Genomic DNA, 72,089 nt, shown 5'->3' on the forward strand with positions numbered 1-72,089 from the left:
AGAAGAAAACAATAGGATGGGAAAGACCAGAGATCTCTTCAAGAAAATTAGAGATACCAAGGGACCATTTCATGCAAAGATGGACACAATAAAGGACAGAAATGGTATGGACCTGACAGAAGCAGAAGATGTTAAGAAGAGGTGGCAAGAATACACAGAAGAACTATACAAAAAAAGACCTTCACGACCCAGATAATCACGAAGGTGTGATCACTCACCTAGAGCCAGACATCCTGGAATGTGAAGTCAAGTGGGCCTTAGAAAGCATCACTACAAAGCTAGTGGAGGTGATGGATTCCAGTTGAGCTATTTCAAATCCTGAAAGATGATGCTGTGAAAGTGCTGCACTCAATATGCCAGCAAATCTGGAAAACTCAGCAGTGGCCACAGGACTGGAAAAGGTCAGTTTTCATTCCAATCCCAAAGAAAGGCAATGCCAAAGAAAGTTCAAACTACCGCACAATTGCACTCATCTCACATGCTAGTAAAGTAATGCTCAAAATTCTCCAGGCCAGGCTTCATCAGTACATGAGCCACGAACTTCCAGATGTTCAAGCTGGATTTTGAAAAGGCAGAGGAACCAGATATCAAATTGCCAACACCCATTGGATCATCAAAAAAGCAAGAGAGTTCCAGAAAAATATCTATCTGATGCTTTATTGACTATGCCAAAGCCTTTGACTGTGTGGATCACAACAAACTATGGAAAATTCTTCAAGAGATGGGAATACCAGACCACCTGACCTGCCTCCTAAGAAATCTGTATGCAGGTCAGGAAGCAACAGGTAGAACTGAACATGGAACAATAGACTGGTTCCAAATCAGGAAAGGACTACGTCAAGGCTGTATATTGTCATCCTGCTTATTTAACTTCTATGCAGAGTACATCATGAGAAACACTGGGCTGGATGAAGCACAAGCTGGAGATTGCCAGGAGAAATATCAGTAACCTCAGATATGCAGATAACACCACCCTTAATGCAGAACACGAAGAACTAAACAGCCTCTTGATGAAAGTGAAAGAGGAGAGTGAAAAGTTGGCTTAAAACTCAACATTCAGAAAACTAAGATCATGGCATCCGGTCCCATTACTTCATGGCAAATAAAAGGGGAACCAATGAAAACAGTGGCTGACTTTATTTTCTTGGGCTCCAAAATCACTGCAGATGATGACTGCAGCCATGAAATTAAAAGATGCTTGCTCCTTGGAAGAAAAGCTATGACAAATCTAGACAGCATATTAAAAAGCAGAGACATTACTTTGCCAACAAAGGTCCGTCTAGTCAAAGCTTTGGTTTTTCCAGTAGTCATGTATGGATGTGAGCGCTGGACTATAAAGAAAGCTGAGCGCTGAAGAACTGATTCTTTTGAATCGTGGTGTTGGAGAAGACTCTTGAGATTGCCTTGGACTGCAAGGAGATCCAACCAGTCCATCCTAAAGGAGATCAGTCTTGAATATTCATTGGAAGGGCTGATGTTGAAGCAGAAGCTCCAATACTTTGGCCACCTGATGCAAAGAACTGACTCATTTGAAATGATCCTGATGCTGGGGAAGATTGAAGGCAGGAGGAGAAGGGGACGACAGAGGATGAGATAGTTGGATGGCATCACCAACTCGATGGACATGGGTTTGGGTGGACTCCAGGAGATGGTGATGGACAGGAAGGCCAGGCGTGCTGCAGTCCGCAAAGAGTCGGACACGACTGAGTGACTGAGCTGAACTGATGGTACCTGGAGCTCATCCATTATTAAATCATTGACTTCATGTAAAAAGGCCCAAGTAGTGTGTGTTCCCCATCACGGACTCAGATAGGAGCCGGGTTTTACCAGCACATGAGAAGGATGCAAATGTTTTCATAAAGAGTACGTGATGGACAACAGGCATCAATGTGGCTTTGGCTTATAGATTTTTCCAAGCGTCTCCCCTTCCCCGTTTCCTCAGTTCTTTATCTAATATCATTTAAATAAGTATCAAATAATGACATTCTTAACCATTTGTCTAGGGAGAGTATTCCACTCACTAATAGATCTCCCTGTCAGGGAATTTTTATGGATAATTATTTAGCGACTTTTTGCTATGAATCTTGAAAAGGAACAGCGCGGATGGGGAAGCACCTGCGTTTGCTTGTGATCCTGACAATTTCAGATGGTGCCAGTGACATCAGTGGAAAGTGTGTCCGTTTCTTGGTTTACGACCCAGTGAGTGACATCTGTCGGGCCTCCAGCTGCCGAGAGCCTCAGTCTCTTGACAGAGACCAAGTGACTGTCCCCTGAGCGCCCCTCTCCCTCTGACTGGACTCTGCTTCACTCGGCTGGACAGAGCCTTCCACCCTGGGAGCACCACCCAATCTCTGGCCCTTGGCCATCCCAGATAGAGATGTGCCCTCAATAAGTCCTTCTTCCTGTCCTGTTTAAATCTCATGCAATACTTGAGAGCTCTGCCGTCCAGTTCAGAAATAACCAGATTTCTTTTCCTCTTGGCTTCAAAGGTGTGTGCCTGCCCGCTTTGACCTCTGCCCCAGGGGACCTCAGCCAACTATATCAAGGTAGAGTTTCCTAAAACCGCAAAGAAACCGGAACCCTAAAAGGCCTTTTACAGAAATGACTCTTGGGAAAGCTTAGCTATTTTGCCCCAGGAAAATTAACATTGTGTTAACCTACCTGTTCTCTTAAACTCTCTTTGGAAAAGGTAGCGGCTAGTTCATTTTTAAATATAACAAGCATCCTATTTGTATTTACTTTTCATGCCACCAACAATGTACTTGGTATTGAGTTGAATAGGGCTCCAAGAGAAAATACAATTAATGAATAGTCACAAGGTTGCTAATCTGATCAATGCTTGTCTGTGACCACAACTGCTCAGAGCCTGTGGCAGCGAAGAGGACCACACTGGCTGCGGAGCATGTGTAGTCTGTTAACTACTTGGGGGGCAGGGCAGGGGTGCTGTGATGTAAACAGATGTGGGGAGGAGAGAGGGTGTCTAGCGGGGAAGAAGGGAACCAGCTGGAGGGCTCTAGATCAGGGAGGTTTTCCTCCCATTCCTCCGCCACTCCTCTCATCTTTGCAGTGGCACCAAACACCTTCTGAAGACAAGAGTGTTCTAGCCCCGATGTGCACCGGTAAGGAAGCAAGGGCCTGGACCTCAGGGGCTCACAGCTCGATGGGCGAGGACCCAGAAGCAGGCACTTCTCTGGAGACATCCCAGAAGGTGGTGGGCTGTGTGGACTGACTTCCTCGAAGTTATCAGCGCCAAGGCCTTGCACGATGAGACCCCACATGGCCTTTTCCAGGTGCGGCAGGGCCTCTGTGAGGCCCAGCTCTCCAGGTCGACACTGTGCCCGTGAGTCTTGGCACACCTCGTACTCGAGCCCTTCCCAGCACCCTGGCACAGTTTGATCGATGCTGCAGCTAAGTGCACAAGCCATCACGCCAATATCTGACAGATCGATGGAAGCCGGCACCCCGGGCTGACTGTGAGGTCAGCGGGAGGCCCCAGAAGGGGTTTGTTCAGTGCCTGTTTGGGGCTCCGGCTCCTCCATCTTCCCCCTCGGATGGCCGCAAGCTGGGCTCTGGACCGGCGGGTGAGGCCTCACCCTCCAGTTAAGCTGGTGCCAGACCCCAGGAGAGTGGCGAGGGCTCCTGGGAAGGCCCTGGACAGGGAGCATGAGGGAGGAGGAGCTCTTCTCTCAGCAACTCGGGGGCTGCTTTGTTGGTGGCTCGCTCCGCCGGGATGTCCCATTCTCAGCTAATGAACTGCTTAAGTGTGTGCATGGGGAGAAAAGCAGGGAATGGAAATCCTGGGCGTAAAACAATATCAGCAGTCCGGGAGGTTGCCCGAGCAGGAAAGAACAGCTCAACCTAAGGGGGCCTTTCAAATGCCTAGTTTTGTTCTGAAGTTGCAGGCCTGCTTCTCTTTCTCCTCTCTTTTTTTAAATTCCTTTTAAAACCATTACAATCAAGCATTTATTACTAAAATATTGAGGCCAGGGGAAGTACTTCTATGAGCTATTCAAGCCCAAAAGCCTCAAAGAAGATGGGACTCTGACGGTCTAATTGATTTTCTTCTAGAATAAAATTAAAAGCCAGGCAGAGAGCAGCAAATAGCGCTCACCTTTATTGCACACCTCGGAGCTTCGTAAATAGAGGGCGACGTTTCAGTGTTGGGTTTAGGGTGAGGGAGGAGGGTTATGAGAAAATGAAAAACAATTAGGTTGAGAAAGCGTGGGTGGCAGGCGGCAGGGAGGAGGCCCCGCTGCAGGGAGGAGGCCCCGCAGGCTGCAGGCTCGGGAGAGGAGTGCTCCCTCTCTGACTCCCGGCCCCTGCCTCCAGGCCCGAGGAGCCGAGGTGCTTCCCCTTGGCAGACTGTAAACACACCAGAGTCCTCTCCCTGCGATCCCTGGGAAATGAGAGGCCATTTCTTGCTCGTTAACTGGAAGAAGCCGCCGGTGTGAAAGCGGCCGCCCAGCCTGGGCACCGCTAATGGAATTTTTAACTCGGCCTAACTGCACCTGAAGGTAATCAGGTCTGGGCCCGTCGTGCATCCTAAGTCCCCGTCAGGCTGACAGAAGGCCGGAATGAGAGGCTTTGATCACACTTCTCTCCAGGGCACCGTTTCCACCGGCTGGGGCACGAGCCTGCGGGCCGCAGCCTGGGCTGTGCTCCCCGCCAACCCCAGACACCCCCATCCTGATATGGGGCCCTGACTTGGGTTCTGCGTTTCAGAACTTTACTTACACATTGCTCCCCCTGGAGACGGAGAGCGTGGAAGTTCAGGGTGTTAAAGTAAGGCCCTGCCCTCCAAAACCTTCTTCACACAGAGCTGTATTTCTAGAAGGAAGCAATTTGTACATTCCAATTTTTCAGTATTCACTCCAACTCTGAAGTCACGGAATGTTTTTAAGAGTGCCCAGTCATTGAAAATGCCAGCCAGGTATTTTGAAGTTGGTTTCTCCTCTTAAGGTGAGGCAGAATCTTCAACCAGGGAACGTTCAAGAAGCAAGAACGTCAGAAAGAAGACTGGGGTAATTTTAAAGGGGACACTCTGATCGTTTGTGTAACTTTTCCCCCTTCCCTCCTCTAGTTTCATTTTAGAAGCTTGAAAATACAATTTTTTCCCCTTTACCAATTTTGTGTTCTTCTATTTGGCAAACATTGATTCTTTTCTGTGTCCCAAATGGAGGTAAAATTTACTTGTCTGTTTCTTAAACAAAAATAAATAAACAGCTTCAATATGTATAGCACAGGACCCTGCCAAACGCTCTTTGGAGTATGCCAGTGTCGCCAAGGAATGTCAGCTCAGCGCCGTGATTAGCATGTTACAACCGCTACAGAGCCGAGTGTTGAGAGAATAGCAAATGCTGTTTTGTGCCTCATGAAAATTACAGCTAAAGAAATGGAATTTTTTCAATCATATAGCAGGAAATTAGAAACGAATCTGAGAGCCTGGGCTCCAGATAACTTTCTTTCTCAAGTTACTAATTTTAAGGTAAAAATTGAGCTCTAAAAATGTATGCAAAAGTTAATTTAGTTCTACTTTTTAAAAACTTTCTTGTTTAAAGTTTTAGATTATGAGTTCAGTGTAGATGGATTTTTTAACCCCAATTCCCAGCTTGAAAAATAGTTATTGTAAGGAAGTGAAAACACAAGCTACAGATGAGAAATATTTGCCTGATATTTGCCTATTGTACCTGATAAGGACTTGTATGTAGAATATATAAAAAACTCTGACAATAATCAGACAAAAAAATAACAACAATTAAAAATGGGCAAAAAAGGCTGAAAAGACACTTCTCCAGAGAAGATAAATAACCCATCAGTTCATGAGAATGTGTTCAACACTTCTGAGGATCAGATCAGATCAGTCGCTCAGTCGTGTCCAACTCTTTGCGACCCCATGAATTGCAGCACGCCAGGCCTCCCTGTCCATCACCAACTCCCGGAGTTCACTCAGACTCAGGTCCATTGAGTCAGTGATGCCATCCAGCCATCTCATCCTCTGTCGTCCCCTTCTCCTCCTGCCCCCAATCCCTCCCAGCATCAGGGTCTTTTCCAATGAGTCAACTCTTCACATGAGGTGGCCAAAGTACTGGAGTTTCAGCTTTATCATCAATCCTTCCAAAGAACACCCAGGGCTGATCTCCTTTAGAATGGACTCTGAAAGTCCATTAAGTATCAGGGAAATGCAAATTAAAGCTAGAGTGAGATCTCACTACATACCTGGGAAGATTGCTAAACTGAAAGACCATATCAAGTATTGATGAGGATATAGAAGAACCAGACTTTCTCATACCTTGCTAGTAAGAATGTAAAATCATACAGCTACTTTGAAAAACAGATCAGCAGTTTCTTGAAATACTGACCAAATATTTATCACACAACCCATCAATCCCACTCTTACGAATTTACCTAAGAGAAATGAGAACAGGTCCACAAAAAGATCTACAAGCAAATGTTTGTAGTTCATTTATTCAGACTTGCTCCAAAGAGCAATGTCACTAGCTAGTGAACAATTACAGGAATTGTGGTATATCCATTCAGTGGGATGTGATTCAGCAAAAAAGGGAATGAATTGGCACACAGCTACATGGATGACTCTCAATAACATCTTACAAAGTGAAAGAAGTCAGACACAACCAACCACATACTGTAAGATTCCATTTATAAGACATTCTAGAAAGGGCACAATTATAGGGACAGAAAATAAATCCCTACAGAGGGGCACAAAGGAACTTTTGGAAATAATAGAGATGTTCTATATCTTAATTGTGGTGGTAGCTACACAGCTGAGTATTCTTGTCAAAACTCATCAAACTGTGTACGTTAAATGGGTGAATTTTATTGTGTGTCGATTACCTTAATAAGCCTGACTTTTAAAAGAGAAATTGGTGGGAATTCCCCGGCCATCCAGTGGTAAGGACTCAGCTGCCAGGGTCTAAATTTGATCCCTGGTCAGGGAACTAAGATCCCATAAGCCTCATGACATGGCCAAAAAGAGACAGAAATTAGGAAGACGAGGTTGCCAGTGTTTTGCGTGCATGCACGCTCAGGAGTGTCTGACTCTTTGCAACCCCACAGACAGCAGCCCGCCAGGCTCCTCTGTCCATGGGCTTTCCCCAGACAAGAATACTGGAGTGGGTGCCATTTCCTCCTTCTAGGCATCCTCCTTAACCAGGGATCGAAACCGCATCTCCCGTGTCTCCTGCATTAGCAGGCAGATTCTTTTTTACTAAGCCACTTGGAAATCCCAAGGTTGCCAATGGTAGGCTAAAAATGCCCTCCAAAGACATCCACGTTCTCATCCTGGGAATCTGTGAATGTTACCTTGTATAGTACAAGAGACTTCGCAGATGTGTTTCAGGTGAGGATTTGAGATGGGGAGATTGTCCTGGATTATCCCAGTGGGCTGCGAACACAGTCACAAATGTCCTTGTAACAGGGAAGCAGAGGGAGGTTTGACATAGGAAAGAAGGCCATGTGACAGGCAGAGCAGCAGCGTCGCAGAAGGCCTGAGGATGGAGGAAGTGGTCGCGAGCTGAGGGATAGGAGAAGTGTGTAGCCCCTGGAAAGGCGAGGGGCAGATTTCCCCTCAGCGCACACCCTTGCCAACACCTAAACTTTAGCCCAGTGAAACTGATTTTGAGCTTCTGACCTCCAGAACTGCAAGAGAATAAGTTGTCTTGTTTTTAGCCACCAAATTTGTGGTGATTTGTTACAGCAGCCATAGGAAACTAATACACAAGGGAATAGACCAAAATTAGAGCACAGATTGCAAGAGGCAGTCCTGCTCTCATTTAATGGGAGACCTGCTGGCTTAAATCCACATCCTTAGACTTCAGTGTGGGTAAGAAGCATCTGAGATGCTTTTCTTAAAATGGGGTATCTCCCAACCCAGCCCCATATCACCTTACCCTTGCCTCTCCACCTCTGCCAACTGGTTCAGCCAGGAGGCCAGAACCTGGGCAACTGCCTCTGGGTCTAAAGCTAATGTCCTGAGTGCCCCCAAGCTTCAGGAAACCCTGGTCTATCGATAGCATTTTCTATTTCCTTAATCAAAATTCAGTACAATGACTATTTCTTTTTCTTAGGGAGAACACCCTGTTCCATGTCTGACATGTAGCAGGTACTCAGCAAGTGTATTTATTTATCTGTTTGACAAGTCCATAAACTCAGACCTCTCCAATGGCCCCTGTGTTTGCTGAGTGAATTCCACATTCTGTGATCCTTGCTATAATCCTATTCTTAATCTAGTTTTACTAAAGCCATTGGCACAGGAGCCTATCTTGACCAAGTATGTCAGTCATTTTACTTTCTAAATCCCATGGCTTCATTCACTGTCTTTAGATTTCAAAAACACCAACAGCAGACAGGCTTTCCAAATCATGAAAGGGAGGCCACGCGAAACAATTGTCAAAATATAAACACACACTCAGGGGGAGATGGTGCCTTTTGTTTTTTGTTTCTCTATTCTATCCATGAAGTCCAGAGCCCATCTAGATAAAATGCTGGCATTTGGCAACCCCTGTGGGCAGCGAGGCACCTCCCTCTTTGGCATCCCTCTGTCCACCAGATGCTGCTTCTCTCTGCCCAACTGAACGTCCATGTTGGTGGAGGGGGGTGCGTCCTAATCCAGCACCAGACTGCCCCTTGAGGCATGGCAGGGTCAGCCCTTACCGCAGAAGATGGACCTCGGACACAGACCAGCCCGAGGAGGCTGCCACATTAGTGACGAGTTTATTGCACTTCACTCTCAGACTGATACAAGGAGTGTGTCTGTGATATGAAATCAATAGAGCTTAGGCCCCTCTGTGGTTGCTTGCACTGGATGATGGCTAAGAGAAGCCTGCAAATGTCTAGGCACTCGTATGAGATTCATTTAACTTGGTTAGTGAAGCTGACAGTTTGCATAGTTTGAAAGTCATCCAGTGAAAACCCAAGCCCTATCAGATAACAATGGAAAAGAAAAAGTGAGCGAGAAAGAGGGAATTTTAAGGCCAGAATTACTGAACAGTTCCATTTGTATACAGATTAATTTATGTTTCCATGAGAATCTGCCAGGCTACTCCAGCAGTTTTAGCAATACATTAGCTCTACCCATGTTTATTAAATATTTAAACATCTCATTTTTATTGAGCTGTAAGGTCTGCTGAATATATAAGCAAAAGGAGAAGGATGAATATTCTTTTTCATGGCAAGAATACAACGGCACCTCTTTGCTCGTCACCTGCTCCCATCTGTACAATAAAGTCACATTTGGAGTCTCATATTTGCTAGAAAAAAGAAATAAGTCATTCTCTGTCTTCCATAAATATATATTATCTAAGTCCAGATCAATTGATTGATCTATCACAACATTAATTGATCAGCATAGCATCTGTCTGTCCATTTAGTTATCTGAGAGAGAAGCAGATGACATACAATTAGTTCCATCATGGAATAACACTTTCCCTCCAATTAGCATAGGCTTGACTGTGATAGGGAGTTTCTATTTCTTGAAGGCAGGTAAGTATTTATTAATTCATTGTACCAGCTCTAACAAATCAGTTTAGGGACCGAACGCCTCCTGTTTAAAATGAGTATCATTGGTCAGAAATACCATTTTCAGTGTGGTGCCTATGACATAGTCTGAAACTTCCATGGCAAAAGATCGCAGCTCCAGTAAACTAAACCCAGGCCACACCACCTCACTCGTTATGATGGACAGTAATCAGTGAGCTAATAAAACGATTGCAGCGGAAATCATATTTTGCATTCACAGCAGCAGTGGAATAATGAATAAGCCATAGCGGTGAATATACATATTTATTTCCCCTCTCTCCTACAGGCGCAGACGACTTTCTTGCCTTCTAGCTGTATGAGAGTCAACACGGTGTTTGATGCCATGAAAACACAGCAGCAAATCATGTTTCCCGAGGTAGATGGCTTCGGCTGTTAGCACTTTCCATTCACTGGGGATGAGCAGATGGTTTGTGAGGGTCTCTCTCTAAGAAGGCAGAATCATAATTCCCAGCCCAGAGGTCAGGAATTTATTTTCATTGTGTCAAAAGCATATTTTAAAGATGTAATGTATATTCGGGTATCTCCTAACTCACTGGGTAGGTGTACTGCTTGTTACAGTTATAACTGAGGTTTTATGACACAGAGTTTGGGTCAAGAATGAAAAGTTTTGAAGATTTACATTTTTCTCCAGCCTTGACCTTTTGGCTTTATTCCTTAATTAAGCAAAGACATGGCAGCGAAAGGGAGTATTATGGGCCTGCTGTATCCCCAGGGCGTTATGAGGTACCAGACACAGTTAAGCTATCTCAAGACAACCATGTTCTCTGGAGTTACTTTATTGCTATTATAAAAAATCTTTATTATGGGAAAAAAATATGTATTTTTATGCCAGGAGAAGATGAAGATGACAGTTAGGCTGTTGAATGGTAGTTTCAGTTGAGCTTCTTGCCCACAGAGATTGTAAAACACCCTAGACTAGGGGAGGCCTCCTGATAGAATCTTAAGAAACCTAAAGGGGTATATTAATCTTTGTGAAATTCATAGTTGGAACAGGTTACCATTAACTGGCACTTTCCAGTTATCAAGATATTTTATGAAACTGAAAAAAGTCCTATTAGACTTGCTCACAGGGCCAACTTTGGGGGTGTGGCTAGCGAGACCATTTCTTCCCGGACCATCTTGACAGTGGGAACCTGGAGACCCCGCGTCCTCAGAGATGCCCGCCGCTTCCGTTCTGTGCTGCTTTGCGGGGCTCTCCTGCAGACGCTTCTGTGTGAAGCTGGCTTTCCTTTACCAGGGAAAAGAAAACCGTGAGTCGAAGGGCTGCTCTTTCCCTTTCCGTTGAGAATCTGGCACTGCTTGGACTTCATTTTTGTTGTTTTTAAAGGAAATAAACTGTCCTTTCCCCTCTGAAAAAAATCACCTTCCCGGGACTTCCCAGGTGGCCCAGGAGTTAAGACTCCGCCTTCCAATGGAGGGGGTGCGGATTTGATCCCTGGTCAGAGGGCTAGATCCCATGTGACTTGTGGCCAAAAAACCAAAACATAAACAACAGAAGCAATAGTGTAACAAACTCAGTAAAGATTTTAAAAATAAATAAATCACCTTCACTTACACTACTTAACACTTCCTTCTATCCGTGTTAGCCAAAATCAAACTCCCTATTTAAAAAGTAGTATTCCTTAAACCTTTCATCCTGGGGTTCCTTTGCTTCCAGGGAAAGTCTATATACTTGCTTATCTGTTAACTTTGTTTGCGTTTCACTCCCACTGAACTCCAGAGGACTTTGAGGTGGCTCTTGCATTTCTTTTCTCCTGGCTTTTACTGACAGATCTTCTAGGAGCTGACCTCCTGGAGTTTACCTGTCCCATATGTATCTGTAGTCAGGGAACAGATGCTGGCATTATTCCCCTTCTTCCCCTGGGAGGGTGAGATGACTTGGGGTCCCTCACCCAGACTTTCTGCTCTGGACGGCGGAAATGGGTGACTGTTATCAATCCAGTGGCAGGAGCAGGGGACCGTTAGTGTCCCCTGGCTGGCAGAAGAGCCATGATCTCACGCTGTACAGCCCTGGTCAGAGGAAGCCAAGGGCCCAGGTTCAAGAGGAGAGGCTCACAGAGCCACTTCCTGGGAGGGCAGGGCCACCTTCCCTCCGTTTGTCAAGTCCCAGCTTGGGAGCAGCCCTACCAGTGGTGAGGCACACAGCAACACCCTCAGCTCACTGGGCCAGCCATTTTGCCTCCTTCCTGAGAAATAAATTCCATCAGGAAACAAAAGCCAGAACCCCCAAACCCTACAAACAAAAAGCTTGTGTTTCTATGTACAGAAAGACTGAGGCTACTTGCTTTTTATTTATTTCTATCATCACATTGCTCTTGCACAAGTCTGCAGCTCTGCCTTCCCTGTGGTTCTAAACATCTGGTGCTCCAAGGGGCTTCCAATCCATCCTCTCCCCACCCAGCCCCCCCAAATTCCCCACTACCCCTTAGGACCACTACAAGTCAAGTCTCACTACACTCATCAGATGCACTTAAAATCTCGCCGTCCTAGGTTATGGCTTACTTTTCAGCTCTTTTTTTCCAGTACAACAAAACTGCATTCCAAAGATTTGGAATGGTCCCTTGGATCATAATGAGATTTCACCAACTAATCTGACAAGTCATCTGTGCAGAGCCCGTTTGGGGCATTGCTCCGTAAAGAGGCCACAAGAAGACGCACAGTCCCGGGTTCTATCAGGAACAAAATGGTGTTGGGGGAAGAGGCACATGTTTCATCTTCCCTCTGACCCTACAACATAGAAAGCTGAGGGTGTCATTGGGCACTGTGTTTGGGAATCAGCAAGAAAAGTTCCAGCTGGACCCGAAGAAAGATGGGGCTGTGAGGGACTTGGGGCAGCAAGGAGAAGACTTGCGAATTAGAGAAATCCCTGTGCCTAATATCTGCAGCCAAAGATATTCACATTGCTTATTGCAGAAACCTTTTGCTGGGTATCAGTTTTCCAGCGAGAATGTCACTTTGGGTTTCTATTTCATTATATTCTTATTTTGGACAGAGTCTGTTTCATGGTGTAAGTCTGCTCGATACATCCTTATGGAAGATGCTCAAATTGTGTGCATCAGAATCAAACCATTCTGCACATAGCTAGCTCCATCTTTTCTCCCAGACGCCACGTGGCACCCAGTTGGTCCTCTGAGCCCCTCCAAATGTGCAGATCTTTCCCTCTGTTGGGCTTCCCTGGTGGCTCAGATGGTAAAGAATCTGCCTGCAATGTGGAAGACCTGGGTTGGATCCCTGGGTTGGGAAGATCCCCTAGAGGAGGGCATGGCAACCCACTCCAGTATTCCTGCCTAGAGAATCCCATGGACAGAGGAGCCTGATGGGCTACAGCCCATGGGGTTGCAAAGAGTCAGACACAACTGAGCGACTAAGCACAGCACTCCTTCTGTTATAAAAGCAAGTCAGCTCAAGAGATTGATATCATTGAATTTCCCCAAAGTGTTGCCATCAAGTCTGCAGACTCAGAATTTCACCATTTCATTTCATCAATTTTCAGAGCTTATTGAGTTACTTTGTGTTTCTTGTCTTCCAAAACAGTGTGCTCTTCCTGCAGTGCTCTTTTATTTGGAAGAACCCAATGCAGGGCCCCCAGGAGTCAGAGGAAAAAGCCTTCCCGTAATGAACCAGTGTGAGCAATATAGGAAAAATGTGGTGCAAAGCTGGCAGAAAAGCAAGCTCTAGTTTTCCTTCTTCTAAAGGATTATATCAAACAGGTTTAAAATAATGGATAGTATCTGGTCTCTCGGCATGTGGAGGCAGAAAGGTGACTGCCACCAATGAGATAATGTCATGCGGACTGGATATATTGTAAAACACTCCAAATGTTATGCACATAAGTTAGCGTACTTGGTCCTGAGGAACAAAATGGACCAAAGCAAGTTATAAATGGGCGTTGAGACTCAAGGGTTAAATGAAAACAGCTAAGAAACCATGAGGCAAACACATAGCCCAGCTACTCTTCCTTGTGAACATCGCCAGCTTTTCCTGATGTCTTTAAAAATGCTCTGAAGATGTAGCAAGTAGCATCTGAGCAAAGTAGGTGAGGATTCGCATCTGCAAAGGAAACTCCTGGGGGTAACTAATGATTCAGCAAGAAGTATGCAGAGATAGAATTGGATCATTTTTACAAAGAGATACCTGATTGATGTCACACAGACACCATCAAATCCACTTTTCTTTGCCTGATTAATAGAAGCCCCAAAGAACTGTTTAGATCAGACTGTTGACTTGGGCCTCAGCTGAATCCACTATAGGCAATGCTATTTCACCCAATTAAAGTTCTTCAGTAGAGAATGAAGGACAGTCCCTTGTATCTGGCCAAGTGTTTGTTCCTGAAGGAGTCCAGGGGCTTCCAAACTTATCTGGCCACGAGGAGCTCAAGAAAAGAAACATTCTGCTTTCCACCCTCAAGTTGTTCATCTTAGAGTTAGCCGGGGACAAAGGTTTTCTGTTGTGATTTGTTTTCCTTTTTTTTTTTTTTTTCTGTTTCAAAGTTTTTGTCTGAGAGTCCAGAACTTAAAAGATGACTCCATTTTGCAAGAAAACCATGTCTAAGTTACAGCATCCTTAGGGGGAGGGATCCTAACTGACTTCTCACCCAGGATCTCTATTTTTGTTGTTTGAGTTTGTTACCCGGCGCGGGCACGCGCACACAGGCAGATAGTGAAATTCTGCTACAAGTGCTGAAGAGGTGGGAAAAGTGAGTTTAAGTGTGTTTAGCTCCTAAATTCATTAAGATAGTGAGGGTAATGATCACTAACAACAGTCTTGTCCCTGGTTTTGTTTTAGAGTCATTCAAATTCTGCGATGTTTATGGCTCATTCTTCCTTAAGAAACTGAGTTACTTCCAGTTCTTAGCCCCCAGCCCCGCACCCGCGCCCGTGGAAGGCAGAAAGCCAACGCTTGAGTAACGTGGCAATGCATTTTAAGAAGAATCAGCTCCTCGGAAGTGGGGAGAAAATATATTACTGGACTTTGCAGAGGCCAACACGCCCCAGCAGGTAGGAGACCACGAGGAGTGGAGTCCCGCTGGCCGCCGCGGGCCCCCTCCTGCCCGCCCCTCGCGCCAGCGCCCGATGCACAAGGCCGGGGCCCCAGTCGTCGCGGCTCCCGGGGGAGCCGGGCCCTCGCGCTCCCTCCAGGATGGGACAGGATATGACAGCCCGGTTTGTGCACTAGCATCCTTAATATTCCCTTCCTTTCAGAAGCAAATAGAGCGTTCCCTTATCTGAATGCTAATTTCCTAGTTAAAAACCCTCCCTTGCTGACAAGGGACTGAAAGAGTTTTAAATCACAGATGTAGAGTATCAAATGCAATAATGCTCTTGCAATAGTGCATTGAAGCCTCAATTAATTAACCCTTGGGCTAAGTAGGCAGGTACATGGCGGTGGCCGCAGGCGGTGGATGGATGAGATTTAAATGTGCATCTCATTTCCCCAGCACGGAGCATGCCGTTTGGTTCAGAAAGGAGTCATTTTGCACACTCGCCTCATTTACTCGGCGCTTTAATCCTCCTAATTCCACCTGAGATCGGGGGAGAATTGAAAAGGAAGGCGAGGAGCAGAGGCTGCGGGCCGGGCTTTTGTGGCGCGCTGTCCCCCGGGGCCGCGCCGCGCGGGGCCTCTCCCCGGCTCTCGCTTCTAAGCTGCGTCGATGGGAAACGTGCGCGGCGAGATCAAGGGGAATGGGGCGGTTTGTACCTTTTTAGGGGGTGATGGCAGTCTTGGAGGAGGACGCCGCGCCAAGCCCACGCTGCCCGGGTGCGGGGCCCCCGGGCCAGGCCGCGGTTTGCAATGGGTGCGTCTGGGCGCAGGGAGCTGGGGGTGTCCGCGGGGCTAAGCTGCGGAGCCCCGACGCCCAGTGGGCGTGCAGGTGCGGTGGGCTTGGATCCACCGCGCTCGGGGGTCCCGCCGCAGGGGTTCCAGAACTGGGTCCCACCCCCGGCCCTGGCGCAGCGTCCCGCGCGGACTGGGTGTAACTCTCCAGCTCATTTCTCTCCACGCGATTTACCATCTGTGAACTCGTCTTTAACCTAATAAAAATCATCTAGCTTTTGACTAACAAGAAAAGGAAACAGTGCTCATTGTGGGGTTTGGGGGAAATGGCTTCACTAATGTGCAGGATGAGAACGGAGTGATTTATAGGCGGTTTTAACTGTGGGCTATGATTAGGGGGCTGGTAGTAAGTGCATTAGATGTCTAAGTGTGGCAATAGAGTAAATAGGCGTTTTATTTATCGCAGTGCCAGGGGCCTCTTAGCGGAAGAGCGCTTCTCCAAATTGAAATATAGCAGAGTTTACACTCCTGATTAGGGCTTCAAGCGCAGAGCCCAAGGCTATCAGCTAAGCAGAAACAACGCTCGCTGACACCTAATTGTCACTGGATTAATGTGCAAACAGGGACAGCGAACAGCAACAACAAATAACCTAGTGTCAGAGCCGTCGGTGGCGGTGTCCACTCGCAGTGACTTGGGGCCAAATTGGAGTTTATATGTCAAAACAGGCTCGGATCAATGTGTCGGCCGCCTCCTGCGAAGGGCCGTCCGAAGGCCTGGCAGTGGTTGATCTATTTGTGTGTGTGTGGGCATATTACCTGCCGGGAGTGGAGGGGAGCAGGCAGACAGAGGAGGTGAAATGCCTTTCCATTAATTTTTTTCTGCTTGATGCTCCCGAATTCACAGCTATTAAGATAAATTTATGTGAATCAGGTCTTTCTCTCCAGGATCTTGTGACTTTCGCCTGTCTCCATATAAAATTTAATAACCCTGTTTGTGAATCAAATCATTCCCTCAACAACAGATTCAATCTGGGTTGCCACCTGTCTGGCTTTGGACAGGAGCAACCAAATTGGGCAGCTGGGCTCCAGCTTTTCACAGGACGGCTGCTTGGTTGGCTGAAGGGGAGCTTCGTTTGCTCTAAGGGGGTTTTCCAGAGCAAAAGCTAGATGTACTGAAGGGGAAAGGAGGACAGCCTTCCATATTCCCCAGGCCCTGTTTTTCTTTAAATAACCAAATTGGTGACAGCCCTATTTTAAAAACACAAGAACTCATAACAGTCCAAAGCAAGTGGTGGAATAGGTTACCAACCAAGGAGGTCTTATGCCCACTCATTTTTCTTCTACAATTAGCCATTTCGGGAGGGAAGAAGTCACAAATACATGAGTTATGTTCCTAAATGTATTTCTAAAGTTCTTAAGTTTTATTGAGCATGAAAGTTGGTCTTTCCCTGTGTTAAGGATTGAAGAAGCTATAGAACTGGCTAGTAGCTCAATGGTGCAAAGTCTTATGATTTAAACTTGACATTTGCAATTTTTTGCTGTAAAATATTACTTTCTTTATTTCAAGACTTTAGTTGAAAACCTCATAATTCCTTTTAAGCTCCATTTGATTGTCAATTGCACAACTCTCTCTAAAGCTTAGGGCTTATGATTTTCATACACACATGATTTATGCTTTCTGTGGCACAATATAATGTACTTTGGTGCAGCTCCTACTTATTTCCTCTTGCATCCTGAGAGCCTTCCCTTTTAGAGACTGGGCTTTTATAGTGAAGCTATGAAAGAGTTGTGACCTGACACTTGGTCTCCCTGCAGGATCTTTTTCGCTGCCACAGCCAGCCTTCTGTATCACTCCATTTAATGCATTTTCAGAAAATGGTGATCTGGCTATCTACACATTTGGATAATACAATGAAATAAATTTTCACCACTGGAGGTGTCAATAACTGGCCACTGAAAGCCCATTCATTGCCTCAAGTTTGGGGACAAGCATGCAGAACTTGTTTTGGAAGTTGCAAACACTGAGATTTCTTTTAATCCACTTACTGTGAAAAAATCATGAAGCATGAAGCACATCCCAGGGATGGCGGAGCCTGGTGGGCTACTGTCTATGGGGTCGCACAGAGTCGGACACGACTGAAGGGACTTAGCAGCAGCAGCAGCAGATCTGCAATGGAGAAATCCCATCTCCATTTTATTAACAGCATGCTGGATGAATCCGATGTGTTTTTAATCCAGATGCAGAACTCCAGGTCCATCCAAGCTGCTAACTAGAGTATAAAATTTAAGTTACTGTCCTCCTTAAACAAAAACACTTAAACTACCAAAATGTCACAAGGAAATCTTGAGTTTTCTGAGGAGAAATCACACAGGAAACGTGATTTTGTTCATCCTAATTATGACTCATAAATCTTATTTGTGGATGCCAAAAACGAGAGGGAGATGTAGAGACTGTTAAGTCCTTTAAACATCCTTATTTGCAGATGGGAGAACTAAGACCTAGAAAGGTTAAATATATTGCTCAATATTACACACACACACAATGAAACCTTCTAACTATTCCTTATATACAATCATTATTCCAGTCAAGCCATAAGCAGTGTAAATATATGAAAAAATATCAAATGTTTTTGTCATACTTTGTTAATATTGTTCAAGCACTTAAACATTAAAACTTTCCTGCCCTATAAAAAGTGATTTTTTAAAAATCACTGACTTAGTAAGAGAAAATGGGTGTTATTCTTTGTTCACTTATCTGGAAATTGTGAAACAGAATTAAAATTTTAAAGACATTTTCAGTGTTTGAAAGAATTGGCATATTTCTGTCACTTGTAGTCTGCTGCTGCTGCTGCTAAGTCACTTCAGTCGTGTCCGACTCTGTGCGACCCCAGAGACGGCAGCCCACCAGGCTCCCCCGTCCCTGGGATTCTCCAGGCAAGAACACTGGAGTGGGTTGCCATTTCCTTCTCCAGTGCATGAAAGTGAAAAGTGAAAGTGAAGTCGCTCAGTCGTGTCCAACTGTTCGCGACCCCATGGACTGCAGCCTACCAGGCTCCTCTGTCCATGGGATATTCCAGGCAAGAGTACTGGAGTGGGGTGCCATTGCCTTCTCCGGTCACTTGTAGTTTAGATTTTTTAAAATTCTTCTTCCAGTTTTCTGCCCTCTTTACTGCCCATTTTTTGGCTTTTTACCATCTCCTTCAGCCTCTACAGGGAGGAAACTAAGACTCAAGAAGTTGATTTTGTCATAACTTGATGAGATATTTCATGGAGGATATAAGACAGAACTCCAGATAGAATGTAGTTTATCATACTTACCCATGGTTTTCCCTTGTTCCTAGTATGATGAGTAATCAGGAATAACCTTGATTATATTGCCATGCCCTCGCCCAGGGGATCTTCCCAACCCAGGGATTGAACCCAAATCTCCCACATTGCAGGCGGATTCTTTACTGTCTGAGCCACAAGAGAAGCCCATATTAAAAGAAGGAAAGGGAATATTTTGTCAGTTTTTCAGTAATTCTGCTGAAGAGTTAGACGTATTTGTACATGAATCTGTCTCAGAGTTTCAGTGCTTGCCTTAGAGGTTGAACTTTAGGATATACCTGAATTATTAAGCCTCTGCCCCACTGGTGTGGCTAGGTAGTTATAGGAGTTATAGTTATAGGAGAGCTGAGTAAAGTGAAATAAAATTATGTCAGCCAAGAAAAAATAAGTCTCCCAGAATTTTGAATTTCAATCTAGATCTAATCTGACATTTCTGACAATGTGTTCAGACTCTGGGAAGTATATTCAGGTTAAGGAAATTTCTGAAATCTAAGATGGGGACCACTAATGAGGCCTGAACTTTGATGAGCATGACCCAGTCCACACAACTTACCCATCCCAACCTGAGTTCCTGAGAATTTCAAAACCAACCATCATCAAAATAACTAGTACTCAGCTTGTAACTGGGCTTCCCAAGTGGCTCAGTGGTAAAGAATCCACCTGCTAATTCAGGAGAGGCAGGAGATGCAGGGTCAGTCTCTGGGTCAGGAAGATCCCCTAGAGGAGGAAATGGTGACCCACTCCAGTATTCTTGCCTGGAAAATCCCGTGGACAGAGGAGCTTAGCATACTACAGTCCATGGGGATGCAAAGAGTTGGGCACAACTGAGCGACTGAGCACGTATGCAAAACCATTGCTTAGAGAAGGACCAGGTGCTGAAGGAGAAAGAGGTGACTGGTGGAAGGCATGGGCGATGATGGGCCAAGCCCTACAGCCACCAAACAGGCACGGACTGCAGTTTCCTAATGCCACCAGGGGACTGGGCACGTAGCTTCTCATGGTGAGGTCCTGAGCCCTCCAGCTCTGCATCCAGCAACACACCCCCCTTCCCCAGGAGCTCTCACATACTCTAGAGTTTAAAATGCTCCTACTAAAAGACCTACACATTTTCTTGTAAACGTGAGGTTATTAATCACTTATGCTTTAGCAATTTGAACTCTAATATTACAGTGTGAGGAAAAGACTTGAAGAGACACTGATGACTGATTTAAAATACCCCTTCAGACCACAGGAGTACTTCATTAGGCAAACTCGTCAATGACTTTCTTCTTAAATGCATTTGCTCATGAGAACTTCAATGGTTGTCACTATTTGCCTTTTTTTCCCCCCTTCAGTGTTTTGTTTCCAATACAGTAATAACCTATGGTTTTTTTATATGCTCAGGTTATGAAAGCAGTCTTCCATTCTTTTTTCAATGGATTTATTTTTATTTAATGTATTTTTTATTGATGTGTAGTTGATGCAACAATATTTTTTGAGGTAACAATATAAATATTAGTTCCAGGTATACAACATAGTGATTCAATATTTTTATAGATTATATTATATATTATGTAGATTATAGATTTTTATAGATTATAGATTTTTATAGATTATAGATTTTATATAAATCTATATAAATCCATATAAAGATGCTATTTGCTTTTCAGGTTCTCACTCTACTATAATAGTTTTCTTTAACAAAAAATAATTTGTGGGCTAAGAATACTGTAAGGTAGCCTCTGCCTAATTTTCTCGCCTATTTAAATTACTATGTCATAACTTTAAGAAATACCATGAATTCATATATATAGTAACATAATTTTTTTTGCCATTTTTACTTTCTGAAATAAAATGAAAACTTAAAATATCCCAAATTAATACTCTCTCAGGATGGTACAAGGAGCTCAGTTCTGTAACATCATAAAATTTTACACATCTACACATTTTTCTTATATTTAAACATTAATTAAAGGCAGGTGAGGTATACTGGATTCCAAACATGCATATTGACTTTTGGCAAGCAATTTTTAGAGATCACTTTTTCTACCCTGATGCCAGAGCGCTAATTCTATCTTCTTGTTACTACCAGATTTTAACGACCCCATGGCGTGCTGGACCCCATGCAGTCCATGGGGTTGCAAAGAGTCGGACGTGACTGAGTGATTAAACTGAACCAGATTTAAAAATCGGACTTGTGAGCACAGGGTGGGAAGGAGAGGATGGGGTGAGTTGGAAGACTGTGACTGACACATACACACCAATGTGTAAAATAGACAGCTAGTGGGAAGCACAGGGAGTGCAGCTCAGTGCTCCGTGATGCCCTAGACGGGTGGGATGAGGGTGAGGTGGGAGGGAGGTCTAAGAGGGAGGGGCTCTATGTATTCATATGGCTGATTCACTTCAGTGTACAGCAGAAACGAACACAACATTGGAAAGCAGTTATATCCCAATAAAATGTTTTTTTAATCAAAGAGGCATTTCCTGCATGGAGCCTACAAGGTTTCTCTGGTGCAATGTGTATCAATTTGTGTTCTTGCACCGTTAAAATGAAAGGCAAAGTACATGCCAAGCAGTCAGCGACTCTTCCTATCTGCTTAGTATTGCTCATGGAGGAACAATATATCGTGTGCTTTCTGTATACTCTTGGAAGGTAAATTTTTTTTTTTTTCCCTTGCTTGAGGGAAGTTTTTCTAAGAGCACATCTTTTTAATGGTATTCTTTCCCCTTCTCAGTGAGGGACTATTGATTGAGTGGACACCGCTTACTGTAGCTGTTCTGAGCTGCCAGCAGCTGAGTTTCCTGTGATTGATTTTATATAGCACCTTTTATACTTGAGAAATCCCAAAGCACTTAACAAAGCAGTGAGTGAGTGTGATGCTGATAGAGATGGCGCAGGCAAACACCGGCAGTGGCACGAGCCCACGGAGCTCACATCGCTTCAGATTCTTGAACTCTCCAGAGGACTGCTCAGTCAGGTCACCACCGTTCTTTCCGGTCGGCCTGGAATCTCCAGACTGGAAAGGACATTTAGCCAACTTCTCACACATCCCTGGGTTTCTGAGCAGCCCTCAACCACTCAAGACGGATGAGACAGGCCACTGTGGGTGGCTTCCATGAGCCTAATTCCCTAGACCTCTCGTTCCTCTGTGGTTCAACACAGCGGTGAGATTGAGGGGTCCCATTCAGAAGTTCTAAGATCATCTCTGATTCCTTGAGTAATTACTGTGCCTCAAGTAGGTACCCAGTGCTGTTTCAGGCCTCTGCTCTATAGAAAGAAGACTCTTTCCTGCCATTGCCTGAATGCTCAGTCGTGTTTGACTCTGTGTGACCCCATGGACTGTACCCTGCCAGGCTCCTCTGTCCATGGAATTTTCCAGGCAAGAATATTGGAGTGGGTTCCCATTTCCTCCTGCAGGAGATCTCCCTGACCCAGGGATCGAACCCATGTCTCCTTCGTCTCCTGCATTAGCAGGTGGATTCTTTACCACTGAGCCTCCTGGGAAGCCCTTAGTACTAGTTAAGTGGCTAAAAGAGCAAGAGGACATCTGTGGAAACACAGAGTGGGCTGCTGAGAAGAGAAACAGAGCCTCGCTCACTTCTTGAGCTCTAGCCCAGCGCTTAGCACGTAATCACCCTTCAGTGAATGTTTGTTGAGTGGATACATGAAAATGCAGTGTCTTTTCTGTGTCAGAGAAAGGCAGATTTCAGTCCAGAATAATGGGTGTTCACAGCCGAGCACTAGTCTGTCTTCACAGTGAGCGTGCAAAATAACCCAGCCTTTTCCCCATAGAAACGGCTGAAGTGGGACAAAAATAATGCCCTTGGCTTTCTCTACCCTGCTTCCTGAAGCGAGAAGCTAAAGTTGCATGTTTTACCTGCAGGTTTGGGAGGAAAAGAAGGAGAAAACTGACAAGGTGAGAAGAACAGATGTGCTCAGGGGGAGGACGGTGGTCTGTGAACCTCCAGGAAAATGAATGGTGGAAGGAGGGGACGGCTCACCACCTGGTGTCTCAGAGTGGCAAGGAGACTGTCACTGAAAGAGCAGAAAGAAAGCTATAATATTCTTCCTAGGAATCTGGGCTTTTCTCATCAATGGCCTGAGCTTCCTAAGTGTGCTTCACAGGGATGGGGGCTGGTACTAGGGAGGAGAGAGAAAGAGGAAGCCGGGCTTAGTTCTCTAGCCCCACATCCCTAAGGAGCAGACTTAGTGGCCATGGAAAGGCGACAGTACAAAGAGCTGATGGGGTCCCCAGAGCTCCAGCTGGGGGTGGGTTTACACCCAGGTGTCTGCGTTTTAATGTCAGATCATCGAATTCATTCAGTCATTCAGTCGTGTCCGACTCTTTGTGACCCCATGGACTGCAGCACGCCAGGCTTCCCTGTCCATCACCAAATCCCGGAGCTTACTCAAATTTATGTCCATCGAGTCGGTGATGCCATCCAACCATCTCATCCTCTGTCTTTTCAAACAAGTCAGTTCGTCACATCAGGTGGCCAAAATATTGGAGCTTCAGCTGCAGCATCAGTCCTTCCAATGAATATTCAGGAGTGATTTCCTTTAGGATGGACTGGTTGGATCTCCTTGCAGTCCAAGGGACTCTCAAAAGTCTTCTCCAACACTACGGTTCAAAAGCATCAATTCAATTAGCTTGCTTCAAAGAAAGAGGGACTATCTAAGTTAAAACGATGGTTGCATTCCTCTCCATCTGCACTTTCTTTTTGTCATGTACATGGCCATAACTTTGAAGTTCATTTCTCAGCTAACAAATCACTTGTTTTGCCTCATGTGGTACACTGACATAGTGTATCTCCTTTGCTCTTCAAGTGGCCCCAGGGAGGCTGATGGTATTGTTATGCCCATTTTACAGATGTGGAAGCTGAGGCCCAGACAGAGGTTAAGTGACTCAGCTATGGTCACATTCCTAGCAAACAGTGAAGCTGGAATTCAAATCCAAGTTATTAGACGCCACATCCCACTCATAGTCCACTATGCCTTGCTGTCTCCATCTCTAGTTAAAATAAATAAATCCTGCTTGAATAAAAGGAAGTTTATTGTTCTGATGTACTGGTATGGGAAGGATTAGCTGTAAATGTTTATACTTTATTTCTGAGCTCAAACCACATAGCTGGCTGCTTACTACTCTAAGCTATCAGCTAAAATATACTTCTAAAAAAAATCACAGGCCTCCCTCTTCTTTTTGGGAGCAGAAACAGACACGTATGATTTTCACCCATAAAGTTCGTGGCTGTGTGGACTGACGCCACTTGAGGCATCCTTTCTCTGGGGACCTCAGTTGCTCTGAGATGAAAAGGCTGGACTGAGCCAGTGTGCTCCCAGCACCAAGGTTCTGTGATTCTGGGCTGATGACTGTGCAGCGACCTCTAGCTAAAGAACAGGGACAGACTGGACCGGCAGGACTGGCAGCTTAGATTCACATTGGCCTCCTGGGAGCTGAGTACACACCAGCTGGGCTCAGGGGCACACACAGGGCACGGTTCCTGCCTTCCAAGACTCTGGGGTCCATGAAGCCCCCCAAAGGGGCCTGAACAACATATGAGTTGTTGCTCAGATGTTTGCATTTCATTGGACAATTTTAAGATGTGTTCCTTGCACACATAGGAGTAATTTAAAGACTGTCTGTATCTGACTAATCGTTCCTGATAGCCATTGAAAAAAGAAGTCCTATTTAAATAGACAGGCTTTGAGGAGACCTGAAAAAACCATGATGTTATATTCTTGGAGGCTGCAAAGAAAAGCAATTCCAGAGACTTAAAGGGTGAGGGAATAGATTGTAGAGTCCACCAGGAGGATGGGTGGGGCCTCTGGCATTTGTGGCTGACATGAGTGAGCTGAAGGACCTGATTAAGAGAACCAGGGCCCACCTCGAGTGGGGCTCGGGTAGGGGGCCGTGGATCGCGTGACAGTTTTGTTTGAAAGAAAAGCCAATCAAAGTCACAGGGAGTCCTGGCAAAGCCTAAGGAGAGAAAGCTGTTCCCTTGGAGAGAGTGGCATTTTGGAAAACTGAAAATCGCTTCAGTCATATTGCATGCGATAATCTTTATAACCAAAAAGAAATGAAATAAACCTCTCAGTTTGAAGGCTTCTTCAATATTTTACAAATCACACAATCATCTCCAGCTTGCGACACGAAGACAAATCCACATGACAAACGTTATGGAACATTAGTGATATCAGGACAAGCCACATCTGCCGAATATCAATGATAGGATCCCTTCCTGCTGCTGGTGTGGTTGACAATGTGAGGCGGAGGGCCCATTTTTTTTTTTTTTTCCTGTTAAAAATGGAAATCGGTGTTTGAGTATTCCATGAAGTTCTTCAGGTTCATTAACAAGGTCAAAATCAATGTTATTTTACTGTTTGGAATCATTTTTGGCGGAACAATGAAAAGAAACCATAGTCGAAGTAGTCTTAATATAATCATTTTCTTTTCATTGTTCTTTATGGGAAAATAATTTGGCCCGAAATTTAGTGGTCCCTTCAGGGAGGTGATATCTTTAAAAAGGTGGTCTGAAGGACAGGTTTTACTGTACTTTAATAGGCTGATAGATTAATATAAATCTTAATATTCATAATCTTTACCATTTCTTTTCTCAATATCTGCTCTATCTATACATCTATTTATAATGTATGCTTCAAACACAGAATATACGTGATTTTTATTGAATATGCTGATGGCGCTACAGGGATAGCCACTTGACCTAGTTAAAAAAAACAGTGAGAGAGTGAGCCACGGGTCAAGCTTACAGTCTGCAGCTGAAAACAGATTTTTGCAGATAATGCCATGGCCTGAGAGCATGGCTGTCTTTGCAACTTCGCCATGTGCTATTATTTGCATAAATAATAAATAAATATGTGCAGCCTGGTGCCAAGGGTGAGCTGCAAATGATCGTGATGGAATGTGGACTTTATCACCTCATTTTTCTACCAAAACATGGAACATTTTCTACCTTCATATGCCCACAAAAGAAAATCACAATGATAAACGAAAGATGAAATTTACTTATTGGCTAGAGAAGAAAACATGCATTGCCTGACATGAATAGAGAAATATGTGTTAATTTGTTCTCATGTGACTATCTAAGGAGAAAATAGCTAATTAACTGATTTCACTTTTATTTTGACTCTGAGACTTCTGGTTGGCCTGTCATCTTGTCATGTCATAAACATTGACGGAATTAATGAATTTTATACATGTGTGTATAAAACTGATATGATACATTAAAAGATGTATATTATAGAAGTAATACATCCTCATTATGGAAAACTTACACACATTTGAGAAAAACCCTACATATTCCCACTACCCAGAGATAATCCTGTGAACATTTCTCTCCTCTTACTGTTTGACACAGTTCAGAGCATCCTATATATAACATTGAAAATGCATTTATTAAATTCCATTGTAGGATGTCACCATTTATTTCACTATTTTCTATGATTGGATATTTGTGTGGTTTTTTTATTTTTGTTTTCCTATTATAAATGTTAAAGATAAGCATTTTTTTTACCTACCTCCTTGTTTCCATTTCAGAAGATCTCCCCAGGAACTGGTCCCAGAGACAGGATTACTGGATTAAATGAAGTGAACATTTTTAAGGCTTTTGATACATATCGCCAAATTACTTTTCACAAAGCTTTGACTAATTTATAGTATAAACTTATTTCAATGAACTTTGATGTGTTTCGGTCACATTATTGAAACACGGTGATTTCAGCTTTCCAAAGAGGTGATCTCCGGTGATCTGTCCTGGACTTGGTGTTCGTGGTTGGTGTGAATGGGGCGCAGGGAAGTGTTGCATTGGCCTGTGCGTGGCGGTGAGTGCTAGTCCTCCTGGTTCATTCCTGTGAAGGTAGTTTTCTCTTTAAAAATTGGATGGCTGTCAGAAATAGTGTGTAGTATTTTAAATATTAATATTTTTTAAAGAGAAGATAACTTGGCTATGCATTTTCTTCACCTTCATTTTTTGTAATGCAAAAAACCCCTGGAATTTAATATTAGAAAAATTGAAACTTTTTATATTCCCTGACCCACCCAACTCCCAGTTTTGTTGGTTTAAAAGATTTAAAAATATTTTAAAAATCTGCCAGTACCTCAGTCCTCTAAGATAAACATCTAATGTTCTCCTCCTGTCCCGTCTGTTGACATAGATGTGGCTTTGTGTCTGCTGATGCCACAGCCTGTGTTTGAAGGCTGGGCTCTGGGAACGCAGAGAACTGTCCCTGCCTTTGTAGCTCCTGCATCTGTGCACACTGGGCTCCCAGCACAGCCTGTCTCATACGGTCACTGTGCTGGAAACTGTTTAAACCTGTGATGTCCTTTAAACACTGCTGGCTACCCCAAGGTTCCACAGTCTGGATATGTGTGCATACCCACCTCTCGGAGTTCTTTGCTTCCCGGATTTCTAATTGGCAACAAAACATGATTTCTGAAAAGCAAAAATAAAAGTTGCAGGCAGGTTTCTTTGGGGGAGCACTCCCCAAAAGAGTTAGGCTTGGAATGGCTTGGAATGACTTTTTACTGGAAAAAGGAAAGAATGAAAGTCTTTCAAAGAGAAGCTACCTTCTCAGAACTTAGCCCAGCATTGACCAGGGCTGTTACTGGAGGTTCTGGCTGCTTCTCCCAAAGGGGAAGTTCGGAAAAAAGTGAAGTCTAAGGACCTGGGAAGAGGCTCTGAGAGAACCAGCCAGCGTTAAAGTTTGCTTGCCTTTGTCCAGAGACTGACTATATATATATATATTTAGTATATACGATATATAGTATATTAGTCACCTTTATTTTATTTGAAGTAGATCCTTTCACTCTAATGCAAAGTGATTTATAACTTTGTATAAAATACAACATCTTTACCTGGAGATGGTGGGATATTAACAGGAGGAATACAAATATTAGTACTACCCCTCCCAAGCACGCCTTACAAAAGACATTTGCTAAGTTTTGTTATTTATAAAAATATATTTAGCTACCTACCAACTCTACTGTCATTGTGGAAAATCGCACAAACCAATATATGTAAGTGAATAGTTTTACATGTAGTTAATGTCTTTTTTGATTAAGAAAGTCTTTTAAAGTATGTATTAATTATGCGTTGTATGTATCCTGGGTGGCTAAAACAGCTCTGTGAATAGAGACCCGCCAGTTGTTTTGTTAAAATAACAGAATGCAGCTGTGATTTTTAAAAAAAAATGAATGCGGCATATCTGGGAGAGTTATTTTTTATCTTTTAAAAGGGAGGGATGAAAGTTAAATTTTTTTTTTAAAGCAAATATAAGATTTTTGGAGAGAAGTGCATTAGGCTACACAAATGTGTGGGATATCACGGAATGAAGGTTGTGTTTTGTCTAAAATGTTTCCTGGCTAGGACGCTCAACATCATGCACAGGAAACAGGAAGACACACACACCATATGAGAATTTTTTTTCCTTCCAGCTGTAATTGGAACCGTTACCACTGTTTTCACATGTAAACTTCTCGGGTTTGCAAAATTCCAAGCAACCCCGCCCCCCCAACCCCTGCCCCTAAATGATAAAAATCCACGTTTGAAGGAACTAGTTTCAAGATCACACTAGAGTTTGTCTTTGCCCCTTGGAAATAAAAGGGAATATTATCTGTCCGAGAAAACACTTTGGAAGTATCTCCCTGAAGCTTTTTTGACTTTTCAGGGAAGTCCCATCTGTGTTCACTGCATTGTGGTCCCATCCGAGCCTCGGGTGGTGGCTTTGAATGGGGCAGCGTCACCAAATCTGCATGAAAATTGGGAATTGTCAAAGTAATTTGCCACTTGCCGGCTCACTCTCTATGCCTTTTGTGTTCTGATCAATAAAAACTTAAATCCTTTACCCAGTTTAGTAACAACCTATTCTAAAGCATTATATTCCCCCTAATCTTCTCCAGTTCTGGTTGTACAGTTATCCATTTTCAATGATATTCATTTTAAAAGGTTAACAAACGAGAAACTAAACCAACCATACAAATAACAGCCCAAAGAACACTTTCCAAAATGTGTTGCTGTAGTGCCATTTCAAATTTAATATTCATGCAGAGAAAAGCTAAAGGCCACCAAACCAGGTGGATAAAATAGTACTGCATTTTATGACTCCTTCTTAAATGAAATCTCTTAAATATTGCTAATGAAGCCAGCTCTCCCACACAGCCTTGTCAGGCGCCCTTTCTAGGCTGGTTCAGTTCCATTTCCCTGTCTAGCAATTTGCCCCAGGCCCCTATTAAATGAATTATCACGGCCCCTAAATCATCTCTGCGGGGGTTTCCTCTAATCCCATCAAGACACTTACACTCCCTTTCTTCCCTCCTGGTGACATAATGAATTATTGTTTCATGGGGAGCAGTTAAAGAGGCCCCTTTGGAGGAGTGGGACGTGCTCCGGCCGAGGGCGGGGGTAGCGGGGAGGTCCCGGCGCCTCGGGCTGGTACCCGGGGCCTGATGGGGACAAAGCCACGCGCCGCCTACGGCCCTTCCGCCCTGGGGTCTCTGCCGAAAGCCACCCGTTCCGGATGGGCCCCTGCGTCCGCCCCTGGGGAGTGACTCTGGGAGCCCAGGAACGCAGGGCCAAGAGAGAATATAAATGTTTTCCTTAACTGGAGGAAACACTGCACTCACAAACCACTTGCGGAATAGATTAAGCTAATTTATTAAACACAGTTTGCCTGCTGACTGAGTTGAGCTGAGTAATGATTTACATTTTTTTTCTTTTAAAAAACACTAATAAGAAGAAGTCGGGGGCCACAGCGGCCCTAATCCTGGGGCCGTGGCTGGGGAGGGCGCCCCGAGGGCTGGCTGTGGGTCCGCGGGTGGACGTGTGACCGGACAATGGCCAAGCTTTCCAGCCCACGCCCGGCATCCCCGCAGGCCCGCTGGGTGCACGGAAGGGGCTGGACCCGCTTTGGAGGCGGAGGGTTCAGACCTAGGGATCCTGGTCCCCCGAAAGGGCCTGGTTTTGATTTTGACATCTGTTTTGGAGGAACTCAGACCATTCCACACGAACCAGTGGTGGACCTTCTGAAAGCCCAGTGAGCTTACACACTTCCTACGAGATTTTGAAAACATTATGTTGGAGGACACGTGTGGAGCGGCCATTCTCAACCTTGTTGGTGCCAACAAACCTCCTTTTAAAACAAGTTTGTTGTAATACTTCTACCATCTCGCAGTGAAAGACTTCGATAATATCACCTACTGAAGCAGAAGGTTAAAAAAGAAAGAAAAAACAAGTGAAAGAAGAGAGAGAGGAGGGAAGCGGGTGGAGGGAGGCAGAGAGGGAGGGAAGGAGAAAAGCCAAGATGACCTGGCTGTAAAGGAAAAAAACCAGCAAATTAAACGTAACAAAATATGCATTTTTTCCTTGTGGGCAACTGTAAAGTAAACTGTAAAAGTAAACTGTAAAAAAATTCTTGCACTACTTTCTAACACATACATTTTAAGAGGAAACTGTTCAATTGATTGTTGTTGACACTTTTTCTTAAGAGCTGACTTTTTAAAATAAGGCCTAAATAAGTGTATTTGTTACTGTATGTAGGATGTCCCAGGTGATGGCTGTGTGTGTTGGAGATGTCCAGGGAACATGAAACCCACGAACTATACCATGGTCAGTGACGTGATTTTCCAGAGGTGAAAGTTCAGTTCAGTTCAGTTCAGTCGCTCAGTCATGTCTGACTCTCTGCGACCCCATGGACTGCAGCACGTCAGACCTCCCTGTCCATCACCAACTCCTAGAGTTTACTCAAACTCATGTCCATTGAGTCAGTGATGCCATCCAACCATCTCATCCTCTGTTGTCCCCTTGTCCTCCTGCCCTCAATCTCCCCCAGCATCAGGGTCTTTTCAAAAGAGTCAGTTCTTCGCATGAGATGGCCAAAGTACTGGAGTTTCAGCGTCAGCATCATTCCTTCCAATGAGTATTCAGGACTGTGGCGAATAACTCAGTGCAGTTGCGGACAAAACTGTATGTGGTAGTCGTGTGTATCTGGAAAATTCAGTGGACATTAAAGCTCCATAAAAATACTTTGTGTTTTTTGTGGGAAAAAGGAAAGTTCCCACAACCCTACCACTCTAACATAAGAGTTTTCATTTTCCCATGTTTCTGTATCTTGTAGTTTTTGTTGGGATCTTTATGTAGTGCATACTCAGTTTTTTGCATCTCTTTTCTTATTCTCTGTCAGGAGTGGGTTTTAACTTAAGCAAAGTAATTAAAATAGGTAACAAAGGGTTTTCATCACAACTTTACCCAAGTGGGCTGACAAGCTAAAATTCTTAGTGAAAGTGTTATTTGCTCAGTTGTGTCCGAATCTTTGCAACCCCATGGACTGTAGCGCATCAGGCACCTCTGCCCATGGAATTCTCCAGGCAAGAATACTGGAGTGGGTAGCCATTCCCTTCTCCAGGGGATCTTTCCAACCCAGGGATTGAATCCAAGTCTCCTGCATTGGAGGCAGATTCTTTACCATCTTAGCCACCAGGGAAGCCCAAAATTTTTGTAAGCCTTTAAAAAAAATTATCACTGTAGCAGTAAGGTAGGACTATCATATTACTTTAACAGCTCACCTTAAAAAATCCTTATACATTTGCATAAGTCAGAAGTGTAAGTGGGTAACAGGTTCTTGAACTGCTGATTTAGAAAGTCCTGAAGTTGTGATCTGGAGCACTTTGGCTTGGGAGACCTCAGCCTGAGGTCTGTGACTTGGGTTCTGCTGGAAAGCAGAGTGAAGAGGGTGGAGAAGGTGGTAGAGGGGCCATCATGGTTTGTCTCTGGTTTTGAAGGGTGCCAGGCCAAGTGTGCTGGGGCAACTGGGCAATCAGCTCCTCATTTGAAGTCCTTTACTTCTGTTCCTGTCCCCGAGATGTTGCTGCCTGTGGATTAGTTAGATCTTTTCTGGATACCCAGTAGGATGTTTCCAGTCCTTTGTCCAGAGCCCAAGGAAGCCTCAACTGAAGTTTGATTTACAATTGATACCTGCTTTTCTATCTTCTTAAGTATTGTATAGAATATCTTTGCTGGGAATAAGCATTATCTTTCAGCAGCTTGATAATAATGATGGCTACCAGTTACTGGGCATTTTGTATGTGCCAGGCAATGTACACTTGTATCATTAAGCTTCCTAACGATGAGGGATCTCATTCCCTGAAAGTGAAAGTGAAGTCGCTCAGTCATGTCCGACTCTTTGCGACCCCGTGAACTGTAGCCCACCAGGCTCCTCCATCCATGGGATTCTCCAGGCGAGAGTACTTGAGTGGGTTGCCATTTCCTTCTCCAGGGGATCTTCCCGACCCAGGGATCGAACCCATGTCTCCCTCATTGCAGGCAGACGCTTTAATCTCTGAGCCACCAGGGAAGCCCATCTCATTGCCTGAGCAGGAATCAAACCTAGGCACCCGGCACTGGAAACACCGAGTCTTAGCCACTGGACCAGCAGGAAAGTTCGGAGGTAGGAATCATTATTTTCATTTCGGCGATGGAAATGCACAGAGAGGTTGAGTGTCTTATCCAAAACACAGATTGGCCGATTTCCACAGTCCAGGGTTGCTTCACTATTTAACACTGCATCCATTGGAAACTATATAAATTTGAGCAATATGAAATGACATCCCCAGACCCCAAGCTCTGTCTCTAGTTTAGGAAGACAAGAAAAGGTGAGCAGAGAGACTCTAGGGCTTTCCCAAAGCAGGGGATCTTCCCAACCCAGGGACTGAACCTGAGTCTCCTATATGGCACAGTTTGGCTGCTCCCAGTGACTTCTCCTTGATTACAGGACAAGGTGTTCCTGGAACAAGCGAAGGGCAGAAACTTGAAAACCTAGCAACAGGGAATGATCCTAAAACAGTGAAGCTTAAGAGACAGGTTTGGCATATTTTCAGGATGTAAAATGTCAAACTCAAAACAAAAGTGGTAGCACAAAATCTGTCACCAAACCACTGGGTGACTATAATTTAGTTGTTTAATCGCCCAGTCATATCCAACTCTTTTGTAACCTCATGGATTCAGATTTTCCAGGCAAGGAGATACTGGAGTGGATTGCCATTTCCTCCTCCAGGGGATCTTCCTGCCTGGAATCAAACCTTTGTCTCCTGCCCAGGTGTCCTGCATTGCAGGCAGATTTTTTTTTTTTTTTTAAAACCCCTGAGGCACCAGGGAAATCCAATAATTCAGTTAGTGAAGTAAATTTCTCCAGCCTTTGGCTGTGTCAGTGTTTGATGAATAAATATGTAGTGATTCTTTAGCAGCTAAGCATTTCTTGTACTACTAGAATGAAGACCTGATCTTGTTTAACATATGTAGATGCTTTTCAGCCTTTGCATGGGAACAGTCAAGCCATTTTTGAATCATTGACTTAAGGTCCATTCTTGGTAACGACATGTAGGATATAGGGGCATCCTAGGTCCACAACTGAATCAATGGTAATTTTGAACTCTTCCCTGCTCCTAAAATAAAAATGAGGGGCTAGAGTCTGAGAATGGCCTTATTTATAAACTCAGTCCCTGCCCTTGGCTAGCTCTAAGCCCATGATTTCAAGGCCGCATCGTTGCTGTGGCCTCTGGAAATACCAAGGATCTTCCTGAAGTTCAGCTCCAGACTTCATAGCATTCCCAGGTCTCCTCAGTTCTAGCTGGCAGGCACTACTCTCGTCCCGGCGTTTGATGACCTCAGAACTCCAGGACTAACTGGGCTCTGGTTCAAGCAGACTTTCAGAAACCCTTTTTCAGGGAGTCTGGAGATCCAAAATGTTTTCTTCTAGCAAGTTAGATCCGTGTGCTTAGTTCTGCCAACCACATGAATGAATAGACTGTGGATCCGGTTACAAAACCCAGGATGATTTATTACCAGGGCAAAGAGAAACATTGCAGACCACACTATCATTTATCATGTAATTACATGTCTTTCCGGGAGATAACATGCGTGACCACAGAAGCAATAGCGAGCTGTTCTGCCTCTTGATCTGGCCTCAGTTTCCTTGCCTGCAGTGGGAGAGGCGTAGGCAGAATGGTCTCTGGATCTCGAAGGGCTCTTGCAGCCCTAACACGGAGAGTCTGCAGATATACGGAGAGGTGTAGCTCTTACCCAGAAGTGGCCTTCTAGAGCTGTGGCACCATTGATACTACCTCCCATCTGGGCCACCTGACTGCTGAGCTCTTCCAGGCTCGGTTTCCTCATCTGTTAAAATGGAGATGAAAAAATAAATAAATAAATAAATAAAATGGAGATGATGAGTACCCTAAGCAGTACCAACTCCTTAGGGGTACTGGTATGTTTATTGAGGTAATGTACGTAAACCTCAGAGAAAGAAAGTCTCAGAAAGCATTCAACCTATATTGGCTCTTGCAATTATTGAGGACACCCAACTGTAATAGCTTTTTTTTCCCGCTTCTTCTCCTTGTCCCCCATCTCTCCTTGCTTACTTCCACATTTACTCTTGTTGCAAAAGCTATCTTCAAGAGTTAAACTTTAAGGGAATTGATGAGGAACCAAATCTCAAGTACAGGAATGAGAGGTCCCAGGACCTAATTCTAGATCTTGCTAGAATGTGAATCTATTGCCCTTGTCAAGCCTTATACATAGATACAAATCACGGGCTGGGGTGTTATGTTATGGAGATGTTTAGGAACAGGTATTTCTTTCAGGTACCTTCATTTTTCTGTGTTAGAACAAGGAGGATTTGAATTTTCCTTAAATTAATCTCTCTGAGGAGAACTTGGAATTCTCAAATGGCTCAGTAGTAAAGACTCCACCTCTTAATGCAGGAGACTCAGGTTCTATCCCTAGGTCTGGAATATCCCCAGGAGTAGGAAATGGCAACCCAGTCCAGTATTCTCGCCTGGAAAATCCCATGGATAGAGGAGCCTGGTAGGCAACAGTCCCTGGGGTTGCAAAGAGCTGGATACCCGCTGTGACTGAGCATGTACACTTGCATTTGGGCAATGCTTGTGGAATGTCTCTCTCTCTTTTTTCTTTTGGTGATGTATTAGGAAAACATGTCAAGCTTTTTCTTTTTCAGACATAAGTGTTTTTTACTTAGGCTCCTTTACTTATTTAGAGGTTGAATAAATATCCCTATGAATAACCCCTTAAAACATTTATGTTTTTTCTCTTTCTCACACACCTAACAAATCTTAATTAACATCTTTGGCTTCAAAATATGCCCAGTCCATTTCCGGCTGCCAAGGCAGAGTCAGAGTTCACATTGCCATATGCTGACAGGGACAAGGAGAGCGCTCTTCCCAGTCCATAAAGTGTCCTCCTTGGTCCCTGGGCGTTTGATGAAGCCCGCTTTCCCCATTTGCTCTGCAAATCCACCTCGTTGACACCATCTCCTCCTGGAATCAGTTTTCTTTGGAACAGAAAACTGGGAAAACAGTAATGGATACCTGATGTCCTCCGCTTTTGTCTTACAGACCAAAATATCAGCTACTGGATGTAATACATGTATGAGCCATACTATTGCATATATAATAGAATGTTCTAGGTGATCATCTCCAGACTCCTTAGGATGTGTAGTTATTTCTATGATACAAATGCAAGTAATACACCAGAGAACCAGCCCTGCAACATGAAAGAATCAAGAAAGTTTGGAAACAAAATCTCAAATGTTTAGTCCAAGCCACTCCTTAAGTCATTCTTTCTTTACTGCTTTTGTCATAGCAATGGAGCATTTTTCACCCTTTTCCTTTCAGCCTCATTTACCAAAAATGTTCTCTTTTGTTGGTCCACAGGTAATGTTGCTCCTTTCTCTCCTTTGTTTTAGAGAGGTACTCTAGCCACTGTGTAAAGAGCATTGTTCTTCGTAGATGGAAAGGAAGATAAGGAAGCCCACAGACTTAATGTGGTGGACTTGGGGTGCACCACCAGAGCCCCTCTCTGAGGCCAATGCTGCTGTGAGTGCTGGTTGCTGAAGTCTGTCAGTCCCAGGAATTCCGCTCCAGGAGTTGTCATTGGCTACAGGGAGCTGCTTTTCCCAGAGTCCAGCTCCTCGCATGTGGGCACAGGGGAAGCAGCTGCAAAGGACCACCAGCTCCAGAGTCACTGTGGGGTGAGCTGAGGCCTTCATGGCGAAAGCGGAGCAGCTCAGCTTCTGCCTATTCCTGTTGCCTTCTCACCCCCTCGAGGATGACTCCAAGAGTACCCCCAATAAGCCTCCTGTGAGAAATCATCTCATAGACTATTTCCTGGGGAGCCTGACCTATGACACTTGGGCTAAAAATATTAGAAAGGATGGCACGCAGTATAGAGTGAGGGTCTTAAGTCCCCCTATCTGTTTTTTTTCCCCAAGAATCTGATCCTCCTTGGTTAAAATAGCTGAAGGGCTTTGGGATAGCAATTGCAATCCAGGAAACCCAGGAAAAGATATTAAAATGTATGAAAATGATTATAATAAATAAGAAATGCATTTTAGAAAATTCTTTTTTAAAAAGCAGAAGCACCAAAATATCACTTTAAAAATCAGACTTGTGGAAAATAAGAAATTTTACCCGGGAGACTATTATTATTAGAAACTCTGAGACCAAAGATCAGTGTTAGGACCTTGATACTTTTGGGGTTTTTTTTTTTTTTGGATGTGAATTGCTTTGTATAATAAATGCTTAGTGATTGAGGCAGGCACCTTATCATGGTCACTGAGGCTGAGGGGGATGGAAGGATAAAGGGACAACAAGTGAGCTTCCGGTGAGAAAACTGGGGTACCAGGGAGGTCTGCCCTGTGTGAACCTCACTGGGACTGTAATTTTTAAAACTTATTCTTCAAAGGATTTATCTTATAATAGCATTCAGTGACTGTTTCCTTCAACACAGAGTTATAATGAGAATCCTTACAGTTAGTCTTGATAAGGCAGGGTATATGTATCAAAATTCAGAGTAAGACTCTTTTTTTCACTTAAAAACAGACCTTTACTGGAACTCTTTAGAAATTATTTTATATAAGTTAAATCTCAAAGTGTTATCATTATAAATAAAAGTCAAGCAATGAAAGAGGACATTAAAATAAACAGTTAAATGCCCTTCTCAGGGATGCTACTGTTCTCAGCTGGCTTTCCGACCCTTTACTAAGGGTGATGTAGCTATTCCTGGTGGAGAAGGCAATGGAAACCCACTCCAGTGTTCTTGCCTGGAGAATCCCAGGGACAGGGGAGCCTGGTGGGCAGCTGTCTATGGGGTCGCACAGAGTCGGACACGACTGAAGCGACTTAGTAGCAGCAGCAGCTATTCTTGGACTTATGCATGTATATGGCTTGTCTTTCCATTTATTATTGTTGTTGTTTTTCTCTTGTGTTCTCACATTAATAGGATCATACTACATAGGTGGTTTTGTAAGTTTTACACATTTTTTGCTTAACTGTGTTTTATTAATACCCCTTTTAACCTACTTAATTCAAACCACATTGCACTATTCTCAACTGCTATACTAGAATTAAATTTGATGCTACATTGATCCTACGTATGGTAGCTATTCTTGGGGATCATACTGCTTATCTAAGTGGAATAAATTAACTATTTCAGTTTTCTAATACAAATTTTTATTTTCTCAAAATGCAGAGAATTACATTTTTTCCTTTGCCTTTCAGACTGACTCAGTGGAGTGTGACTCCAAAAATAATTCTTTTAAAAATAGCCAAGAAAAATAAAACCTAATTCCATTCTCAAAGTGACCTCAATATTTTCTTTGCTTTAGTATTATCCTGCCCTCTCCATGGATGTGTGTGTGTGTGTGTGTTTTAAAAGAATAACGGGGAAGAAAACTAGCTTCAGCCACTCAATTCTTGTTTATGTTTGTTTTGAAACCCAAGTGGCCCATTGTCGGCAGCAAGGTCTTCACTCCTGCTCCATCACTAGTCTGTAAAGTAAATTGCAAAATGCTACCAAAGTCTGGCTACATCCTCATAGTGACTGTTTAAACCCATTACTTTCTCTTTTAATCAAATCACTGTTGTGTCAAAATATACGATTCTCGCCATGAATCTCCCCGGCTTGTTACAGGTCACCGGTTGCACCTTGAAAATGTTTGCTCTCCTAAGCGTCTTCTCTCCAGCCTCCAGCTAAATTGCTCCAGACCAAGCAGGATCATTTTTCTATACACATAGACCTCTAATTAATATATATATATACATAATGGCACTGAGAACCTGTACTTTACCAAGAGAGGAAGGGAAAATGCCTGGTCAGTAGGCAGGCAGGAGCATCATTTAGATTATGGCAAAATAAGCGTTTAAACAGATACAAGCATTCAAATTATACTCAGGGAAAAAAGCAAACCCTGAAGATTCCCTATCCATGAATTACTGAGATTCAGCCTTTATTCTTTTCTGCCCAACAAAATATTTTATATAAAGCCGCCAGAGGGCGAATAAGGGAAATAGTAATTACGTTTAAACAGCCAACACTTCACTAACATAAAATATTTGTACAGGCTCTTAAACATGAAGTTAAGTGCCAGAGGCTATTTTCATTGTTTAATGTATTAAGTAAATAAAAATGTATCTAAGATGTGGACACACAATTAGTTTTGAGTTATTTATCCTGGAGTTTGTATGGTTTAGAAAAACTCCATCTTCTTGGCTCCTGCTGTCCTAATGCATTTAACTTCAGCCATCAGCTATGATTAAACACCTGGTGTTGTGGGGAAACAAAGCGCACTAATCCAATATGTATTTCTGACATCTTAAATATCACCCAGTCCCCTGACATCAGGCACAGCTTTTCAGCGGGATGGAATTCCACAGCATATTTTTCTAATTTATGGATGGACAATAAATCAAAATTAAGCCTTGGGCAATGAAATATACATCAGTGCGGAATGAACTGACTGCAAACGAGGACCCTGCACAACCAAGGGAAAGGATATATTAATGGGATCCTAAGCTGCAAACACTGAAGTGAAAATTAAGGAAGTTTATTTCACATTTTGTCCCTGTAAAACCAAAAGGCAAAGACAGAAAATGAAAAGTTTTCTCTTTTTTCATGCACAACGCTGAAGAAGCACATTTAGATTTTTTTAGTCACTGTATTTTTAAATGCTTGCCTGTGGGTAATTAGAAACCCAATCGCCACTGCTCTTTTTTTTAATGATTATTTTTAATGTTTAAGAAGGATTTGAAATGCTTAGTGCTGTTTCAGTTTCACTCTTCTGGAAGAGTGAACAAAGGCCGTTGTTGACAGTCATGTTTCTGCGGGAAAAGGTCAGAGGGCGAAGGACATCCTTTCCTCCCAGGTGGACTGGGCTGGGCTGGAAGCCGTCCAGTGCCGAACAAATCTTCCTTCTATTGACCTCCAGCTATCTCAGCACCTAGACACAGAAGTGACTTTAAAGCTTTATGTTTATCAGAAGACGTCAGGCACCCCATGTGTAAGGCTACCACCTGACTGCCCACCTTGGTCTGGCCGCTTTCAGCTCTGGACCAAGGTCGTCTTGGAGTTTCTCACAGGGCTTTATCCTCACCCTCACTATTGCTAAGCACCATACATCTTCAACAGAACCTGCCAGGGCAAACATTATATTTATCAGGAATAATGTTTATATTTATGGGCATGTCAGGATCCTTAACGAACATTATCTCTTGAATCCTCACAGCACCTCTGTTAATGGGATAAGTGGCAGATATTATTTAAATGTTAGAGACAGATATACAGAGCCATAACAAAATTGAGAGCTTTGTCTTGGGCTGCATGCAAATGGTGGAACTAGAGAAAGGAATTTTACAAACTAGCTTCCAGTTCTAGATTTCACTCAGACAGCAAATTCCACTCCTCCAGGTGACAGGAGGTTCTTCAGGTTATTATTCCTAGAAAGTGAAGTCACTCAGTTGTGTCCAACTTTTTGCGACCCCATGGACTGTAGCCCGCCAGGCTCCTCTGTCCATTGGATTTTCCAGGCAAGAGTATTGGAGTGGGTTGCTATTTCCTTCTCCAGGGAATCTTCCCAACCCAGGGATTGAACCTGGGTCTCCCGCATTGCAGGCAGACTCTTTACTGCTTGAGCTACCAGGGAATCCCTTAAAGGCACTTGCATTATACAATATAGTTTATTTTAATAATTGTGTTTTATTGTTTTTGTCTGTGCTGGATCTTCGTGGATGTGCCGGCTTTTCTCCAGCTGTGGTGAGTGGGGGCTTACTCTCTAGCTGTGGTGTGTGGGCCTCTCACGACAGTGGCTTCTCTTTTGTGGAGTACGTGCTCTAGTGCAAGCTGGTTTCAGTTGCAGCACACAGGTTCAATAGTTGTGTCAAATGGGCTTACTTGCTCCAGGGCATTCGGGATCTTCCCAAATCAGGGATCCAACCTGCGTCTCCTGCATTGGCAGGCAGATTCTTTACCACTGAACCACTGGGAAGCCCCAGTGCAACAGTTATTTTTAGAGATTCTTGTTACTGGCTTACTAATTTATATAGTATTTGTCTATGAACAGTTATGTCTATAGACTCATGCATTTTAAAGTTATATGCTTAGACTGAGAATATTTCAAATGATTAAAATTAATCTTGAAGGAAACGGTGTAATTTAAGAATTAAGTTTTCATGTATCTCAGAAAGAAGCCAGCATGTTCCCCGGCCTCAACTTTGTATTTGGAAAACTCTATGAGGAATAATACTTTAGTGATGTTTTAAAATTGATCTCCTTTGGGGTTAGTAATTACTGAAGCCGAAACACTTGGCTACTACAAAGCCCAAAAATGAAGCATATCTTCCCCTCTGTCATCATAGTTTTCCTTTTTGTGTTAATTTCTCTTTCTTGTTAAAATCCTCAATATGACTGTTTACAGAAAAGATGCATAAGCTTAGCAGGAAATCCTTTGTACGAGAATGAAACAGTATTAAATAACATTAGTTTCTGAGGAAATTCCTTATTCTTTGAGGAAATAGTTTTAAAAGACTGCTTTTTCATTTTATTATCACAGTGTCACATGTTGGTGATAGTAATAATAATGCCAGGTGTAAGCTGATGGTCCTGTTCAGGAGTCTGTAGGTACATTAAGCCTAAGCGGTCCTTCCAAGCAGACTGCGGGGTCGGTGCTGCTGCCCGCCCTCTCGACAGCCGAGGGTGTGAACCTAGAGGGCGCGGCCTCGCGCCACGGCCGTGCAGGGGTGGATGGAGCGGAAGTGCAGACGCTAGCAGGTTGTCTGCAGAGCCCGCCTTTCAAGGACATCATTGTTCTACAGAATACTTTTATATGAAGGAAAGTTTTAGCCTTTATACGTTTAACTTTTCAACTCTGCAGGGTAGATTAACCTATCTCCTCTAGATTCAGTGCTACTCTGTGGGGGATGACTGGGCTGTTCATAGTCACTGTCACGTAAATGATTACAAGTAGGATTATAATATTTAAAAAACAGCATTCTTAACATCAGGATAGTTCTCTATCCTCATTTTTAGCTCCAAGAGCTTAATCTTAAAAATATGGGCCAAGACCTAGAAATAGTGGCAAGAAGTGGGGAATTTCAACTTTATGAATAAACAAGTCTAAAAACAAATGCTTTTGGCTCATTCTTAAGTTAAATAAAGCATATAGTTTGTTTTATAATACTCTTTTAAATTCTCGTCAGAAATTTGTGACTGCATCAGATGAGTTCATCGAGATTTAAAAATACACCTACTAATGAATGTGCATGTGTGAGCGCTCAGTTGTGTCCGACTCTTTGCAACCCATGGACTGTAGCCCCCCAGGCTCCTCTGCACATGGGATTTTCCAGGCAAGAATACTGGAGTGGGTTGCCATTTCCTCCTCCAGGGGATCTTCTTGACTGACAGATCGAACCCATGTCTCTTGCATCTCCTGCATTGGCAGGTGGATTCCTTACCATCTGAACCACCGGGGAAGTCCCATACTAATGAACAGAAATATACAGTAACAATAGTGCATTAATTGTTGTAGTGGCAACATTTGTTTCAAAATAGCTAAAACAAAATAAAATCTTTACCACTAATTTTTACCGTATTTTTTAAATGTATAAATTTAATCAGTTTTTATTTGAGGATTTACCAGGGTGTACCATGCACCATGCCAGGTTCTAAGGGTTCGGTGCAAAAGACAGATATGATCTCCTGTGTGGAATTTATCTTCTAGATTTGGAAAATCCTATTCTTGATCATTGGGAAAATATCATGAGAATAGTTGAAGGGCAAATAAAATGAAGAACTGTTCCCAACTTAAATAAGAGTTTTCTTTTGATATTGTAATCCACATAATATTCCCTTGAAAAATAGTCTTAAATTCTTTGGTGCCTCTTTTTGTAGGTTACAGCTTCTTCATTTCCTGTTTGCAAATTCCTAACTTCTGCTCATTTTCCATCGTTTCCTGCTAAGGATTCTCCTGGAGGATGCTTGGCCCATCTGTTACTCTAGCTCTGTTTTCTCTAATCTGTCTCTTGGCTGAAACTCATCAAATCCAAAATTTAGGTTATATTCCCTTTCTTTCTTTTTTTTTTAATTGAGGTGAAACATATGACATAAAATTAACTATTTTAAAGTGAGCAATTCAGTGACATTTAGTCCATACACAGAGTTGTACAATTACTTCTCTGTAGTGCCAAAGCATTTCCATTTCCCCACAAGTGAGCCAGTATCCATTAAGCAGTCTCTCTCCTTTCCTGTCCTCCCAGCCCCTGGCAACCACCCATCTGTTTTCTGTCTCTATGGATTGACTAGTTTGAGATATTTCATATAGACAGACTCATTGCAGTATGTGAGCTTTTGTATCTGGCTTCTTTCAGTTAGTTTAATATTATCTCGGTTTATCCATGATGCAGCACATGTCAGGATTTCCTTCTTTTTTATGGCTAAATTATATTCCATTGCATTCTATGCTACAATATGTTTGTCCATTCATCTATTGATAGACACTTGGGTTGTTTCTACCTTTGGCTTTTATAAATACTGCTGTTATGACCATTTATGTATGAGTATTCTTTTTGCATTTTCAATTCTTTGGGGTCGTATTGGGTTTTTTTAAGTAAACATTTTTATTTTTGATAAATTTAGCTTTAAAGAAAAACTTCAAAGATAGTACAGAGAGTTCCCATCACCCAGATCCCCCTAATAGTAACATCTTAAAGACTCATGGTACATTTGCCAAAACCAGGAAGTCAACATTAGTCAGTATTATTTACCAACTCCAGACTTCATTTGGATTTCCTAGATTTCCCACTAATGTCATTTTCCATTCTAGCATCTCTTCCAGGATTCCACGTCGTGTTCAGTCATCATGTGTCCTTAGTCTTCTCTGGTTTGTAATAGTTTCTGTCTTTCCTTATTTCTCATGACCTTAAGAGCTTTGAGGAGTATTGGTTAGGTTTTTGTAAAATGTCCCTCAATTTGTGTTTGTCTGATGGCTTTCTCGTGATTAAACTGGAGTTTGGGGAGAGAATGTCATAGAGGAGTGCTCTTTCCAGCACATCACATCAAGGGGTGCCTGCTATCACCATCAGTTCCATCACAGTCACCTGGCCAAGGCTGTGTCAGTCAGGTTTCTTCACTGTTAAGTCCCTCCCCACCCTTCACATACTCTCCTCTTTGGAGTCAAGTCACTAAGTCCCACCCGCACTCACAAATCTACACATTATGTGTGATTCTTCTGTAAGAAAGTTTGTCTCTCCCATTTATTTATTCAGTCATTTAGTCATGTCAGTATGGACTTGCATTTAGTTCATATCCTCTTGAGGTCTTGTCACCAATATCTGTAAGAAAAGTGATAAATGAGTGAGTGCAGGTTAAAGTGCTTCGAAGGCAAGAAGACCTTGGGTTTAATGTAGAAGGTAGCATCCACAGAACAAGATGTACATTCTCACAGCATGGGAGGTTTGAAGATGATATTTACTGAGTAGAAATAGAACACACTTTGGTGTTTTTATAGAAGGCTACATCTAAATTTTTTATAAGGCTTGTTAAGGCCCAGCTTTCCTGATTCCTTTCTTTGTGCACTTATATTATTCCTTGCCATCAGATCTTTGCGCACAGTTGTATTTGTAGTTATTAATATACTAGTAGATAAATAAAGTGGTTCCACACAAAATATCCCCACTCAGCTTATACAGATATTCTCCACCCTGCCCCCCGCCCCAAAGGCTTATGTTCTTGTCTGTTACCCAGGATTTAGAACCATGGGGTTTAGACAGGCGATACCTTAAAGACCAGGTGGAACTACTTACTCCCGCTATTGAAGAGGAGATGGAGCCCTGTGTCCTTGTGTGTTCTCCCTAGATTATGCAGTTGCTGCTGCTGCTGCTAAGTCGCTTCAGTCGTGTCTGACTCTGTGCAACCCCATAGACGGCAGCCCACCAGGCTTCCCTGTCCCTGGGATTCTCCAGGCAAGAACACTGGAGTCGGTTGCCATTTCCTTCTCCAGATTATGCAGTTAATCAGCAGTAAAACTTTGAGTTAAAGATGGCAAACAGAGCCAGAAAAGAAAGTGAAACTTGTCTTGGATAACGCAATAATCTAGTGATGGAACTGAAGGAAATAAATGTATTGGCTAACTCTATGCCTTATATTGAGACAACTTGGAGAATTTGTTTGATTAGTATTTAGGTTTCTGATTTCTTCTTCTGTGGCACTTTCATTAAAGAATTATGTTGCTGTTATTGTTTTAAAAAAATTAAGATGTTCAGTATGGCAATAAATTTATTTATATCCAAGTAAGTACCCAAATAAGAGGAAAATTCAGTTTTGGAGTTTTGTTTTCATTTACTGGAGAGCATATGCAGATAGTATCCATACAAAAACATGTAGTCATTTAGTTTAAAGATTCAGTCTCTTTATTTAACAGCCCTACTTTGGATTTGAACACTTTATAGATATAACAAACGTTGCTTTTTTTAAAAAAAAAATTATTTCTTTATTTATGGCTGCACTGGGTGTCCGTTGCTGCGTGCAGGCTTTCTCTAGTTGTGGGGCTCCTCTCCAGTTGCAGTGCACAGGTTTCTCACTGCAGTGGCGTCTCCTGCAGAGCACGGGCTCGAGGGTGCGCGGCTTCAGGAGCTGCATTTTGTGGGTTCCAGGGCATGGGCTCAGTCGTTGTGGCACAGGCGCCTATTTGCCCCATGGCACGTGGAATCGCAGACCAGGGATCACACCCATGACCCCTGCATTGGCAGGCAGATCCTTAACTGCTAGACCATCAGGGAAGTCCAAAGTGTTGCTTTTTATTGGACATATTTTTGAGAGTAATATAGCCTTCAGTTTTGGGAATACACCTTTTATGTTGGAGCATGCTTGAGCATAGTTGAGAAAGTGTAGTAGGACGAATTATTATTTAGTATTATAAAATGTTGCACACAGGTAATACTTAGGGTATTTTTATTTTCATCAGGCTAGATGACTTACAAGTCTTCCTGCCATGAACATATAGAAATTTGGGGTTGAATATGTTTTTAAAATCTTTTTGAATGAAAAGATGATATCACAAGAAAGAAAAGGAAATATCCCAGGACCAAAAATGAAACAAGAAAACAGAGTAATACATTTGTGAGCTGACACTGGAGCTGCCCTAGGGCATACTGTCCATTTTAATACATGAGTGTTAATACCACAGAGACAGAAGGAAAAGCCTCATATATGAAGCAGGAGTTAGAACTGATATCTCTACAGAAATCTAGGACTCTCAGAAAAATAGTACACTAGAATAAAAAATCTGTCCATCAATATAGGAGAACCTTTCTATCTCAGCCTGGGCTCCAGATGAGAAAAAAGTCTCCCTTTTTTCATATAAGGATGTATCTGCTCCTTGTGCAGGCTTGGTGCTTAATTTATATTTATTGCATTACTAGGTACACCTAAGGTCAGAAATTAACATAAAAGTCATCTAGAGTTGGTGATATTTCTGAGTCAACTTGCAGACTCCAAAGCAGGAATCTCTTTGGAAGGACCATCTCTTTACCCAGGCAAAACTTCCCAGATAAAGCCTTATAGAAGATGACCTCACAATACAAAGTTACAAAACATTTGTGTTAAAATCAACAAACAGAACAATGGCAGATTAGTCATTCAAGAATTCAGGTAATAAAAAGACCTATTAAAAACTATAAAATGAGTTCGGTTATAAACATTGAGGACACAAATGGATGAATAAAAATAAGATAAGAAAGTAGAAAAGAAAAATTTGAAGAGACAGAGAAGTTTTCATAATGAAAAATATCTCTCTTGAAATTGTATGCTCAATGGACAAAATATACAGCAGATTAGACATAGCTGAAAAGACATAAGTGAATGGAAAAATTATCTGGAATGCATCATGAAGAGATTTCAAAAAGGTAAAATAAAAATGATATTCAGAGACATGGAGTTTAGAATAAGAAAGTTAAAAATACATCCAACAGGATTCTTCTTTTTTTTTTTTTTTTTTTTTTGTTTTTTTTTTTAATTTTATTTTATTTTAAATTTTATTTTATTTTTAAACTTAACATAACTGTATTAGATTTGCCAAATATCAAAATGAATCCGCCACAGGTATACATGTGTTCCCCATCCTGAACCCTCCTCCCTCCTCCCTCCCCATTCCATCCCTCTGGGTCGTCCCAGTGCACCAGCCCCAAGCATCCAGTATCGTGCATCGAACCTGGACTGGCAACTCATTTCATACATGATATTTTACATGTTTCAATGCCATTCTCCCAAATCTTCCCACCCTCTCCCTCTCCCACAGAGTCCATAAGACTGTTCTATACATCGGTGTCTCTTTTGCTGTCTTGTACACAGGGTTATTGTTACCATCTTTCTAAATTCCATATATATGTGTTAGTATACTGTATTGGTGTTTTTCTTTCTGGCTTACTTCACTCTGGATAATAGGCTCCAGTTTCATCCACCTCATTAGAACTGATTCAAATGTATTCTTTTTAATGGCTGAATAATACTCCATTGTGTATATGTACCACAGCTTTCTTATCCATTCATCTGCTGATGGACATCTAGGTTGCTACAAACACATGAAAAGATGCTCAACATCACTCATTATCAGAGAAATGCAAATCAAAACCACTATGAGATACCATTTCACACCAGTCAGAATGGCTGCGATCCAAAAGTCTACAAGTAATAAATGCTGGAGAGGGTGTGGAGAAAAGGGAACCCTCTTACACTGTTGGTGGGAATGCAAACTAATACAGCCACTATGGAGAACAGTGTGGAGATTCCTTAAAAACTGGAAATAGACATGCCTTATGATCCAGCAATCCCACTGCTGGGCATACACACTGAGAAAACCAGAAGGGAAAGAGACACGAGTACCCCAATGTTCATCGCAGCACTGTTTATAACAACAGGATTCTTCTAAAGAGACTATAAAACAACTGGGAAAGAGACAAAATTTGAAGAGATAATGCAATAATTTTCCAGACCTAATAAAATAAATAAATCTTCATATTAAGAAGTACACTGCATCCCAAATTGAAGACATTAAAAAAAAAAAATCCATGTCTAGATGCACTGTAATAAAATTGTAAAACACAAAAGTCAAAGAGAAAATATTTAATGCATTCAGAGGAAAAGAGATAGATAATATATAAAGGAATCACATTTAGATTGTCTCTGAATTTACAACAACAAAAATTTACAATAACAACAAAAGCCATAAGACAATGAATAATATCTTCAAAGTGCTAAGAGAAAGTAACCACCAATCAAGAGCTGTGTATACAGCTACCTTATCACACAAGAGTGAGGGGGAAATGAAAACATTTTCTGACAAACAGAGTTTTCTACTAAAAGATCCTTAGTGAAAGATGAAATTAAACCCAGAAGGAACAATTGAGACGAAGGACAGATTGGGAAACAAATAAGCATATGAGTGAGTCTACAAAAGAACTGACATCAAACAACAACAGCAATTTATTGGGGGTATAAAAGCATGATAATTCTAAAATATTGGAAATAGTTGTCGCTATATGGCAAGTGGGAGGTGATTATTCAGAGTTAAACTGTTCTAAGTTCCTTTGGTGTGTTAAGGAGGCAGAGAAGATGCTGATTAACTTTAGATTCTGTTAACTATTCATGTCAGAATTTTAAGAATAACAACTAAAGTTGATTGAATTTATGTTTTGTTAGATATTCCTGTTATTTAATTAAAACAAACAAACAAAAACCTCTGAAGAGTTACTGCTAAACCTAGTACAACTTCCAAATTTAAGAAGTGTGGGAGTTGGGGCAAGAAGGCAGGAATGTAATAGAGAAAATTCAGTTTAGTAGAATTCAGGAAAGGAAAGAAGAAATAAAGAGAGAAAAGAAAAAAAGAAACAGGATAAAAGGAAAGCACAAAATAATATGATAGAAATAACCCCCAATATGTTAGTAATTATAATAAATGTGTAATGTTTAACTAAAGAAATTATTAGACTGAATTTTTAAAAAATCTAGTTATATGTTTCTTATACAAGACACCTATATATTCTTATGCACGCATGCTCAGTTGTGTCCAACTTTTAGTGACTCCATGAACTGAAGCCTGCCAAGTTCCTCTGTCCATTGAATTTTCCAAGCAAGAATACTGAAGTAGGTAGCCATTTCTTTCTCCAGGGGATCTTTCCGATGCAGGGATCGAACCCATGCCTCCTGTGTCTCTTACATTTGCAGGCAGATTCTTTACCACTGAGCCACCTGAGAAGCCCCATATATTCTTTTTTTACCCATATATTCTTATACATGTAAATTATTGCAGATTAAAAGTAAAAGAATAATAAAAAAAAGTTGGTAACTATATGATTATTGGATGAAATAGACTTCAAGGAAAAAGTATCATTAGGGAGAAGACACAGATGGACACAGGGCTTTGGGCCAGACATTTGAAGATCTGCCACATGATATGGAAGAGAGACTGTACATCTGAAACACACTCTTATTATTTTGTATGGTTCAAAAGGACAGAACCTGTAAGTGAAAAGCATAGGCAGGCAGGTATTGACTCAGTGTATTGGAAGGAATTTTCTAACAGTTAGCACTCCGAAATGAAATGCATTTGTCCCTGAAGGTCTTTAGACCGAAGTGGTGGGGAAGCTGTGGAGGGGATGCGTCGGCTGAGCTAGATGGATGGTTTCCAAGCCAGACTATGCATTGAAATCACCCAGAGAGCTTTTGAAGAACACACATTCCAGTGCCTATTCCCAGACATGATAAGTTGATCCTATATCCTAGGACTCTGCCTTTTTGAACTATTCCCAGGTGATTCTGACAGCCAGTTCAGAATAGGTCAATAGAACAACATTTGGGAACCACTGGCCAGATGACCTCTGAAGTTCCCATGGACTGTAATGTTTGATAGTTTAAATAATCGCTTTGTAGACATTTACCTGTGAACTGGGAGTATTACTAGAAAACAGGAGAGGTAGAATTATTGTTCCCAGGGTACAGAAGAATCATGGAGGCTAATCATATCTGAAATTAGATGTCACTTGGTGAACAGCCTAAGTGCTCTCTCCACTGTTCACAAGCTTTTCAGTAAATTTTGATGAAGGTGATGGATATGGACATATTTTCTGCTCAGAACAAATGGCCCAATAGGCCAACACAGCTTATAGTTTACATCTCCAACATCCTCAGGCTTCATGTAACTGGACTCGGTTACAATTCTACAGCTCCAGAGCAGTGTGTCTAAACTTTTCATATGCATGCACATCATCCAGGAAGTTTAGTAAAATTCAGATTCTGGTTTAGCTAGACTTGGCTGGAACCCAGGATAATAAGTTTCTAACAAAGCTCTCTATCTGCTCAACTTACTACTAGGCATTCAGGAACTTTCTCTTTAGACAAGAGAAAAAGGGAGGCGCTTCTGGTTTTCCAAAGACCTCCTTTAGGCTAGACTATCATTTTGTGTTAGTATCTCTGTGAGTGAATAAGGAGACGAGGAGGCTGAACGTGCAGTATGCTGACTGGATTAGGCAACAGGGCATGGGAGTTAATATAAAAAGTCCAAAGTGGAGAATGGTGACATCTTGAAAACTTAAATATTATGTCCACACATAAAACAGGATCACTGTAAGGACACAAAGACCTACCTGGCCTGTAAGAGGACCAGAAAATTCTGGTCTCAGAGTGGATTTTTTTGTTTCATTTTGATTTGCTTGTTTTTGTTTTCTGAGTTTTTGTCCTTTCATAAGTCACTTAATCTTTGAGAGACTGTTTTTGTCTACAACTGAGATCTACTAACTAGGACTTTTGTGTGCTTTGTAATTTTTTTTTATTTAGGTAAAATTTATATAACATTAAATTAACCACTTTGAGCGACTCAGTGGCATTTATTCCAATGTTACGCAACCATCGCCTCTGTCTAGTTCCAAGATATTTTCCTCTCTCCAAAAGAAAACCCATACCCGTTAAACAGTCCCTGCCTTTTCCCACCTCCCCTCAGTTCCACACAATCACAAATCCATTTTCTATCTCTATGGATTGACCCATCCTGAGTATTTCATATACGAGGAATCACTGTAACGTGTGACCTCTAATGTCTGGCTCTTTTTACTTCGCAGAATGTTTTCTAGATTCCTTCATGATATATCAGTACTTCATTCCTTTAAGGATTAGGGTTAATAATACTCCATCATGTACAAATATCACCTTTTGTTTATCCATTCATATGTTGATGGACATATGTTAATAATCATATGTTAGGATTATTTCCACTTCTTGGGTATTGTGAATAATACTCTGTGAATATTTGTGTATAAGTGCTTGAATACTTGGTTTCATAATTTTCAAAAAAATATATATATATATATTTATTTATTTGGCTGTGCCGGGTCTTAATTGCAACACTCAGGATCTTCAATATTTGTTGTTGCAGGCGCAAGTTCTTTAGTTGTGACAAGCAGACTGTTAGTTGCTGCATGTGGGATCTAGTTCCTTGACCAGGGATCAAACCCAGGCCCCTTGCATTGGAAGCACTGAGTTTTAGCCACTGAACCACCAGTGAAGGCCCCATAATTGGTTATTTTTAAATGTATCATCTCACATAGTTTTCAAATTGGGTTGAAAAGAGATTAGTATTTTACTGACAAGAAACCAGCTCCAAGGGACTTACCCAAGGTTCACAGGCAGTAAGAAGCCCAGAAACTTAAAGCTTCTGATGAGAAGTCCATACTCTTTTAAGCTGTACCGTCGCTGGCTCTGCTGTCTTGACAGTCAAAAAGGAAGCTGTGTATAAAAATGATCAGCGGGCTGTAAAGCCTAGATGTATAAGTTGGTGTTGATAGTCGGTATTCAACTGATGCTACAGGAACAGTTTCCTGCTCGCGAGGTCAGCGCACACTGTCTCTATTATGGCCAGAAGAGAGATTTTAGAATTGCAAAAGGTATAACTGAGTGGTTGGACACCAGCAAAGGAGTTTGACAAGGCTGTCACATCTGTTCAATATTTCTCCTGAAATAAGCATGGGTATTGCTGTTGATGCTTGCCGTAGTGGTATTAAGGTTGGCAGAAGGAGATGATGTAATCTGGAGCAGACTGATGACATCCTGGCTGCTGAGTCTGTGGTTTCTGTGCTCAAAAAACTAGGACCTTTTTAGACGCTGATCATGGCAGCCAAGAGGCAGAATATTTTAGTGGCAGTGCAAACTGCGAGTGAAGAGAAAAAGAGAGTGAAGGGTTATGCTGCCATGGGTTGTTGATAGGTAGTGAGATCTGTGGCCCTCTGGCCTATAAAAGAGAGAGCAGGGACTTCCTGTATGTCCAATGGTTAGGGCTCATGCTTCACCTGCAGGAGACACAGGTTTCATCACTGGTCAGGGAACTAAGATCACACAAGCCATGTGGCACAGCTAAAAAATTTAAAAATCAAAGAGAGAGCAGATGGCCTAGGCAGCATTCATGAAGATGAGGTACAGAGAACCATGTGTCTACTGGGGAGCTGGTTGGCTTCACGTGATCGCACCTCTGGTACATTCTTAATTCTAATCTAGTCCCAGGATCTGATTAGTATGAAATAGCTGTGAGCTGAGCCTCAATTTACAGACTTTTACCAAAAGAGAAGATGAAGATCCGCACAGAGACGTGGCTACTGTCAAGCTGAGTTAGACCCAGAGTGATGACGACGATACCTCGTGAAGAAGAAGAATGACAAGAGGCTGGAAGAAGGCATCATCTGTTTCCAGAATCCCGGAACACTTCCTTCTGAAATAACTCATTCTGTGTGTCTTGATTTCCTGACAAGTAAATCTTGAAGAACAGAACCGGCATTTATCAGGGCCAATACTACTGTGTGTGGGTCTCTGGAAGGATTAGTGGTGGGGTTTTTGAAATCTGTATTTTTGAAGAAATCATTGCTAGATGAGGGTTCTTAGAATCTTCCTTGAAAATCAAAATCTATTTTTATATGACATAGGTTTTTATGGTTATGAAAAGCATACTATTCATTGTGGAAAACTTACTGAAATATGGAAAAGAGGAAAAAGTCATGCAAATTTTTTCAATTTAGGAATAGTCAATTAACATTTATCATTTCTTCTTCCACCATTTTGTCTATATTTACTTTTATATAATTGGGTCCTTATTTTAGATTCAATTGGTTTCATGCTTTAAAAAAAAAATCACTTAATTGTACATATATTTCTGGCTACTTCTCTGGATCCAAGGGTCATTCTAGGGGTTGTTTCCTATAGGCTTTTTATACGATTCCCTTAGAGCAGAGGAAAATCAGAGCCTAGAATTATTTATCCTTTCTAGATAGGAAGCAGCTCAGATTTTTGAGCAAACCACTCTCTGACATAGTGTGCAGCTGCTTGTTTTCTCTGAATGCCTAAGACAGTGGTGAGCCTGTGGCGAATTTCAGGTTCCTTTGGAAACCATAATCTGAAAAGCTATTTCTGCTTTGCAGAATTATGTAGAGGTAACCATGGGAAGAGAGCTTCCCAGATGGCTCACTGGTAAAGAATCTGCTTGCCAATGCAGGAGACCCAAGAGACAGAGGTTTAGTCCCTGGGTCAGGAAGATCCCCTAGAAGAGGAAATGGCAACTCACTCCAGTGTTCTTGCTTGGGAAATCCTATGGACAGAGGAGCCTGGCGGGCCACAGTCCACAGGGTCACAAAGAATCAGACATGACTAAGCTACTTAGCATGTGTTCACGTGCGTGCACACACACACACACACACAACTCTGGGAAGAGGACCACATGGTACCCTTACAGTGTGGTGGAAACCTGTGGCCTAGGGTGGGGGCAGGTGTGGGGCTGGAGGTGGGGAGGGGGACCAAAAAACCCAAACTAGCCACCTTAGGCTACAGGAGATCTAGAAATTACTCTGGAAAGTCCTTTTCTTTCCTTCTGCTGGTCCAGCGCCTAAGCACATTTCCAAGTCCATTGAGTCTCATTTTCTCCTGTAAAATCTCCTGCATCTCTCTCTCTCTCTCTCTCCCCACTTTTTACTTCCAGTCTTCCAGTTTAGACTTCACAGCCTGGCTCTTTGCTCATAGACTGGTTCAAGATGCTCCCCAATTCTAAGCACTTCCTATGGCCAGTTAGTTAGCCTCCACTTCCTGTCTCTTGGAACTTCCTCCCCTAAACTCCACTCCCCACAACCCCTGTGAGGGAAGCCAGGCACCTGACTCCCCTGAGACCACCTCCTTCCATGGAAATAGAGTAATGCTGACCAGCCCTCAGCTTCCTCTCATTTCAGCCCAAATGCCAGTCATCACCATCTGCGGCATTCCAGTCCCAGCATATGGCACGTGGAGATGGACCAGGGCTTCAGTTCTGTGGATCTAGGTGAGCTGTGCACTCATCCCCAGACATCTGAGCCACCCCAGCTGAAGTCCCAGTCACCATCGAACAGAACACATCACCCAGGTGAGTCCTGCTCCAACTCCTGACCCATAAGATAGAAAAAGACTCTGTGGACCTTTTATCAGTGCTTAAACTTTGCTGTGTTCAAATCACCAAGGGTCTTGTTAAAATGAAGGTTTTGACTCATTAGGCCTGGAGTGGAGCCTGATATTCTGCTTTTTAACAAGCACCCAGGTAATAATGCTGTTGTTGCTTTGTGGATCATATTTTGAGTAGAAAAATGGACTGAGGAGTAAAGTGCATCTTCAGGGCATATTACAGGTGCATTTGTACAATTTTTCAAAGGGTTTTCACATCTGGATTGATTCATCAAACAGTTTAATAAATTGAGAAGTATCTGCCATTAAGACAGTCAATTTATAGCAGAGTTTCTTCAAGTGTAGTCTCTGGATCCACTTGAATCCATATCACCTGGATTGTATTGCATCTTTGGGGGAGTCAGAATAGGAGGGTCAGGAACCACCATTTCCAACAAGATCTCCAGGTAATTCTTAAACACTTTCAAATTTCAGAACTACTGGTAAAGTAGAAAGGGGACTTAATTAAGAGAAGAACTGGCTTTTAGTTCTGAAAGTGAAAGTGAAGGCACTCAGTTGTGTCTGATTCTTTGTGACCCTATGAACTGGAGCCCACCAGGCTCCTCCATCTATGGGATTTTCCAGGCAAGAGTACTGGAGTGGGTTGCCATTTCCTTCTCCATTTAGTTCTGATTTGGGGTCCTAATGGCGAGATAAGCACCTCTTCTTTCTGGGTCTCAGTGTCCGCATCTCTCACCTGGAGACAGGTTGCTGAACAGTAACCGTTTCTGTCTCTGATGTGGTGTGCATCCTGCAATTCCTCCTCCAGGCCAACTGAGTGTCTCCATCTCGTGTCCTCTCTGCACACTGAAGCTTGGAGAGCACACCCTCTGCCCCAAAGAGGACATCTGTGTCTGGCACCATCTTCTTCCCCGCTGCCTTCCTTGGCTCACCGAAAGGAGGTATGATCAGAAAGCACGTAATGGGGAAAGTGCCGTTTTATTCTTAAATATTTTAAAAAGCAAATATTAGGGTAGGAGCCAGTGTCTCCTCCAAGTAACACATATCTGTCTTTGATATTGTAATTAAACTTAAATCATTTCTTAAATTATATGTTTTAAATGGCAAATGCGCAGCCTGGAAGGTTTCCTCTTGCCTTGAGCACCACTGGGTAAATGTGTTCATGACTGAATTAGCAGACCTTTGATTTTAAAAGGGCTTTTCGGTGATCTTTTATGGTAGATTAAAAAGCAATTTACTAATTTACAGTTCATAGAAATTTGGTGCCCTCCTTGAGTTTTGTACATCAATTCTGTGCTAACAAATGTGACTCAAGCTCCAAATGTTTCATCTGGGGACAGCAGGAGTCACACACAACCTTAAGCTCACAGTCACGTCATCAGTAAAACTATTTTGTGACCTCCTTCTTCCTGCTCAGCAGAAGCCCCTCTTAGGAATCCCTTAACCTGTAGTCATCTGCCAAGAGTCTGTAGTCAATGTGGGGGAGGTTTAACCAGCAGGCCTGGCAGGACCACCTTACTCGTTTGCCCGTCTTTTCTCTATTCTCTTTACTATAGTGAGTAATCACAGTTGGAAGATGATTAGGTGACCAATATTTTATATAGGATGGATGAACAACAAGATCCTACCCTATAGCACAGGGAACTATGTTCAGTATCCTGAGACAGGCCATAATGGAAAAGAATATGAAAAAGAATGTGTATATAGATACAGATATGTAAAACTTGATCACTGTGCTGTAAGCAGAAGTTAATACAACATTGCAAATCAACTATATTTCTGTAAAATTTTAAAAAAGAAAGGCAATTAGAAAACGGGGTCACCTAAGGGCTCTCACTCCTGGGCATGGCTCTCTAGCAACCCAGAAGACTAGTTCCATAGTGTAGACACCCAGTATGTTCCACTGCTGCTGCTAATTCACTTCAGTCATGTCCAACTCTGTGCGACCCGATAGACGGCAGCCCACCAGGCTCCGCTGTCCCTGGGATTCTCCAGGCAAGAACACTGGAGTGGATTGCCATTTCCTTCTTCAATGCATGAAAGTGAAAAGTGAAAGTGAAGTCACTGAGTCATGTCCGACTCTTAGCAACCCCATGGACTGCAGCCTACCAGGCTCCTCCGTCCATGGGATTTTCCAGGCAAGAGTACTGGAGTGGGGTGCCATTGCCTTCTCCGAGTGTGTTCCAACTGATAATAGAAGTAGTAGTAGTAAATACAGGTAGGGTACTTACTGTGTGCCAGTTGTTAGCTTATTAAATCCTCACAACAACCCTGAATTCACACCATTTTTAATGCTTGTTTTTTATAATTGAATAAACTGAGACATAGGTGAAATACTTTCCCAAGTTCTCAGAAGCAGTAAACAGTGGAGCTGAGATCCAAACTTAAGAGATTTGGCTCCAGATCTTGTGCCTACAGCCAGTGTGCCTCCCTGCCCCCTCGCTCATGGCCAGGAGGCTCTTTCCACATGCACCTGCTCAGTTTCAGTCTGCTGGTTGGTTTTCAAAAGGAAGTAGCTATTACTTACACTGGGGCCAGGTAGCCAAAGGCAGCAGAGGAATGCTTTTAAAATTCAACACACACAGAGGAAATATCAGACATCGTGACCCCCTCCCTTTTTCCCTTTCAAATTTAACTGCAAACTATATCTCAGATTTTGACAAGTCAACTCAAGACTATAACAAGTGAAACTGAGAGTTTCAAGCTACTGATGGAGAACTGAGCATTTTCCTTGGTTCTTATGAATGAGTCTGCCTTGTTTGGGGTTGATCAAAGGCCCTTGGCTTGCTGACAGCCTTCTGTGGAAGGAAGACGGCTGATGGAAGGTGCTGGGTTTGCCTTCACTATAGCGGCAGAGTTGGGGGCTATCGTTATAGACTGGGTGTTCTCCTGGCTTTCTCAGGGAGTTGCCAATGTGGAGGGAATTCATATCATCATCAGAAAGCAGAAGAAAGAGCTGACCTGAAACAGTTCAAAGGAAGGCATTGGAAGAGGGGAGGGATGGAGATGTTCAGCCTAAATGCGGACTCTGACACTCCCTATGACAAGCAAAGCCACAGTCGACCCAAAGTTATCCATCCAGAACACTTTGAAAAAATCACGTCTTTAAATTGGGAAATAATATAGAGCCAGGTGTGCTTATTCACACGCTTTTTTTTTTTTTCCCAAGGGCCCCCTCCCCCAATTCACACAGGTTATTTTCTTGGGCTCCAAAATCACTGCAGATGGTGACTGCAGCCATGATATTCAAAGATAGTTACTCCTTGGAAAAAAAGCTATGACCAACCTAGACAGCATATTAAAAAGCAGAGACATTACTTTGCCAACAAAGGTCCCTCTAGTCAAAGCTATGGTTTTTCCAGTAGTCATGTAAAGATGTGAGAGTTGGACCATAAAGAAAGCTGAGTGATGAAGAATTGGTGCTTTTGAACTGTGGTGTTGGAGAAGACTCTTGAGAGTCCCTTAAACTGCAAGGAGATCAATCCAGTCAATCCTAAAGGAAACCAGCCCAGAATATTCATTGGAAGGAGTGATGCTGAGGCTGAAACTCCAATACTTTGGCTACTTGATGCAAAGAACTGACTTATTGGAAAAGACCCTGATGCTGGGAAAGATTGAAGGCAGGAGGAGACGGGGATGACAGAGGATGAGATGGTTGGATGGCATCACAGGTTCGATGGACATGAGTTTGAGCAAACTCCAGGAGTTGGTGATGGACAGGGAAGCCTGGCATGTTGCAGTCTATGGGGTCGCAAAGAGCTGGACATGACTGAGTGACTGAACTGACTGACTGACTGTGCTTATTCAACTGCCTTGTCTAGGCCTTATTCTTTTTAAAAAAATATTTATTTGTTTGGCCGTGCTGGGTCTTAGTTGTGGCACATGAGACCTTTAGTGGCAGCATGCAGACTGTAGGATGTAGTTCCCCAGTGAGGGATGGAATCCACCCTGCATGGGAGTGCACTGGGTAGGTGGAGTCTTAGCCACTGGACCCCAGAGAAGTCCACAGGTCTTCTTGAACCTGGCATATCTGTTGAAAGACAAATGCTTTGTTCCAAAGGCAGTTGCTTCATAATTGCTGAGTAGGAATGAGTAGGAGAAATACCTGGAAACTGGGATTCAAATTTCATAGCCTCTTATCATCCTTGAGTGTTCTAGTCCATTTTCATCTCAATTTTGCATTTCCCTTTTATCCTTCTCCCACCATGGAATGGCAGTTTGGGAAGCAAGTTATGCAGCTTTTCTGTGGCAATGGAGCACCCCCTAGGTGGGGAGAGACAGGGCGAAGTAACCTCAGGTCATGGGGGAGCCCAGAAGGCTGGAGGCTTTGTTCTTAAAGATGTCAGGGCCCCATAAATAATGTGACGGCTCCAGCAACATGCCTTGTAGACTCCTAGCACCTCCTTTTCTTAAGCCATTCCTAGATCTTGGCCAATCCAGTGTGTCCAAGCCCTTTGGGGAGGTTAGAATGTAGGCCTGGGGAGTTGGAGTCTGGTCTCCTCTTAGGAGAAAGAAAGGTCAATCCTCATCCCAATTCCCAAGAAGGGTCATACTAAAGAATGTGCTAACCTCTGGATGTGGGGAGAGAGCAGATTAGCCAAGATGGTATGTGCTCAGGCTCTCTTGTCCTGCGGCCTCTCTCTTGCCCCACGTTTTGTAAATAATGACTATATAACAGTCATTTATAGCACTGTACACGGGCGTCATGAGGGACTCACTTGGTCACAGGTTTTGTGTGCAGTGCAGATATGTGAGCTCCACCCATAAAGTAGCAGGAATTGCTGCTGCGTCGCGTCCGTGTATATATAGTATAGGATATAGTGCGAGGACTGCTCCAGCCACTGCATCATCCAGGAGAGAGGTTGAGTGCAGTTATATTGTGTTATGTTATGTCCATTGCTACCGCTGCTCTGCTGGCCAGAAGAGAATAAACGTGTCTGCAGTTCCTACGGCTTTCGTATTCCTCTGGCATCTTAGCTCTTGCCTTGCGTCCCCTGGGTCCAGAGAACAGTGCAGACGGTGTGAACAGCAGGACAACTGGCGCTGTGAACAGGATGAAGAGCAGTAGAGTTGGCATCATACACAGGATCAGTAATACATCGGACAGTTGCACTCATCTTCCATGCTAGTAAGGTCATGCTTAAAATCTTGCATGCTAGGCTTCAGCATTATGCAAGCCAAGAACTTCCAGATGTTGAAGCTTGATTTAGATAAGGAAGAGGAACCAGAGATCAAATTGCCAACATTCACCGGATCACAGAGAAAGCAAGGGAATTCCAGAAAAACATCTACCCTGTTTCATTGACTACACTAAAGCCTTCGACTGTGTGGATCATAACAAAATTAAAGAGATAGGAATACCAGACCATCTTACCTGTCTCCTGAGAAACCTGTATGAGGGTCAAGAAGCAACAGTTAGAACCCTGTATGGAACAACTGATTGGTTCAAGATTGAGAAAGGAGTACAACAGGGCTGTCTGCTGTCACCCTGTTTGTTTAACCTATACACTGAGTGCATGAGAAATGCTGAACTGGATGAGTTACAAGCTAGAATCAGGATAGGCGGGAGAAGCACCAACAACCTCAGATATGCGGATGATACCACTCTAATGGTAGAAAGTGAAGAGGAGCTAAAGAGTCTCTTGATGACGGTGAAGGAAGAGAATGAAAGAGTCGGCTTAAAACTATTAAAAAAACTAAGATTATGGCATCTGGCCCCATCACTTCATGGCAAATAGAGGCAGAAAAGGTGGAAATAGTGACAGATTTCCTCTTCTTGGGCGCTAATATCTCTGTAGATTGTGACTACAGGCAGGAAATCAGAAGGCGATTGCTTCTTGGCAGGAAAGCTGAGACAGACCTAGATAGTGTGTTGAAAAGTAGAGACATTACTCTGCTGACAAAGGTCCATAGAGTCAAGGCAATGGTCTTCCCAGTGGTCATGGATGATTGTGAGAGCTGGACTGTCAAGAAGGCAGAACACCAAAGAATTGATCCCTTCCAACTGTGGTGCTGGAGAAGGCTCCTGAGAATCCCTTGCACAGCAAGATCAAACCAAGCTTAAGGGAAGTCAACCCTGAATTCTCATTGGAAGGACTGATGCTTGAGCTGAAACTCCAGTATTTTGGTCATCTGATGTGAACAGCCAACTCATTGGGAAACTTCCTACTTCTGGGGAAGAGAGGGCAGAAGGAGAAGAGGGGGTCAGAGGATGAAATGGCTGGATGGCATCACTGAGGCAATGGACATGAACTTGGGCAAATTTTGGGAGATGGTGAGGGACACAGAGCCCTGGTGTGCTGCAGTCCATGGAGTCACAAAGAGTCAGACACGACTGGGCAACTGAACAACAACAACTCCTCTTAGTATCCCTAGACTTTAAGATGGTGGTTTTGCTTAATTGACTATGTCAGCGTCTTTGACTGAGAAGATCACAGCAAACTGTGGAAAATTCTTAAAGAGATGGGAATACCGGACCACCTGACATACTTCCTGAGAAACCTGTATGCAGGTCAAGAAGCAACAGTTAGAACAGGACATGGAACAGACTGGTTCCAAATTGGAAAAGGAGTACATCAAGGCTGTATATTGTCATCCTGCTTATTTAACTTATATGCAGAGTACATCATGAGAAATGCTGGGCTGGATGAAGCACAAGCTGGAATCAGGATTGCCAGGAGAAATATCAATAACCTCAGATATGCAGACGACACCACCCTTATGGCCTCTAAAGAACTAAAGAGCCTCTTGATGAAAGTGAAAGAGGAGAGTGAAAAAATTGGCTTAAAGCTCAACATTCAGAAAACGAAGATTATGGCATCCGGTCCCATCACTTCATGGCAAACAGGTGGGGAAACAATGGAAACAGTGACAGACTTTATTTTGGGGGGCTCCAAAATCACTGCAGATGGTGACTGCAGCCATGAAATTCAAAGATGCTTGCTCCTTGGAAGAAAAGCTATGACCAACCTAGACAGCATATTAAAAAGCAGAGATATTACTTTGCCAACAAAGGTCTGTCCAGTCAAAGCTATGGTTTTTCCCAGTAGTCATGCATGGATGTGCATGGATGTGAGAGCTGGACTATACAGAAAGCTAAGTGCTGAACACTGGACTGGAAGAAACACAAGCTGGAATCAAGATTGCCAGGAGAAATTTCAATAACCTCAGATATGCAGATGACACCACCCTTATGGCAGAAAGTGAAGAGGAACTAAAAAGCCTCTTGATGAAAGTGAAAGTGGAGAGTGAAAAAGTTGGCTTAAAGCTCAACATTCAGAAAATGAAGATCATGGCATCCGGTCCCATCACTTCATGGGAAATAGATGGGTAAACAGTGGAAACAGTGTCAGACTTTATTTTTTGGGGCTCCAAAATCACTGCAGATGGTGATTGCAACCATGAAATTAAAAGACGATTACTCCTTGGAAGGAACGTTATATCCAACCTAGATAGCGTATTGAAAAGCAGAGACATTACTTTGCCAACAAAGGTCCGTCTAGTCCAGGCTATGGTTTTTCCTGTGGTCATGTATGGATGTGAGAGTTGGACTGTGAAGAAGGCCGAGTGCCGAAGAATTGATGCTTTTGAACTGTGGTGTTGGAGAAGACTCTTGAGAGTCCCTTGGACTGCAAGGAGATCCAACCAGTCCATTCTGAAGGAGATCAGCCCTGGGATTTCTTTGGAGGGAATGATGCTGAAGTTGAAACTCCAGTACTTTGGCCACCTCATGCGAAGAGTTGACTCATTGGAAAAGACTCTGATGCTGGGAGGGATTGTGGGCAGGAGGAGAAGGGGACGACAGAGGATGAGATGGCTGGATGGTGTCACTGACTTGATGGACGTGAGTCTGGGTGAACTCCGGGAGTTGGTGATGGACAGGGACGCCTGGCGTGCTGCGATTCATGGGGTCGCAAAGAGTCAGAAACGACTGAGTGACTAAACTGAACTGAACTGAACTGAAGTGCTGAAGAATTGATGCTTTTGAACTGTGGTGTTGGAGAAGACTCTTCAGAGCCTGTTGGACTGCAAGGAGATCCAACCAGTCCATTCTGAAGGAGATCAGCCCTGGGATTTCTTTGGAGGGAATGATGCTGAAGTTGAAACTCCAGTACTTTGGCCACCTCATGCGAAGAGTTGACTCATTTGAAAAGACCCTGATGCTGGGAAAAATTGAAGGCGGGAGGAAAAGGGGATGACAGAGGATGAGATAGTTGGATGGCATCACTGACTCCATGGATATGTGTTTGAGCAAGCTCTGGGAGTTGGTGATGGACAGGGAGGCCTGGTGTGCTGCAGTCCATGGGGTCACAAAGGGTCAGACACGACTGAGCAACTGAACTGAGTAATGTATCACCAGAAGCAGGACTGGGGCAAGGCAGGGAGATGACTGCTTTAGAACTGATAGAAATCATGCTTTTTCCAATTTTCCAGGTGCTAAAAAAAGAGAGTCTAGACTCAGATTTGCCCCTTCATTAGTTTTGAGATTGCCTCTGTATTTCTCCCCATTATCCTTATATCATCGCTAGAGAGAGGAAATTGAAGTGGCTGTTGTTCCTCATGTGTGCAACTGTTTCTTTTCCCTTTGTCTTTAAAAGTTGACGCCACTTCTGCCCAAACTGTGCCTTGCTCTGTCCTCTGCCCCTTCTTCCTTTCTCGCCCATGGTCTCATCATTTTCTCTCTGGTTTCTCCTCCACCTTTGCCAGTCTGGCCCTCCCCTCCCTGCTTTTAGCTCTCCCCGTGCCCTCCTCTCCTCATCCTTCCTTTACTCCTTATTTCCGTAAATTAACATATTATGAGCATTAACTGGCAGCTACCCTGAGAAGAGAGGAGGTGGGGGTGGGGGGAAGAAAACATTACCACCAGGTTTGAACTAATTCCTGCTGCCAGCCCTGAGTCCTGTGGCATTTGCCATGGGTGTGAAATTGCAATAAGCAAGGGTCCGTGCTTATATTTCTAACCTTTCCTCTGTTGGTGCTGGAGACACGCATTGAATGTTGAACAGTCATCCCATGCTGTCCCCTTTTCAGGGTATCACCTATCCTTTTGAAAGAGAATTGAGAGAAGCTCAGATTGGCGGTGGGGGGAGGACGAGGGAAGTATCTAGAAATACAGCAGGTAAATAGTAATTTAGCATCTGAGTAATGAGCTGCTTCAAAACGAGACATTAATTTTGTAAGAATTTACCTGGAGCATAGATAGACAATAGATAAATAGAAGGGCTTCCCTGGTGGCTCAGACAATGAAGAATCTGCCTGCAATGCAGGAGACCCTGGTTCGACCCCTGGAGAAGGAAATGGCTACCCACTCCAGTATTCTTGCCTGGAGAATCCCATGGACAGAGGAGCCTGGTGGGCTATAGTCCATGGGGCTGCAAAAAGATAGATAAATAAAGATATTTATATCATTCAGAACTATAGAAGAAAATGTTTCTAAAATCACCCTACATTCTTTTAAAAGGGATGAAGCATTGAGAATGGTGAGAAAAAAGAGGTTCAAATAAGGATAAAAATGCAGCCTTTGACATCATTCCCACCTGTCTTAGCAGTGTGTATTCTTCGTCTCCACATGTAGCGTTCATTAAGCAGATGTTCTCTGCAGCCTGCGGGCACTCAGTACTTGAAGGAAAAGAATCTTTTATAGCATCCAGTCTCGTGACACACAATACGTGTAACACATGTCGGCTGTAACTCTGGGCCAGGCCCTGTGTTCATGTTTATAAATATTATCTTATCCCACCCTGAGACCAGCCCTATGAGGAAAGTAAAATGATTACCCTATTTTTGAGAAGGGGAAACAGCCTTGAGAGGTTAAGTAAAATGCCAACGTCAGAGCGGTGGCCATGTACTCGGGTTTTTAGCAGATGCCTTGATTTCTTCATCTTTTGGTTTTCTTTAAATTGTTTGAAGGTATTCCACACCCAATCCAGCTACCCAGTGCCACCCTTGAAGACTGGCAGACAGGCTGCTTACGCTGCCTTTCACATGTCACCAGGTTTAAGGCGGGGGCTCTTGTTTGCTTTCTAGGTCTCAGGAAACAGATTAGGGAATGTAAGGCAAGTGTTTTTTTCCTTTAAGAACTTGGCGGAAAGTTGAATTCTGGTTATTTTCAAACCCACTCCTATCCCATTTGCCCAGTCTTCATCACACAGCCCATCCCTGGCTTCAAAGGAGGCTGGGAGATACAGTGCTGTGCCTGGGGGCTGCTGGGGTATTGTCTCTTGCTAAAGGAAGGCGATTGTGGGCGAGGGAAGAGGACAGCCCGTCACCAGGCCATTAACAGACTCTATCAGAGTGCTGGCCTGAAATTTTTCCTTTAAAAAAACACCAAGATTTACTTAAATAGTATAAACAGGTCTTAGAAGGATCCTTCAGGGACTTAGTCAATTTTCAAGCTATGTATACTTGGCCATGAAATATTATTAAGCATCAAGGACCTCTACTTGGGTCCAAGCTTTGTGACCTTGGACACACTACTGATAATTACTTTCTCTCAGCTTATTTTCTCATCTGTAATTTTGTCCTGATAATACCAACCCTAACTGTCGATAAGGATAAGGATTAAATGTAATAGCTGAAGAAAGATCCTGGCACAGAATATTTGCTCAAAATTATGCCTCTTTATTACAGTTCAGTCAATAAGTTTTTAATACTTTTTGATAGGAGAAAAGAGAAGGCAGAAGTGGGAAATTTGTGTACAGAGGTGAGCTGAAAGTGAAAAGTGAAAGTGAAATCGCTCAGTCCTGTCCAACTCTGCAACCGTATGGACTGTAGCCCGCCAGGCTCCTCCGTCCATGGGATTTTCCAGGCAATAATACTGAAGCGGGCTGCCGTTTTCTTCTCAGGGGATCTTCACAACCCAGGGATCGAACTCAGGTCTCCTGCATTGCAGGCATATTCTTTAGCCTCTGAGCCACCAGGGAATCCCTCACAGAGGTGAGTTAGCCAAAATAAAATGAAAGAATAGTTGGGAGTATCAAGAGAAAAATATTTTTACTGAAGTAAAGTTGATTTACATATAAGTGTTTATATTTTAAATTAACAGTGAGTTAGTTCAACTAGAGTTTAAAAGATATATTTTTCCACAGTGTTCTGAAAACATCGTTATTTTGTCTTCATTCTTAGAGAATATTTTTGCTGGATATAGAATTCTGGGTTAACAGTGGTGTTTCTCTTTCAGCATTTTAAATATTTCTCTTGGTCTTCACTGTTTCTGACAAGAAGTCAACCTTAATTCTTACCATTGTTTCTCTGTGTGTAATGCACTATTTTTCTGTAGCTACTTTCAAGATTTTCTTTCTCTTTGGTTCTCAGGAGTTTATGATGTACATAGAAGTAGTTATTCTTTGTATTTTTTCATACTATGGTTTGCTGAACTTCTTGAATCTATAGATTTATATCTTGTGCTAGATTTTGGCAATTTGGGTCATTATTACTTTTTTCTGATCCATATCCTGCTTGTCAAGTCTTGGGACTATAATTTCACATGTTTTAAACTTTCTGATATTGTTCCACAGATTCTTGGGGATCTGTTCATGTTTTTCAATGTCTTTTCTCTCTCTTTTTTGGGATGAATAATTTCTGTTGATTAAGCTTCACGTTCACTGACTTTCTTCTTTGTCATCTCTATTCTTCTCCTAAGCCCAACCAGTGAATTTTTATTTTAGGTATTTTATTTTTCACTTCTAAGATTCACATTTGACTCTTCTTTTAAATAGTTCCTATTTCTGGGGCTTGAGAAGGTTTAGACCAGGGGCTGGGATCTTTGATGCGGGGGTTAAAACTGTGGATTCCCAGTCATTTTATCAAGGGTCTGGATAAATGGCTGGACAGGAGAGTTTTTCAGGTTTGGGGCTCAACTCAACAGGATACTTATTACTGGTATTGGCAAAGAGTGAAGCCAGACTTCTTGTCCTGCCAGCCTCACCCCTTCGGCAGCCGGTACGAGCAACAGCAGGGTGGTTACCCTCCTGGTTACAGCTCTGGCCGCGGGACGGGTGGAAATGGACCCAACCTTTATTCTGCATGTGAGACCTCCGGACACCCCTCTGAGACTTCGCTTCCACCCAAGGAAACCACATCTGTAGCTGAAAACCAAGATGAAGATTCACTAGAAGATCCAAATCTCCACTTGAATATTGAGGAACTCAACAAAGAATTTATGGTGAAAAGTGAAGAGCTCTACCAATCTCTCATGAATTGCCACTGGCAGCCTCTCGATACAGTGCACTCAGAAATCCCAGACAAGACCCTCCAAGAGCAAGATGCTCATTAAGCTACCCAACTACCATATTTATTGTGTCTTGTTTTGTTTTTGTTTAAAAAGTTCTCCCAGGAAGGCACTGGATTGTGTGTATAAATACAGATTCTTGAGAGAATGTAGTGTAAATAAACGTTACCAGCACGTTCAAAAAAAAATTAAAAAAAAAATAGTTCCTATTTCTCTGCTGCGATTTCCTATTTGTTCATTCATTAAAAGCATATTTTCTTTTATGTTCTTGAACATAGTTCTAACAACTATTTTAACTCCTTGTCTACTAATTTCAGTTTGTGGGTCATCTTTGAGTTGATGTTCATTGATTTCATTTTCTCTTGAATCTTGGTCACAGTTTTAAAATGTATTTATACATTTGGATTATATTGTGTACATCGATGATACATTATAAAGACCCTGGATTCTGTTTTGTCTTTCTGAAAATTATTATTTTATTATTAAAACAGGCAGCTAACTTGGCTGGACAGCAGCCAAAATCTCATTCAGCACTTGTAGTCTTAGTGTTCCCACCCAGAGTAAATCTACATGTTGAATTTACATTACCCTAATTTTCCTCTTCTTAGCTGCTTCTGTAATTACAGGTCCAGAGTCTCAGGAGAAAATAACTATGCATTGGAGGTTATACTTTATGAATCAACTTATTTTTGTGATGGAAAAAATAGCAGTGCTATTATTGACAGATTAAATGAGAAGCAGTTTAACTAAGGATAAGTGGCTGGAGTGAGGTCACCATAGTGGTGTTAGGATTTGAATTGAGTGTTTCCAAATTCATTGCTTAGTTCAGAGAACATATTGATTAACTATTGATTGATTTGTGACAAGTTAGATCAATGAACATAGATGAGTTCAAAATAGATACTATTATTCAGTTGTGAGTCTTAAAAGGAAAATCAAATAGAAGACTTCAGATCTCCTTTTTTGCACAGATCCCTGTTAACATCAATTAGATTGTGTCCTGCTATGATATTCTAATTTTAACAAAAGGAGAAAATGAATTGATTTTAGTGTTGATACTTCTTAACATTTAAAAGGAAGTACTTCCACTGAAAAATATGAACACCTTAACCATAGAATAAATGGCTTGACATTTGTGAGAGCAAAGTAGTCAATACAAATATTGAAAAATAAATCATTAACCTCACTATTTCTAAGTTCAATTTCAAAAACTTGAATATGTCATTAATATATTTTTCCTTCTACTTTCTCTTGATTAAGGCAGCCTCTTTCACAAGGAAGGAGTTGGCTGTTTTCCCTGATATGCATGACTCTTGGATAGACTCTTAGATTCTCAATTCTTCCCTATCTCCTCACTGCTTTAGTATCAAGGTCCCCCATAATGAGCAGGAACAACAATGAGACAAGAGTTAGTCATGCATCTTGATGGGTTAGTAAATATCAGACCCTCATAGGAGCATTCCAGGAAAGGCTATATTCTCTCATTTGAGTGTCTTGACATTGAAAATGAAGCAAAGCTAGGAATTCATTTATAGGGTCTACTCCCAAAGCACATTACTATGTCAAGTTTTTTTTGACAGTCTTCCAATTAACAGGTAGAGTCTCATCTCCCTTCCCTTAAACGTGGGCTTCCCTTAGTCTGCAACTCTAAACACTGTGGGACCCTGACACTGGCATATGGAGCTGTCCCCTGCAGCTTTGCTGAAGCCAGGAGGCTCAAGGGGGTGTGGCACGGTACATCATGGGCACTTGCCATGCCCTCTGATCATACCAGCCTGGAAGAACTTTTCAAGATACAAATATGCTTTCAAAACACTCCCCTATTTTTTGATTGGGTTGTTTGTGTTTTTCTGTTATTGAGCTGCATGAACTGTTCCACATTTTGGGGATTAATCCCTTGTTGGTTACTTAACTCTGTATAGACATTTCTCCAAAAAAGATCACATGAAAAGATGATCAACATCACTAATTATTAGAGAAATGCAAATCAAAACTATACTGAGATACCACCTCACATAGGTCAGAATGGCCATCATAAAAAAAAAAAATTGACAAGCAGTAAATGCTAGAGAGGGTGTAGAGGAAAGGTAACCCTTCTGCACTGTCAGTGGGGATGTAAACTGGTGGGGATGTAAACAACAACCATGGAGACTAGTGTGGAGTCTCCTTGAAAAACTAAAATAGAGCTACTCTATGACCCAGCAATCCCACTCCTGGGTATACACCTGGGGAAAACTATAGTTCAAGAAGATGCATGCACCCCAAAGTTCATTTCAGCACTATTTATAGTAGCCAAGACATGGAAGCAGTCTAAATGTCCATCAACAGATGAATGGATAGAGAAGATGGAATATTACTTAGCTGTAAAAAAAGAATGAAATAATGTCATTTGCAGCAACATGGATGGACCTAGAGATTATCGTACTGAATGAAGTAAGTCAGATAAAGACAAAGACAAATATCATATGATATTGTTTATATGTGGAATCTAAAAAAAAAAATGGTTCAAATGAACTTATTTACAAAAAAAAGAGTCACAGATGTAGAAAACTTATGGTTACCAGGGGGAATGGAGGGGAGAGATAAATTGGGAGCTTTGGATTGACATATAATACTACTATTATATATAAAATAGATAGCTAATAAATACCTATTGTATAGCACAGGAAACTCTACTTAACACTCTGTAATTACCTATATGGGAAAAAATCTAAAAAATATATGTATATATAAATATATGTATAACTGATTCACTTTGCAGCAGAAACTAACATAACATTGTAATATAACATTGTAAATCAACTGTACTCCAACAAAAAAATTAAAAAAACATTCCCCTAATTTATATTCTTCAGTGGTTCTTCATTGATCATAGGGGACAAAAAATCCTTACCATGGAATGGGTTTGGCCTGTCTCTGCTCTTATATACCATTCTCTTCACTCTGCCCTCCAGAAAATTGATATTGTTTCATTTCCCTAAAAAGCCATAGGGCCTTTGCATATGTGGTTTATTTTGCCTGGAATGGTCAGCTCACCCCTAACTCCAAGCCAACGCAATACCTCTTAATCATTACTCCGGTATCAGTTCTGTTACTTCCTTGGGGAAGCCTTCCTTGATCCTTCAGACTGGATCAGGCTTCTCTGAAAGCTTATTTTATGTTGTATATTTCTTTAAGTGTTCATTTGATTAATGTCTTTTTTCCACACAAGACTGAAGCCCCAAGAGGACTGAGATCATGTTTCAAATTGAATAGCTGGAATATAGAAGGTAAGTGTGTGTGTGTGTGTGTATCTGTGTGTGTGCAGGTGTGCATACTTGAGATTAGATGCAAGCCATTTGAAGCATTTGTATTCTTTGGGTTTTAGGGATCTTTTCAAAAACCTGCATTCACCAAATTTTCTACTGAAGAATATACATCTTTGAGGAGCATGTGCTGTTTTTCCTCCCCTCTGGGGTCATCTTTGGCTTTAGACTCCACCTCTCCTCTGAAGAAGATGCTAGGGAGGCGGAAGTGATGAGATCAGTGCAGAGGAAAGCCCCATGTTAATCTCCTGCAGCAGGGATCCTCTTTCAGTCACTGGCTACTGAAGAAAGAGTCTCTAGCCTCTGCTCTCCAAAATGAACGTGACTGAAGGACATAGACACTTTCTTTTTGCCCCAGGATTGTTGAAATATATATATATATATATATATATATATATATATATAGTTGCCAGAGTGGTCCAGACTCCCTTAGTGTGTTTGGAAATTAGAAAATTGAATGGATAAAAGGGGAATAGAAAGAAACTCTATTTCAGAGTTTAATGGCAATAAAGACACCCTGAGAGCCCCCATTTTGGGATGATTAAGAACAGGGGTTGAACGTAAATCCCAGGAATTATCTGGGTTCTTTGTGAGGACTGATGAAGCCACATTTGGAATACTATGCACAGTTCCAGTCACCTTATTATAAAAGGATATTATAGAAATGGAGAAGGTACAACAGAGGGCAAAGAGAGCCACCCGGGGATTTAAGGATTTTAGCTATTCAGAGTGGTCTTCTTTGGAAAAGAAGAGATTAAGTGGGAACTCATTAAAGTATAGACAATTCTGAAGGGAATAGAGAGGATAATTGTTTCAAGGCTATTTGAGTTAGTGTCAAATACAAGAACAAGGGGTTAGTAACTTAAGCTAAGAAAGCAAATTTAGACAGGCATTTTCTGAACCGAGTGTAAACTATATAAAACAAAGGACTGAGTATGATAAAAACAAGAGACAGTTTTTTCAGGGAAGGAAACATGTAATTTTTTCCAATTTGGTTCATTTGCATTAAATAATGAAGAGTGATCTTTTTTTCTTTTCCACTTTGAACAATTATATCTTATCAGCGGTGTTAAAATTAAAAAGGGTTAGAGTGGCTATTTATAATCTTAAAGCATCTAGAGGGTATGTTGCTAGCTCTAGAGAAAGAACACATGGTTAATAGCCTCTTGGCTTTTCTCTGCCTCAAAATGTTATAGATTTCTGACCTGAAACTGCCACAATTCCCCATTACTATTCAGAGTTTTGTGCCATTGACCTGTCCTAGTGAAATTCTACATTTGTTCAGCCTTTAACATATCCAAAACAATGATAACCTGTGTAATAAATACCATGTTACTTAGGCAAAAACTTGGGGCAAGGTAAGGGGGGATAATTATATAGTATATTAAAATATTGACTGTAAGTGGTGGTTTGTTTCAGGTTGATCTTAAGAACTGTGCTGCAGTTCAGATGGCATTTATGAAGCACCAGCTACATGCTAGACCCCGGGGAAGATTCAGTGACTACACACAAGGTACCTGCTAAGTAATTGGTGAGTGTATACCATCTCTATCTTCAGTGAACTTGCATGATAGAATGACACTGGTACCAAGAGGGAGGGAGTAACAGTGTCGTGGGGGACAGAGAAGAGACCATTCGAGCCCTAGTCAAGAGACAGGCTTTGGGGTCAGTTTGAAACCCTCCTCCATTGCTAGCCGTGTCATCTTGGCAAGTCACTTCTCTGAGCCTCTGTTTGTTCATTTATAAAATGAGGATGATAGGAAACTCCTTCAGAGTTTGAAGATTAAAGTGAATTGATGTATGTGAATTTCACATTGCTTCTACCTAGTGGGTGCTCAAAAATGGCAGCTGCAATTATGAGGCTGAAGGAAGAGAACGGACAAAGGCCTCGCAGTAGGAAGCAGATCTAGAAACCTTTGATGGTTTCATGAGTGGAAGTTAATTCTCTAAATTTCTGTTTCTTCATCAGTAAAATGGGGATGAAAATAGTACTTCTCTTGTAGTGTTAAAGTGTATATGCAGTATAAAGTGCTTAGCACAATGATTTGTGGTTAGTAAGTACTCAGTAAGTATGAACTTACTGTCCCTGCCTCAATGAGAAGCATCAAGCCCCTGTGTTAAACTAGCTTCCCCTTCCTTTTAGAGACAAAGTGACTGAAAAAGAAACTAGCTTTTGTGCTCCCACTAGCCTTACTGCCATTCTCCTTATATGTTACTTAATAAACAATGAAGTCTTCTTGAAGCAAGTCTCAGTCTCTCATTTGTGGAATACATTAAAATTATGTAGTACAGACTTATATGTCACCATATACTCAAAGCCCAGAAGATAGTGAAGGACAGAGAAGCCTGGTGCGCTGCAGTTCATGGGGTCGCAAAGAGTTGGACACAACTGAGCGACTAAGCACAGCACATATTCACTGAACTGGAGGGCTATCCATAATTTATCATTATTATTAGGGTATTGTGCTAGTTCCTGCTGTACAACAAAGTGACTTAGCTATAGGTATACATCCATCTTCTCTCTCTAGAGCCTCCCCCCAATCCTACCCTTCTTGGCCATCACTGAGCACCAAGCCGAGCTCCCTGTGACACACAGCAGCTTCCCACTAGCTCTTTTACACATGGCAGTGCACATACATCAATCCCAATCTCCCAATTCACCCCCGGCACACACATGCTCGTCCTGCCCTACAAATAGCTTCATCTGTACCAGCAAAGGGTCTTAATCAGAAAAGCACTCCCAGAAGGGGGCCCAGAAGGAGCACAGTTGAGGAGGAATGCCTTGGGGGACTAACCACCTCAGGCTGCCTCCCACCCGTTTAACTTAGCTGAAAAGCATTTTACTGGGAACCTAAAGTTGGGGAATCCTAAGCAGGGAGGTTGAAAATGAATGGGACACAGACCCCACCCTTGAGGAAATCTCAGAGCTGCTCTGAGACTGCATGATTGTGCTCGAGCCAGGAAACCACAGTTCTTAGGACCGCGGAACCTAGGTCAGGACAGGCCCTTCCTCTCCTGCCCCTCCATTTCTGCAGCCTGTTCTCCAGCCCTCTCCTTCTTTCCACCCTCCCCAGCCCCACGAGCCCCACCTGAGAGAAGGGAGCTCTATTAAT

The 72,089-nt window shown here is 42.5% G+C and overlaps 1 protein-coding gene and 2 long non-coding RNA genes across 5 annotated transcripts; all 3 read left to right on the plus strand.

Moving 5' to 3' along the window:
* The first annotated feature begins 12,978 nt into the window (after window positions 1-12,978).
* On the plus strand, window positions 12,979-32,029 carry LOC102416055. Of its 3 annotated transcripts, none has more exons than XR_006639754.1 (3): window positions 12,979-14,251; window positions 14,341-14,552; window positions 22,518-23,022. It is a non-coding gene; the product is annotated as an uncharacterized LOC102416055 (long non-coding RNA). The 3 variants fall into 3 exon arrangements; XR_006543062.1 differs by lacking the exon at window positions 22,518-23,022 and adding an exon at window positions 31,969-32,029 and having other exon boundaries at window positions 12,997-14,251; XR_006543061.1 differs by lacking the exon at window positions 22,518-23,022 and adding an exon at window positions 26,190-26,329 and having other exon boundaries at window positions 12,999-14,251.
* Window positions 32,030-32,033: 4 nt separating this feature from the next.
* Window positions 32,034-36,901, plus strand: LOC123464712. The gene is made up of 2 exons (XR_006639755.1): window positions 32,034-32,092; window positions 35,405-36,901. It is a non-coding gene; the product is annotated as an uncharacterized LOC123464712 (long non-coding RNA).
* A 13,896-nt stretch (window positions 36,902-50,797) lies between these two features.
* Window positions 50,798-65,840, plus strand: LOC123464537 (putative uncharacterized protein C6orf52). Its single transcript, XM_045162168.1, has 4 exons — window positions 50,798-50,918; window positions 52,395-52,488; window positions 54,251-54,383; window positions 65,363-65,840. Exons 1-4 carry the CDS (start codon window positions 50,798-50,800, stop codon window positions 65,714-65,716), a joined length of 702 nt encoding a protein of 233 aa, XP_045018103.1. The 3' UTR covers window positions 65,717-65,840.
* Window positions 65,841-72,089: the final 6,249 nt, after the last annotated feature.

This window comes from Bubalus bubalis, chromosome 11 (genome assembly GCF_019923935.1).
Source record: "Bubalus bubalis isolate 160015118507 breed Murrah chromosome 11, NDDB_SH_1, whole genome shotgun sequence".
Taxonomy (NCBI): domain Eukaryota; kingdom Metazoa; phylum Chordata; class Mammalia; order Artiodactyla; family Bovidae; genus Bubalus; species Bubalus bubalis.

What these genes read in the sequence shown, in the direction of transcription:
- LOC123464537 (XM_045162168.1), top strand. Translation starts at nt 50,798, where the DNA reads ATGTATAAGTTGGTGTTGATAGTCGGTATTCAACTGATGCTACAGGAA. An exon ending in AGATTTTAGAATTGCAAAAG is followed by an intron (nt 50,919 to 52,394) that starts GTATAACTGAGT and finishes GGCGAATTTCAG; the next exon opens with GTTCCTTTGGAAACCATAAT. An exon ending in GCTTCCCAGATGGCTCACTG is followed by an intron (nt 52,489 to 54,250) that starts GTAAAGAATCTG and finishes TTCCTCCTCCAG; the next exon opens with GCCAACTGAGTGTCTCCATC.